The sequence below is a fragment of the Schistocerca americana genome, chromosome 11, assembly GCF_021461395.2.
Source record: "Schistocerca americana isolate TAMUIC-IGC-003095 chromosome 11, iqSchAmer2.1, whole genome shotgun sequence".
NCBI classification, from domain to species: Eukaryota; Metazoa; Arthropoda; class Insecta; order Orthoptera; family Acrididae; genus Schistocerca; species Schistocerca americana.
In genome coordinates this window covers 150,388,102-150,460,190 of record NC_060129.1, presented here as the reverse complement: position 1 = coordinate 150,460,190, position 72,089 = coordinate 150,388,102, and the positions used below count along the sequence as shown (strand labels likewise).

Sequence of the window (72,089 nt, the reverse complement as noted above, 5' to 3'; positions counted from 1 at the left end):
CACCTCTTGTACATCAGGCAGAAAACTCAGGTTTTCTTCATACATTTGCAGATCTGTGTTACTAATATGCTAGCAGTAACAGCATTCCTTGATATCACTAATGAGAGCCAGTTGCTCAACATTTCAAGAAACCAGGGTGTTATTCACAGCTTTCATTATCAGTAGCTGTAAACTTCAGTCCACAAGTAGTGTTACGGCTCAGAAATGTATGAGCTGCTGACACATTCTTCTTACTAAATTCACATTGTCTTAATGTATATGCAGCAATCTTAGGAGCTAACTTTAAGTCACTGTCTTTCTCAAAATTGTAAAGATAATTCATATGATGACAGTTCACAGTTTCTGTGAGAAGATAATGTTTTTGATTAATTTTTTTCTGGTGTTGTTATGGTAACATTTGACAACAGAGATGCTTTGATATCTTTAAGCAGGTGTGGAATGTCTGCAATAAAATAAGTATTGCTGGTGGCTGTTTGGGGTTAAAAATATATTTCTTCATTACTGAATTTTGTCTGGTCAAGACTCTAAATGATTTCCACTTATGTCTGAAATAATGCAGCATATGCCTAACCCAACATTTTCAGTGCACATATTTATATTCAATATTTTATTGTATAAAACTTGTCCATTGGAACCTCAGCATGTGAAATGATACACAATGGCCAGCTTCCAATGTGTAATTGCACCCCCTAGCATGAAACACAGGCATATGTAGCAATGCCTGCAAGACATGGAAGTGTTACATTTCCAAAGAATTAACCTTTTGTGGCATCAAATTATTTATTTGGGATTATAGCCACAGAATAGTTGATTTTGCTGTTGTTGTTGGTAAGAGCAGACACTTGGTGTAAAATACCAGAATAGAACTGAGATTCTGGAGCTTCCTACTCAGTGTTTGTTGAGGAGTCAGTGAAAAACTGTGGTTAACTAACAGTCACAGCCTTTGTGACCACATAAAAATTTCAGTTGTGACAGAGCTATGAATGGTTTGCACATTCTGTTTATGGTGTGAGTTCTGTACTTTCAAAACAACTTACTTTCCTTCTCAAAACTGATATTTACTTTGGTTCCTTCTTAGAAAAATCTTCTAGCCCCATCAGCTGCACTTTATGTTTGTTGTCACTATTTATCAGAAACTGAAAAATATCTTCAGAAGGAGATGGCTGTGGAGGATCCTGCACTTCACAGTAGAGTACATGGCACAGACAGCATCTTGCACTTCCACAGTAGATTTGGTGGAATATAAAGATGCAACAGATGAAGCACGGAATAACAAATATGGGTGTCTCAAGAATGAGACTGGTAGAAAGGGCAAAACGGCTAAGCAGGAATGGCTGAAGGACAAATGCAAGGCAGTAGAAGTATGCATTACTAAAAAGGGAAGCAGCTGTATGAATATCAAGGTTCTCAGGCAGGAAGCAAAGAATGGAAAACTGAAAAGTTGGAAGGAGGTGCTCCACAAGGGATATGAACTTGAAGACAAAATTACAGAAAAGAAAGAGAAAGTAGATTAAGACAACATGGGAGATATGATTGACATGTCACTGAAAGATCAAAGTTCGAACAAAGCCTCTGGGGTAGACCACACTCCATCAGAATTATTGAGATGCTTGGGATAGCCAGCCATAACCTGATTGTTACAAATGATGTGCAAGATATATGAAATGAGCAAACTACTGTCAGACTTCAAGACGAATGTAATAATTCCAGTCTCAAGAAAGCAGGTGCTGACAGGTCGTAAATATGTAGTCCAGTCACATTAATGTGACCACCACTTATGGTTGGTGTCAATGTGCAATGATGGCTTATAGGTGGCAGGAGGTATCACTAGCAGTGGAGGGTCCTATAAAGCATGTGGAGGATGCAGAAAACAGTGTAGTCTTTGTTGTAATGTGGAAATTGAGTGAATTATCTGGCATCCAAAACTGTACAATCATTGGCTTTCAGACAAAGCATGAAAGCATTTCCAAAATGGCTAACTGTGTCTCCACAGTTAAAGCTACCATGCCTAGTAAAATGGTGCTATTTATAATCAGCACTGAGCCAACAGTGGTGCAACACACACCATAGATGACAGGGTGATCAATAGCTGCACAAATGTGTATGGGTGAATAGATACGCAGCTGTTGAGCTGCTCATTACTCAGATGAATCATGGGGCTACCAACGGTGTCTCCTCAACGACCGTTCATCAAACGTGCTGCATGTGGATGTCCGCATCAGGTGCCTGCTTTATACACCTGTGCTGAATGCTATCCATCATTTCCAAAGGCTGGAATTTGCACATCATTACTGCAACTGGATGTCCAGTGAGTGGCAACATGTGACCTTTAGAGATGAATCACATTTTATGCTCCATCGGACAGGTTGCTGTTGGCATGTACAGTGCGAAACATACACACAAATACCATGCAACAATCACTGGAAGGCCCCAGTCCAGAGGAGGGAGCATTATGATCTGGGAAATGTTATTATGGCATTCCCTGGGTGATCTCGCCATTCCTGAAGGTACAGTGAATCAAAAATGTATGCATCTATCTATGGGGACCTTGTCCAACCGTGGATGCTGTTTGTTTTTTCTCAGCACAAAGGCATTTACTGGCAGGATAATGCAACATGTCATACAGCTTGCAGAGCACATGCATGCATAGTTTGAAGAGCAACCGGATGAGTTAACCATACTCCCCCGTCCACAAAACTCCCCAGATTTAAAGCCAATTGAGAATCTCTTGGACTCCTCTGATTAGGCTGCTCTTGTCACAGATTCCCAACTGAGAATCATAGTGCAGCTGGGCATGGCAATGTAGTTGGCATGTCTCAACATCACTGTTAGTGCCTTCCCTAACCTCACCAACACTCTTCCTTCATGTCTTGCAGCAGTCTGTGCAGCAAAAGGTTATTATTCAGTTTCTGAGGTGAGGTCACATTAATGGGACTGGACAGTGTATTACTGTAGCATGTAATGGTACTTGCATTACATAACCTTTATGGCAGCTCACCTCAACCTCTCGATACCAGCAATATTCTACTGTGTTTCTGTAAAGTAGTTAACATATTTCTGAGACAACATTCAGATTTGATTTCAATAATGTAGATGTACTTTGATACATCGATATGTTTGTATTGCAATGATATTGTTCTTACGTGTATTCTTTCTTTTGTCACTACGATCTTTTACGGATTTGTAACTGTGATTTTTGGGTACTTAAGCGGTTATTAGAGTTAGAGAGTCAGACCTTGAGGAAGTCAAGTCTTGGACGTCATGTAGGAAAGACGCATATTGTAGTCAGTTTATAAAATGTGAACTTTAACAGTGAAGAAGATGTTTTCAGGTATGTTTTGTATTGTGAAGTGATGTTTTGTGTGTTATGTGATATTGCAATAAAAGCAATAAAAAGGAAGTGTAACTTAAATTTGGAGTGCTGATTACTTTTATACATCACCATTGTGCTAACTTTCAAAGGTTTAATCTTCAAGAATGGTTTGTGAAACACATCTATAAAACTTTTGAATACAGCAGAATATAACCTAGGCCTCTTTGCATCCGAGCTTGGCATCATCGCTACCTAGATTTTCGACGATTGAGCCATGATTTTACAATGAGACCAGCGTGGGAAACACGAAAAGATGAGTGCCTAGTTTATTCATTATTACATGAAATGACTTTATTAACTGTTCTCTAATGACACCTGCCACATAATAACTTTGTTTTTGCCCAAAAATGCAGTATTTAGCAGCGTGAGCAACACCACAATCATTATTAAATTTTGACCTTTGTTGTGGTGGGGTTGTTAGAAGTGTCAGTTTAGTAAGTCATGATTGCAAACTACTGAGAGTAATTATTTACAAAACAATGGGAAAGCTGGTAGGAGCTGAGCTCAGGGATGTTTATAGCACTTGCATATTTAGAGAAAGCCTTTGCGAATGTTGGCTGAAATACACACTTCAAGATTCTGAAAGTGTAAGGGATGAAATACAGAGAGCAAAAGGTTATTTACAACTTGTACTGGAACCAGACTGTAGTCATCAAAGTTGGATATGGAAGGGAACCAGTGCCTGTGAAGAACTTAGGCAGGCTTTTGGCTTAACCACAACATCATTCAGTCTGTACAGTGAGCGTCTAGTAAAAGAAAAATTTGGAGAAAGAAATAAAGATCAGCAAAATGAAATGAAAACTTTGAGGAATGCTGATGACAATGTAATTGTGTCAGTGACAGCAAAGTACTTGAAAGAGTAGTTGAATGGTGTGCACAACGTCATGAAAGAAGGATGTATCATGGACATCAAAAAAGACAACACAAGGGTCATGGAATATAACAAAAATAAATCACGATATTCTGATGGTGTTAGAGCCACCTGTGAATGCAGCCATATCAATTAACAGCTCTGTTGGAATCATTGCACAGCTATTTTATATTTTGTATGACTACCAACTAGCTGTCCACCAATATGAGTCGCCACTGCTAAACTATGGCCTAGAGCAAAGTACACCAACATGTGGCACAGCATGGAAGTGAACATAACTTGCTCTATTTCAGTGGCTTCTTCACTTCATGAGACAGGTGGACCCACCACTCCACCACCAGCTTTCCCGAATGGGACCGGTTGTAGTTATTCTTACAACACATTTTCTTCTCGTGACTTATCCCGGACTCAGCCTACAATGTTACACCCAAATATTTAATCGACATGACTGTGTCAAGCACTACACTACTAATGGAGTATTCAAAAATTATGGGATTCTTTTTCCTATTCATCTGGATTAATTTACATTTATCTATATTTAGAGTTAGCTGCCATTCTTTACACCAATCACAAATCCTGTCCAAGTCATCTTGTATCCTCCTACAATCACTCAATGATAACACCTTCCCGTACACAACAGCATCATCACCAAACAGCCCCACATTGCTATCCACCCTATCCAAAAGATCATTTATGTAGATAGAAAACAACAACGGACCTACCACACTTCCCTGGGGCACTCCATATGATACCCTCACCTCCGATGAACACTCACCATCGAAGACAATGTACTGGGTTCTATTACTTAAAAAGTCTTCGGGCCACACACATACTTGGGAACCAATCCCATATCCTCATATCTTAGTTAGGATGATGCAGTGGGACACCGAGTCAAACACTTTCCAGAAGTCAAGGAATATGGCATCCGTCTGATACCCTTCATCCACGGTTTGCAAGATATCATGTGAAAAAAGGGCAAGTTGTGTTTCGCAGGAGTGATGCTTTCTAAAGCCGTGCTGATGCATGGACAGCAACTTCTCTGTCTCAAGGAAATTCATTATATTCGAATTGAGAATATGTTCAAGAATCCTGCAACAAACCAATGTTAAGGATGTTGGTCTGTAATTTTGAGGATCCGTCCTTCTACCATTCTTATATACAGACATCACCTGCACTTATTTCCAGTCACTCGGGACTTTACGTTTCGCAAGAGATTCGCGATAAATGCAAGCTAAGTAAGGAGCCAATGCAGAAGAGTACTCTCTGCAAAACCGAATTGGAATCCCATCAGGACCTGGCGATTTATTTATTTTCTACCCATTCAGCTGCTTCACAGCCTCAGGGATGTCTATCACTATGTCCTCCATACGGGAATCTGTACGAGACTCAAACAGCAGTATGTTCGTATGATCCTCCTGCATGAAAGATTTCTCAAATGCTAAATTTAAAATTTCAGCTTTCATTTTGCTGTCTTCCATTGCCAGGCCAGACTGATCAGTGAGTGACTGGATGGAACCTTTCGACCTGCTTACCGATTTTATGTAAGACCATTGAATGCTTTGCGCATCACGCTTTTTACAGCACCACGAATCTCTACTAACTTTTGCCTGTCCTCATTCTCCTGATGTTTCTTGTACTGCGAGTGCAACTGCCTTTGCTTCCCGAGCATTCTCTGAATTGCGCTGTTAAACCACAGTGGGTCTTTACTGTCTGCAACCCACTTTTTTGATATATACTTGTCGATTGTGTGATTTACGATGTGTTTAAAATTTGCCCATAATTCTTCCACATCCATCGTACCGGAAGTAAATGAAGTCGATTCATTTACTAAGTGGGATGCTAACAACTACTTATCTGCTCTTTCTAGTAAGAATACTCTCCTAGCCTTCTTGACCGACTTTTTAACTTTTGTAACCATAGTCATCCCCCTCCATGAACCATGGACCTTGCCATTGGTGGGGAGGCTTGTGTGCCTCAACGATACAGATAGCTGTACCATAAGTACAACCACAACGGAGGGGTATCTGTTGAGAGGCCAGACAAACACGTGGTTCCTGAAGAGGGGCAGCAGCCTTTTCAGTAGTTGCAGGGGCAACAGTCTGGATGATTGACTGATCTGGCCTTGTAACACTAACCAAAATGGCCTTGCTGTTCTGGTACTGCAATCGGCTGAAAGCAAGGGGAAACTACAGCCGTAATTTTTCCCAAGGGCATGGAGCTTTACTGTATGGTTAAATGATGATGGCGTTCTCTTGGGCAAAATATTCTGGAGGTAAAATAATCCCCCATTCGGATCTCTGGGCAGGGACTACTCAGGAGGACATTGTTATCAGGAGGAAGAAAACTGGCAATCTATGGATTGGAGCGTGGAATGTCAGATCCGTTAATCAGGCAGGTAGGTTAGAAAATTTAAAAAGGGAAATGGATAGGTTAAAGTTAGATATAATGGGAATTAGTGAAGTTGTATACATGGAAGAACCCTGGAGATACTAAAAGGTATCTGATAGATTATATAATGGTAAGACAGAGATTTAGGAACCAGGTTTTAAATTGCAAGACATATCCAGGAGCAGATGTGTACTCTGACCACAATCTATTGTTTATGAACTGTAGATTAAAACTGAAGGAACTGTAAAAAGATGGGAATTTAAGGAGATAGGACCTGGATAAACTGAAAGAACCAGAGGTTGTACAGAGTTTCAGGGAGAGCATAAGGGAACAATTGACAGGAATGGGGGAAAGAAATACAGTAGAAGAAGAATGGGTAGCTTTGAGGGATGAAATAGTGAAGGCAGCAGAGGATCAAATAGGCAAAAGGTGAGGGCTAGTAGAAATCCTTGGGTAACAGAAGAAATAATGAATTTAATTAATGAAAGGAGAAAATATAAAGATTCAGTAAATGAAGCAGGCAAAAAGGAATACAAACGTCTCAAAAATGATATAGACAAGAAGGTCAAAATGGCCAAGCAGGGATGGCTAGAGGACAAATGTAAGGATGTAGAGGCTTATCTCACTAGGGGTAAGATAGATATTGCCTACAGGAAAATTAAAGAGACCTTTGGAGAAAGGAGAACCACTTGCATGAATATCAGGAGCTTTGATGGAAACCCAGTTCAAAGCCAAGAAGGGAAAGCTTAAAGGTGGAAGGAGTATATAGAGGGTCTACACTAGGGCGATGTACTTGAGGACAATATTATGAAAATGGAAGAGGATGTAGGTGAAGATAAAATGGGAGATACGATACTGCGTGAAGAGTTTGACAGAGCACTGAAAGATCTAAGTCGAAACAAGGCCCCGGGAGTAGACAACATTTCATTAGAACTACTGACAGCCTTGGGAGAGCCAGTCCTGACAAAACTCTACCATCTGGTGAGCAACATGTATGAGATAGGTGAAATACCCTCAGACTTCAAGAAGAATATAATAATTCCAATCCCAAAGAAAGCAGGTGTAGACAGATGTGAAAATTACTGAACTATCAGTTTAATAAGTCAAAGCTGCAAAATACTAACGCAAATTCTTTACAGATGAATGGAAAAACTGATAGAAGCAGTTTGGATCTACTTCGACCTCAGTAGACACAATATTTTTGTCAACCGCAATGAAGACACCACTTCCTACGGTGTCTAATCTGTCTTTCCGATACATGTTCCAACCCTCACTAAATATTTCATAACTTCCTATCTCAGGGTTCAGCCATGTCTCAGTCCCAAGAATAATTTTCTCGCCACACGCTTCTTGGAGGGCAGTAAATTCAGGAACTTTATTCTGAACACTCTGAAAATTTACTGCTAATATCTTGATAGCTGAAGTGTCTTTACACTGAGCGCGTCCCGATTTCCCTGCCTGCACGTCGACTGCTGAGCGTTCATCAGGGCAGGTCACACTACTGCGTAGCCTAAAAAAACCCCATGTGAATGCCACAAGTACTCTGCTACCAGAGTAGCCGCTTCCTTTGTGTAGTGCACCACTGACCTATATAGTGGGGTTCTACAATTCCCCACCAAATAGCGCAAGTCTAGAAATCTGCAGCCAAGACCGTCACAGAGTCGACGAAGCCTCTGGTTGAGACCCTCCACTCAGCTCCAAACAAAAGGACCCCGATCCATTCTGGGAACGATGCTGCAAATAGAGAGCTCTGCTTGCACCCCACGTGCGAGGCCAGCAGTCTTGATCAAATCCGCCAGCCGCCTGTACAAACTGAGGATCGCCTCAGAACCCAAGTGACAGGCATCATTGGTGCCGACGTGAGCAACTACTTGCAGACGACTGCACCCCATATGCTTGATAGCCACAGGCAAGGCCACCTACACATCTCGGATAAGTCCCCCTGTCAGACAAACCGAGTGAACGTTGGATTTCCTTCCAGCCCTGTACGTTATTTCCCTAAGGGGCTCCATCACCTGCCTAACCTTGGAGCTCCCAATAACCAGCAAGCTTTTGCCCCCATGTGCCTGCTCAGGCTCTGCTGAAGGAGCGGCCACCTGCCCAATGACAGGACAAACGGGCGAGGCCTGTCGGACAGCCTCCACATTGACCCTCTGCCTCGAGCGCCACAAACGCGTTGCAGTCTGCCACTCACCCCGAGGTGAGGGTGGCCCCAATGCGCCGGGTACTCTAGAAGGTGCCTCGGTGGCTGAGTCAGTGGACACAGCAAGCGACACCTGGGTTGTCTCAAGCGACGCGCCAGACCCTCCACCGTCGCTACACCTCGAGGCAGCAGCCTGAAGGCGGCTGACCGTGGCCAACAGCATGCTCAGCTGCTCGCGAACCACAGCCAGTTCCTCCTGCGCCCGCACACAGCACACACACACACTATCCGTCCTACTGCTAATATCTAACGACTCTTCTCAAATACGAGAATACGCAAGGATTTTATGTAATTAAATATGCAAGCGCACAAACACATAGAAAGAAATTAAGAATCAAACTACAAAACAAATATGGAAGCTATATATGCGACTCGCTACTGCACTGCTGCTGCACTGATACTTCATCAGCGGCTTAACTAATGATGATGGGGTACTAAATAGAATTAAGGAGAAGAGATGAAGTGATCTGCTGATATGAGACATACTAAGGAATTATCAATCTGGTTACTGGAGGGTAGTATGAGGGCAAACATTATAGAGGGAGACCAAGACATGTAAATAGCTCTTTGACACAACAGCAATTACCTATTGATGTGACTTTTTTGTGGACTGCTTTCAGGTTACAGTTGTATTGAGAATCTAGCTTTTGTGTGAGCACCAAGCACACAAACTCTGGCATGTAGGTAATGCACATATTGTTGCCAGCGTCAGTAATAGTACCACAATATCACATGACCTTTTCCAGTACATCCACCTCCTCCCCACTTGAAATTCCTGAGATGTAATCTTGGATTTTCACATACACAGTCAACAGAATCTGATAGCAAGTGGATGCTCTGTAGAGTACAATGAAAACACTAGCAACCGAGGCCTATTTGCATTTATTTATTTATTTACATGTCAAGCTCCATAGGACCAAATTGAGGAGCAAATCTCCAAGGTCATGGAATGTGTCAGTACATGAACTTACAACATAAAAGCAATAACAGATAAAAATAAATGTTCATGAACCTGAAAGAAAATCAGTCCATACATTTAAGCAAACGCTATCAGCAATACAATGAGAATCAGCTTAATTTTTCAAGGAACTCCTCGACAGAATAGAAGGAGTGACACATGAGGAAACTCTTCAGTTTCGATTTGAAAGTGCATGTATTACTGCTAAGATTTTTGAATTCGAGTGGCAGCTTATTGAAAATGGATGCAGCAGTATACTGCACATCTTTTTGCACAAGAGTTAAGGAATTCCAATCCAAATGCAGGTTTGTTTTCTGCCAAGTATTAACCAAGTGAAAGCTGCTTATTGTTGGAAATAAACTAATATTGGTAACAAGAAATGACAATAAGGAATATAAATATTGAGAGGCCAATGTCAAAATACCCAGACTCGTGAACAGAGGTCGACAAGAGGTTTGGAAACTCACACCACTTATTGCCCAACTGCCCATTTCTGAGCCAAAAATATCCTTCTAGAATGGGAAGAGTTACCCCAAAACATAATACCATACGACATGAGTGAATGAAAATAAGCAAAGTAGACTAATTTACATGTCGAAGTATCACTCGCTTTCGATACTGTTCAAATAGTGAAAATGGCAGTATTAAGTCTTTGAACAAGATCCTGAATGTGGGCTTTCAACGACAGCTTACTATCTATCTGAACACCTAGGAATTTGAACTGTCCAGTTTCACTAATCATATGCCCATTCTGCAAGATTAAAACGTCAGGTTTTGTTGAATTGTGTGTTAGAAACTGTAAAAACTAAGTCTTACTGTGATTTAACGTTAGTTTATTTTCTACAAGCCATGAACTGAGGTCATGTACTGCACTACTCGAAACCGAGTCACTGTTGCACACAACATCCTTTACTACCGAGCTAGTGTCATCAGCAAACAGAAATATTTTAGAGTTACCCATAATACTAGAGGGCATATCATTTATATAAATAAGGAACAGGAGCGGCCCCAACACTGATCCCTGCCCCCCCCCCCCACCCCACCATTTGACAGTACCCCACTCAGATCCCACATCACAGCCGTTATCAACATTGTGAATAATGACTTTTTGCTGCCTGTTGCTAAAGTAAGAGGTGAACCAATTGTGAGCTACTCCCCTTATTCCATAATGGTCCAACTTCTGGAGCAATATTGTGAGATCAACACAGTCAAATGCCCTTGTTAAATCAAAAAATACACCAAGCGTTCAAAACTTTTTGTTTAACCCATCCAGTACCTCACAGAGAAAAGAGAATATAGCATTTTCAGTTGTCAAACGACTTCTAAATCCGAACTGTACATTTGATAGCAAATCGTGTGATATAAAATGATCAATTAACCTTACATACACAGCCTTTTCGATAACTTTTGCAAACACTGATGGCACAGAAATAGGTCTAAAATTATCTACATTATCCCTTTCTCCCTTTTTATAAAGCGGCTTTACTACTGAGTACTTTAATCACTCAGGAAACTGACCATTCCTAAAGGAAAAATTACAAATATGGCTAAATACAGGGCTAACATGTGCAGCACAGTACTTTAATATTCTACTAGACACTCCATCATAACCATGAGAGTCCTTAGTCTTCAGTGATTGAATTATTGACTCAATCTCCCTCTTGTCTGCATCACAGAGGAGTATTTCAGACGTCAATCTCGGAAAGGCATTTGCTAAGAAATTTATATGATTTTCTGTAGAACCTAAATTTGTATTTAATTCACCAGCAATGCTCAGAAAATTATTGTTAAATACTGTACATATATCTGACTCATCAGTAACAGAAATATTATTACTGCAAACTGACTTTATATCATCAACCTTGTGCTGCTGACCAGACACTTCCTTCACAACTGACCATATGGCTTTAATTTTATCCTGTGAATTAGCTATTCTATTTTCATACCACATACTTTTTGCCTTGCTAATAATATTTTTAACCACCTTGTAATACTGTTTGTAATGGGCTACTGTAGCTTGATTGTGATTACTTCTAACATTTTGATATAATTCCCGCTTTGTTCTACATGATACCTTTATCCCACTAGTCAGCCAACCGGGCTGTCCATTACTGCTAGTACCCCATTTAGAATGTTCTAATGGAAAGCAACTCTCAAAGAGCATTAGAAATGTGTTATGGAAAGCATTGTATTTATCATCTATATTATCGGCACTATAAACATCTTGCCACTCTTGTTCCTTGACAAGTTTTGAAAAACTCTCTATTGCTGTTGGATTAACTTTCTTACATAGTTTGTAATTAAATATGACATTGGTTGAGTACAAAAACCTTTTAGTGTTAAAATTTGTGAATCTTGGTCTGAAAGGCCATTCACCCTTTTACTAACAGAATGCCCATCTAGTAATGAAGAATGAATAAAAAAATTGTCTATGACTGTGCTACTGTTCCCCTGCACCCTAGTTGGGAAAAACACAGTTTGCATCAGATCATATGAATTTAGGAGATCTACCAACATCCTTTTTCTTGCACAGTCATATACAAAATTAATATTGAAGTCACCACATATAACTACTTTCTGGTACTTCCTACAAAGTGAATCAAGAACCCTCTCTAGCTTAAGCAAAAATGCTCTGAAGGCAGAGTTAGGGGACGTATAAACAACAGCAATTAGAAGTTTAGTTTCACTAAATTCAACTAATGCTGCACAGCTTTCAAATATCTGTTCAGTGCAGTGTCATGATACGTCTATGTACATAAATGGAATACTGTTTTTTATGTACAGAGCCACTCCCCTACCCTGCAAGGAACTCCTTGAGAAACAGCCAGCTCAGGATTGTACTCTTGTGACAAGAGCTGGCCCACTACCATAATCTGTTTACTATATGCTACTTTCCTGTCTACAGTCCTGGAGTTTTACAAGAAGACATACCACATCTATAATCTGTCCTGTTTGATGTGTATCATAAATGTTGTTCCTTGCCTTTCTCTTGACATCAGTAACTGTCTGAAGTCCCAGTGATTAATCACTTACAGAGAGGCATTTTACATTACTTTGTTCAGTGTACATTTGCTACGTAACATACTGCTGTTTTTGCATAGTCTTTATCACCTTTCCATTTATATGCAGCAGGAAGTTCTCCATTACATATTGTGCAATAAATAGATTCATTGTCACTGTCATTACACAATTTCACAAATTTGTATTCCTTTTGTAGATTAATACTAAAAAACACTTTTTTTGCCTATTCCTCAATGATGAGATAAAAAACAACTGAGATAAAATAATAATAAATGCACCAATGACTTACTTGACACATGAAACAGCACAGACATATAGCCCTTGTTGTTTTGCCAAATTACAAAGTGAAAAGTTGTGGCAGAACCTGTAACCATAACTCCCTATTGTTGTATGCATTTGTTCGAAGACTGGATGAGAGAAGCATGCAAGAGAATGTTTAAAAATGTAATTTTACACATATAGGCCCAAAATTTAAAAAAATCCTCACCAGTCAAAAAATTCTCAAACTCCAGACAGCACAAAAAAGGCCAGTTTGGGCTAGTCTTCAGTGTATGATAAGCCTATCCAAAAGTTAGCAAAATTTCCATTCTTTTTTGTGTTTATGTTGACAAATCAATGATTCTCCTGTTTGGTAGGTTGTTTCCTTTACTCCCATATTATTTACATTCTGCCAAAACCTTACATGCTATATTTATTCGTGATACATTTACTCAGTCTTAGCAAACACAACATGTACCAGCATAAATTGCTGCCTTGAACATTATATTTACCTTTTCCAAACTCTTGGCGTGAATGTAACATGAAGTTCTACAGCGATATTGAAGAACAGAGTTCACAGTAAAGAAAAAAAAAAAAAGAAAAAGAAAAAAAGAAAAAAAAGTGCAGATTATAACTCCATAGTCCTAAATCAAATTACATTCCAATATAAAATTTATTCATTTAATGATTTACACAAGACTTTCATTAATATTAGATTTACATCCCTTTTCTCCTCGGAACAATTTTTCTGATTTTTGCTCCCAGAAATTTAGCAAAAATATCTGTTTCATCATCAACTTCCTGCAGTGTATTAGTGATTGACTCAATTGCAGGACCATATTTATCATTCTGCTCCCTTTTCTTCATTGTGTAGTACCTAGGAGTGGAGGTTTGAAGATCTGCGGACTGAAGAATTGTGTGTGTAGTTGCTGGGTTTTCATTAACTATAAATATAAAGGGTAGCAACCAAGGACTCCCTGATTTATAATTAACTAACACAGAAAAGAAAAGAATTGAATGAATGGTAGATTAATTTTGAACACAAAGAATTTTGTAAAGAAGTTATGAATAATACTTATAAAAACTGCTAAGGCACTGTATAATGTCCGCTTTTATCAGCATGCATAAATAAATTTATCTTTAGCAAGCAACCTTTGCAATCACATCACAATCTTTTCAAAATGCTCACTGATCATGATTTGTTAACACATCTTGAAATGTATGGAAGTGAATAGTGTTTTATTCGTGTCATAACATACAATTTCTAATCATATGATTAGTGTACAGGAGACAGGTCAAAAAAAAATGGATAACTTAACTTAGGCCTAATTGGTACAAAGAATTTTAACATTAATATAAACTTTTATTTTTCTTTCCTCCTTTTTGTGAAGGATAGCTACATTTACACACAAGACTGTATGTAAATTTATCCTGCTCAAATGTTCAGTTCATCCTTCATGAACTCCCCAACAGTGTAGTAGCAGCGTTTGACAAGTATATCATATAGCTTTGATTTCAGTGTCTCTAGGTTCATACTCAGAACATTCTTTCCTTTTAGCTTGTTATGAATTTTCGTTGCCATGTACTAAGGAGACCGCACATATAGATTTAAGCGATTAGTGGGAAGCATAAAATTGTCTTTGTTTCTCATGTTATATGTGTGATTGAAACAGTTTTTCTCGAATAACTCTAAATTGCTATGTAGAAAGATGATAATATCGTAGATGTATAAGGAGGGAACTGTTAATAACTGTTGTTTTTCAAATAGTAGGCAACATGATGTCCTTGGATGGGCAGTAGACTGATGACCACAGATGTTAAGTCCCATAGTGCTCAGAGCCATTTGAACCATTTGATGGGCAGTACACATGTTCCTTATTATTCTTTTCTGCAACTTTACTATGCGCAATATATTGCTTGAATTTCCCCAACAAATAATACCATACCTTACAACTGATTGAAAGTAGCCGTGGTATGCAATTTTCCTTGTATTCATGTCTGTTGCACCAGCTAATATTTGCATAGCAAATGCAAAGCTACATAATTTGTTTAGCAGGCAGTCAACATGTTTATTCCAATTTAAATTTTTATCTAAGTTTAACCCTAAAAACTTGACAGAATCCACTTCTTCTATATCCTGATTTTTATGAGTTATTTGAATTTCTTGGGGCTTTGACTGTTTTGTTCTGAACTGGACCATTTGGGTTTTGGGGATGGTCAATCTTAATCCATTCAGTTGGAACCATGTTTCTAGTTTGTTCATTGTGTTTATTATGTAGAGAGGGATGTTTTTGGGCTTCTGGTTTTCAGTTAATGCAGATGTGTCATATGCAAATAAAATCAATGGAGCATTTATATTGTTCGGTAAATCATTTATATAGAACAAAAACAAAATAAGTCTTAGAATCGAGCCTTGAGGGACACCTTGGGCTACTGTTTTCCATTTTGAATAGTAATTTGCTGCATTTGATGAGACAATCACTCTTTGTTTCCAATTTGATGAGTATGAAGTAAGCCAATTTAGAACATTACTCTTGTCAAGCTTATAGATGAGCAGTGCGTGATTTACAGAGTCAAAGGCTTTTGTGAGATCACAAAATATTCCTGCTACTTTATTATGGTTGTCTAATGATGTGCTGATCTTGTCGATAAACTTGTTAATTGCATCAGTACTACTTTTGCCACGCTGGAAACCAAATTGGTTTTCCGTAATAATATCATATTTCTCCATTAAATTTTGAATCTGCATAGCAGCAGCATTTTCAAAGATTTTTGATAGGACTGGAAGGAGGGAGATGGGACGATAATTCCCCATGTCCTCTCTTGATCTTTTTTTGAGCAACAGTTTTACTTCTGCATACTTCAGTACCTCTGGGAAGCTTCCTTGTTCAAAGGATTGGTTTATTACTTTAGATAGTGGGTATCCTATTATTTTACATACAAATTTAAGGGCTTTTGCTGGTATTCCATCCCAACCTGCAGAATTTTTGTTTTTTAGTTTTAATATAATTTTTTCTACATATATTGTTGAAACTGTTTTGAATTTAAAGAGGCATTCAGAATTATGATTTAGTCCAAAGGGACATACATTGTTCTCATAATCTGCAATATTAACCTCTGGTTTCACTACATTAATGAAGAACTCATTGAAGCATTCTGAAATTCTAGCCGGATTTACAATGATCTCATCTTCAAGCTTAATTGTACAAATTCCATGTCTAGAGGCTTTGATATCTAATACGTGTTTTACAACTGACCACACTGCCTTTGATTTATTCTCATGTTTTAAGAATAATTTATTATTTGTCATTTGCTTTGCTGCTTTGACAACTTTCTTAAATGTACTTTTGTATCGTTTAACATATTCAATTTTTTTATTATGTCGAGGTTCCTTATGTAGCTGCCTTTTCTTAGCACTGGAGATTTTTATACCTTTAGTGATCCATTTTAATTTTGTCATTTTATTAAAATAAGTCTTTTGTGGAAACATTTCATTGAAAACACTTAGAGAATCCCCTAGAAATGCTTCAAAATTTGCTGTGCATGAAATATTTTTATCAAAGTGCCATTCTGTCTCCTTGAGCTTATCATGGAATAGAGTCAAAGTTTCTTAGTTGAAGATCCTTTTTACATAAGCTTTTTTAGATGGGACTTCTCTACCTGCTTGGGGTAGCTCAATGAATAATGCTGAATGATCAGAAATTCCTAGATCTAGACAAAATTTATATCCATCTTCAAATTCATAATTCGTTAAAATATTGTCAATGCATGTAGCTGGCTGAGCATTTTTTCTTGTAGATTCAGAAAAATTGAATTCGAAGCCATATTTTCCTTTTTATTAAGGATTCAGTTGCAATGCAAACAGTTCATATTCATCCAGTGTGGTGGGATGGTCCCAGTTGATAATGTATTTCAACGTGTCCCAGAAAAGTAGTCCCAAAAGTCAGACTGAGTGAATATGGAGGCTTTCCATGCCTGTGTCCATAAAAATGAGATAATCCACCCAATGACCCTATTCTCAAAGCATACCTCAAGAAAGTGGAAACCAGTTTGGTCGGATGTGGTCAGGCCCCATTTTGCATGAATCACTCAGTGCACATTGATGCTCTAATGCTTATTGTTTGATGACAAACTTTTCAAAAATTATAATGTTTACTAGCTACTGATTCTTGCATGACGTAAGGGCTCATTGTATGCCTGCTGCATATCACAAGCCTAAACAATAGCTTTAGAAGAATGCAATGGTTTTTCTTCATACAAAAGGGGCTTTTTGGTACCCCAAAATTGCCAGTTTTCTTATTCTCCAACACATTCAGATGGGTGTATCCCTAACCAGTAAACCAGATGCAGCCAGCACCAAATCCTTCACTTATTGTGAGAATTTGGTCTGCAGTAAGCCCTTTATTTCATAGTGGTTACAGATATGACCCGGTGGCTTTGGATTTTGAATAGGAACATATGTGGACCATTTCTCAGTAGTGTATGCATGCTTGAACACTTCAAACCAGCCTCTATAGAAATTGTTTGGGCAAATTTCCTCATATTCTGCTGTATTCTTTCATAAACTATGGTGATATCTTCAGGAGTAACTACAGCTGCCACCGGCCCAACATTTACATGCTGCCTCTCCATTTGAAGTTGATTAACTGATTGCTCTGAACTTTGGAGTATTATTTATAAGTACATTGTTTTGCTATGACAGTTCCATGTTTTGTAACTATTATTTCAAAGCTTGTGTATAAAGTTCTTACTGCTTTCACAATAAACATAATGTCTGTTCTATTATTTTCATGCCATTTAATTCTAATGTTAGCAAGTCCTTTGTTGGACACCTTGTATTACTACTGTTGCTACGCAAACTCTCCACATAATTTGCTACAGACTGCACTTCCAGTTTAGAATAGGTTGGCACTTCATTCCTATCTTCTGTCTGAAACATAAAACAAAGATGTTGATAAAGCATACAGGCTTGACTTTGGGAGGTGTATACTCAAATTATTCACTTAAAATTGCAATGGACAGAAAATAAAACCTTACAACAGTAAACTTCAGTTAGTCAAAGCTGACTATTTGGCTAATCACAACTGTCATTTCTTCGGCACTCTATAATTTAGTACATTACAACAATAGTACCACAAGCAATAAGTGGAAAACGGGTATAGACACATTTATGCTACCTGAAACATTCCAAAACGATTAAAGAGAAGTGAAATAAGGCCCCTACATAAACAACAGTTCACTGTATTAGTGCAGCATGACCAAGCAGTAGCACTTCACTACCTAGCTGCTGATGCATAATATGACACACACTAATTTCTAAAACTTGCTGGTAGATTAAAACTGTGTGGCCGACTGAGACTTGAACTCGGGACCTTTGTCTTTTACGGGCAAGTTTCACATCAGTACACACTCCATTGTAGAGTGAAAATCTCATTCTGGAAACATCCCGAGGCTGTGGCTAAGCCATGTCTTCACAGTATCCCTTCTTCCGGGAGTGCTAGTTTTGCAAGGTTCACAGGAGAGCTTCTGTGAAGTTTGGCAGGTAGGAGATGAGATACTGGCAGAACTAAAGCTGTGAGGATGAGGTATAAGTCGTCCTTGGGTAGCTCATTTGGTGGAGGACTTGCCTGCGAAAGGCAAAGGTCCCGAGTTTGACTCTCGGCCCAGAACAGAGTTTTAATCTGTCAGGAAGTTTCATATCAGCGCACAGTCTGCTGCAGAGTGAAAATCTCATATTGCACATCTATATGTAAAAAACTGTTGTGCTGAACAACAAGTTTTCCTTGGCTAGACAAAGATGGTTTCGACAAATGTAAAAAACTGTTGTGCTGAACATCAAGTTTTCCTTGGCTAGACAAAGATGGTGTCGACAAATGTGAACTGGTACAGTTTGTGCCGGTGCACTTCACAACTGGCTGTGTAAAACTGCTTGAATAGTTTTTCTTCCCATTCACATGTTTGCACTTATAGGCCGAACACTTAACTCCTGAATAATATCCATACAAACGTTTAATGATGTATGCAATGTAAAGGAAATGTGCAAACAGGAACACACACACACACACACACACACACACACACACACACACACACACACACACACACACACACACACACACACACACCAGTTTTCTCAGCTTCAATCCATAAAGCAAATTGTGGCCAAGTGCCTTGAATGTCAATGGAGTTGTTTTAGCTTTTTGTGAACATAGTGCTCAACCAAATATTCCATTTTATGCAAAATTGCAGAATTTTGCCCTACATACTGCATCATTAACAGACAAATCTAAGAACTTTGCATGCCTTCTCTTTTCTTGTTGGTATGAATGTTGAACACATTTTGCTCATTTAAAAATTCTACACAACACTCCTTTGGACTGCATAGCTGTGGGTGAAAGATTTTCACCTTTCAACACACCCCAGTTACAATCTAACTGGGAGAGCTTTTTATAATAGTTTGCAACTTGTACAAACATTCCTTTCCTTTCATCACATCTGTCAAAACATGTAATTCATCTCATGTCGTAAGTGGCCTTGATGCTCTTTCTAGCACTACCAAAAGAAGAGATGACCTGCCAGTAACTTGGTTGGCGTTCTTCCATCTCATTTGTCCACATTCAGATGTGTGTTTAGAACATCTGACATGCTCAGTATTGGTCTGCATGTTTGGAAGTACTCCTCGACATGCATTTTTCTCACTCTGATATCAGAAACTCAGTTCAGCCAATGTTGACATCCGAATTCGTGCTGTATGTGACAATAGTTTGTGTTCTCTCCCACTCAAATTTGCAGATTGTCCTCTGGTAACTCTTCACCTGAATAACAACTATTCTGCATCTGTTTGTCATACAAATGCTTATCAAGCATTCTAAATTAATACTGAGGAAATCTTTTCCCCTTTTCTTTGTTCTAAATTTTCACACCCCATATACTGTACATGTATAACAGAGAAATGCACCACTATTACAGAACGGCATATTATGTCATGGTATTGAATTTTATAAAGAATTACATAAAACAAGTAAACAAATGGAAGTAAACAGTTTCAAATTGATTGTGAAGGATTACCTGTCAAGCAAAACTTCACTTGAGTATGTAGAAACACAGAACTGTAGTGCCAGTTTTGACTGCATTAGTAGAGTGTACAAATAAACAAAATATTGTGTAGTATCATTTCTTGCTAAGAATGACTTGTAAAAGTTCAAGAAATGTTTATAGTACTTAAGAAATGGGCCAATATATTTTTATACTGTGCAGTTATAGATACACAGCACCAATAAATTAATTAATTAATTAATGGTCCTACACCACACAATATACCCTTTGTTTTTTTTAATTTTTTTTAATTGCAAGCTCTCTAACAATGTACACAGGCAGTAATTTCAGTTTATTGTAGTCTCACAGTGGGAGCAGCTTGGAATTTTTCACTTTTTAAATCACTAGCAGAGGTGAAGCAAGCAATAATAGAAAAAGAAGTAAAAAGAATTGCAAATACTGATGTTTGACCCTAAGGCCTTTTGCACCCTTAAACTGTTGCTTACTCTCCAAGCTTGCAACACTCACAAAAACAAAAACAAAAATAGTTATTCATAAGGTAAAGAGCATTACACATTCATTCATTCATTCATTCATTCATTTCTCATGTTCCCTAGACCCCACCAATGAGAATCCTCAGGGATGTGTAATGAATAAAGGTGCACATTAATATGAGACAAACAAAGCACAGAAATTCCATCTCTGTTACAAAAAATGGCTCTGCGTACTATGGGACTCAACTTCTGAGGTCATTAGTCCCCTAGAAGTTAGAACTAGTTAAACCTACCTAACCTAAGGACATCACACACATCCATGCACGAGGGCGGATTTAAACCTGCGACCGTAGTGGTCTCGCGGTGCCAGACTGCAACGCCTAGAACCACACGGCCACTTCGGCTAGCCATCTCTGTTACATTTTGAGAACTATCACTCCACTGCTCAATGCTATTCCACCTTATGCCATTTACATACTTAGTTATATTACATGACTGCTGTTTATCCACAATTAGTAGTGTAGTATTCACTTAATTACTGTTCTCTCTTTCAAAGAAAATCTTTTTACATCTATAAATACTGAGTCCTGTTTAAAGTGCTTTGTTACTTGTTACAGAGTTTCGTAAGAAACACTATTATCTACCATGCACATAAGAGAAATTTAGATCCCCCAATTATGAAAGCCCAGATAATTTGCAGAAACAGTGAGTAATGAGATGTGTTTTTAATTATTTTTTAAATTGGTAGGGATCCCAAATTTTTGGCTTTATGTTAGATGGGAGCCTGCTGAGTATCTTATCACCAGCATACATAGCTCTATTCTCCACCCTGGACAACAAAGCAATGTCTGGTTGAGAATTATTTTCATGTCTTGTATTCTTAATGTGAATATCACAGCTCAATTGAACCTGATTTTCTTTATCAACAACAAAAAATGTTAAGAAGTAAATGTATAAGAATTCCAAGCTCCTTAAAAATACCCATCTAAGATATACAGTTATCTGCTTTACACAATATTCTTACTGGTCAGTTCTGCTGAACTTTATTTACTTTCATTGCACTGCCACAGAGGAAATCCCATAAGGCAGCAGGGTTAGAAATCATGCAAAATAAACCACTGCTCTTGTTTTTAGGTCAACACAATAGGAGATGCATCTATTGGCATAGCATATTCAAACAGAGCTTCTTCATTAACTTATGTATGACCATTAATGTCTACTTGTGTTGTTAAAAAGTAATTAATGCTTGCTTGAAATTCCATAATACGAGTTTGTGTGAGGTTAGGACTTAAACCGTTAGCTGCAAAAAACTTGTATGCATATTAAGCTCTCATCTAAGATATGACTGCCAGGACTCAGTTTGGACTCTCAGTTAGTATGCTCGTGTCATCAGCAAATATTACAGTTTTTGAACTGACCCTTATAGTCAATGGAAGATCATTTATATAGATTACAAAAAAGAGTGGATCATGTAATGATCCTTGTGACAATCCACATGTTATGTTCATCCATTCTGAAGCTATTTTCATACCTGAGGCAGAGCCTATTAGTGCAACTCTCAACTTACTGTTAAGGAGTTAAGATTGCCTCTGTGTAAGGGGGATGCTGTTAATGGCATTTAACAATTTAGTTTGATAGTTGAGTTTTACAAGATGGCAATGATTGGACTAGGTGTAAACTGCTCTGATAAAAGTTAAGTAAAATTTGGTAATAGTTGTAATGTGCATTAAAAAAAAGTTAGGAAAGGTATCCAGGTTAATAGTTGTAAATAGAGGTTTCACAAAAATTGTAGCAGAACAAATATGATATTGGTAACGGTGGCCTACTCATAATCATATGCTGCTTGTGTAACAAACACATGTAAAAAAAAAAAGAACACCATTATCATATGAGACAAGGCCTCAATAATTCAAGCACTGCAAAAATGATGAAGTATCACAAATAAAAATATAAAATAGTTTAAAAGTGGACAAAAGTAATAGTTTTGAAACATTTAGCTCATGTGTAACAGAGCAATACTCTACATTGAAAAAAAAATGAAAAAGTACAATTTAGAAAAAAAATTGCGTAGCAATAGCAGATGAGGAACGATATTTTACACAGATCTGAAATGAATCCAATAAAAAGTTTGTACTTGGGAATGTAGAAGATAGCACCAATGTGTTAAGACTCATGTGTAAAAGTGAGCCTTCGAAAACAAATACACAATCTTCAAAAAACAATTCTGCAGTCACGCAAAAATGAATACAAGTAAAATATTCAAGTAAAAATATTCAGAGACAAGCACGCAATGTTTCAAACTTTGTATCAAAGTCTGCTAAGGAGATGTCAGGTCTTGTTAAGCATGGGGTAAAATTCAGAAATGTGATAAGCACTGTAGAAAAAGAATGTGTCAATTCTGTAGTAAACCTTGATCACAACAGTTATGAAAAGGCTAGTTTTGCAATGCACGGGCAATAACTGATTGGATCTAGTAAGAAGAGAATCACATCAGATATAGACAAAGCTGTTGATGAAATAGTGTGCTAGAGCAGCTGTAAAAACAAACAAGCCATTACCTTAAATGCTCACATGCAGAGAAACTAGAGAAATGGGCTGATTTTCCAAACTTCATCTGGCCCAATATTAACACGCAGAGCAAGTATTCAACTCACCTTTACCTTGCAACCAAACTGCAGGATCTTCCATTTTTCTGACCATTGCACACATGGTGCAGTAGATGGTGAGCAACAGCAATGAGGAAATGTGTAACATAAATGAAAGTAGATAGGCTTGTTGCTACATCTGAAAGATGATGCCTGTTCCGATTTTGGGACAGTCACATAGGAGTGATGCCAGTAGCACCAGCTTGCTTTAAATACACGCTACAATGGTCCTGAGCATTAATTACCTTTGAGATTGAACATGGTGAAATGGTGTTAGTGAAGAATGCCTTTGAGGTGACAAAGATGCCACCATCAACACCTCACTGTGTCTGAACAAGGTCATTTAATAGGGCTATGGGAAGCTAGATGGAAGTTCTACATTGTTGCAGAAAGACGTGCCAGGAATGTAGCCACTGTACATTATTACTGGCAGCAGTGGCCACGAGAACGTACAGCCGCAAGAAGATGGGTTCCTGATGGACACACAGCACTATCGAGAGGGAAGACCGTCACGTTTGGTGTATGGCTCTAGAGCATTGTATGGCATTTGCAATAGCAATACCAGCAGCAGTTGGCACCACAGTGACACAGTGAACTGTTACAAATCAGTTACTTTGAGGACAGCTCCGAGCCAGACGTCCTGTAGCATGGATTCCACTGATCCCAAACTGACACCATTTGCGACTGCAGTGGTGTCAAGTGAGAGCTCATTGGAGGGCAGGGTTGAGGTATGTTGTGTCTTCTGATGAAAGCTGCCACTGCCTCGGTGCCGTAACGGCTGTGTGTCGGTTAGGAGGGAGGCAGTCGAGGGCCTGCAACCGGCCTGTCTGTGTGTTGGACACACTGGACCTACACTTGGAGTTACGGTCTGGGGTGTGATTTTCTATGACAGCAGGAGCACTCTCCTTGTTATCCCATGCACCCTAACTGCAAATCTGTATGTCAGTTTGGTGATTCGACCTGTAATGCTGCCTTTCGTGAACAGAAATCCAGGTTTTTTTCCCAACAGCATAATGCTCACCCACATATCGCTGTTGTAACCGAATGTGCTCTACACAGTGTCAATGTGTTACCTGAGTCAGCTTGATAACCAGATCTGCCTCCAATTGAAGTGGACGTCACTGGATGACAACTTGAGCCTCATCCACAAACAGTATTAACCATCACTGTATCGACCAGGTGTGTCAGGCATAGAACTCTGTCCCACAACTTGGCATCCACCAACAGTAAAACACAGTACATACGTTTGCATGCTTGCATTCAAAGTTCTGGTGGTTACACCGCTTATTAATTCACCAGCATTTCATATCTGCAATGGTATCTCGCACTTACGTAACCTGTAACCTTGCAATGTTACCTACTTAAAAATATTATCTAGCCAAATCTATTCCTACAATTTTTAATTACTTTACATTAATTATTTTTGGTGTTGTGATTTTTTCCTTGCAAGTGTATATGTAAATAAATTTTGTACTTACCTATATCATGCACTGAGATGCTGGAAGTACATCCCATTTTTTTTCCACACATTCCTCACATCTACTGAAGAAATTATTTGTCACACAATGTACTTCTCTTTGAGAAAGTGAATGAACTGACTCATGGATATTATCCTTGAGTTCCTGTAACGTGTGTGGGTTTGTTGTACTACTTTGGCCTTTAGTGCTCCCTACAAATAAAAATTTCATAGGGTTAAATTGGGCCTTCAACTGCGCCAGATATTGTTGTTAAAATACTTTGTGAATTGAATGCAAAGAAAAATTTGCCATATGAGCCTCTACTGCACCTTGTCGAAAAAATACAATGCTTCATTCTCTTTAACTCTATTCATTAAAATTGGTTAAAAAAGTCTTGCACATTCCTTTCACTGTTAACTGTGTCATTAAAATCATTGGGCCCATTATTCTGTCACCTCTAGCTATGCACCACACTATTTTCTGACCATGAATGGGTTCCTCATGAAGCAGAATAGCTGTGACAGTGTTCCAACATTGACAGTTTTGAGGGCTAACATGCTCGCATAAATTGAGTCGTGCCTCATCTGAAAACAGAATGAGGTATCAACTCACTTCACTGTCAGGCACATGTTTCAAAACCCACTTGCAAATATTAACACAGCCCGATCACCATGTTTACCGTATTTACTCGAATCTAAGCCGCACTTTTTTTCTGGTTTTTGTAATCCAAAAAACCGCATGCGGCTTAAAATCGAGTGCAAAGTAAGCGGAAGTTCTGAAAAATATTCGTAGGTGCCGCCACAACTAACTTCTGCCATCGAATATATGTAGCGCTACACAGGCATGCTTTGCTGTCACAAAGATAAATACTGGTGCCAAAACCTCTGCGGCGGTAAATAAATTAAACCAAAAAAGGTGTAAGATGAGCTTTTTACTCCTCCCCGAGTTTCGACCACTGTATTTTCATACATTATCCAACGAAGTAAATACAAATTCAGTGTTGTTCATCTTCGAATGTAGCAGCATTTCAATGAACTACGAAAATCCGACTGGCAAGACTATTTGGGATGTTTGTCAATATGGCCAACTCTACGTTCTGAATTTTTCCCTACCTGTGAGAAGAGATGGTTGCTAATAGGAACTTTTATGAATTGCGAATCACATGCAGTATTCTCTTCAACATAAGAATAATACGAATATAAACAATTTGCCAAGTATTCTTTCATGTTTGCTGCTATCTCATTTAAATCCTGTCTGCCTAATAACCTACAAAACTATTGTGAGACAGCAGCAAATGCGGAAGAATATACATATCATGTCATGTTTATATTCGTATTATTCTTATGCCTAATAGTGATACAATCAGAAATGAAGCGTGGCAATTGACTGGATTTTAAAACCTAAGATGACTCTAATTTCTGTGCAGAATGTAATGTACAAAAGAGGCGTCTGCAAAGATTTTTAAACAGAGAAAAATTTTAGCTAAACTCTCATTCAGAACATCTATCATACGCAGTCTATTGTTTGGTTCTTGTTGATCATTATCAAAGAAAGCAGCAGTGTAAGTAACAACAAATAGCAGTCTCTTGCCATTGTTTCGCTAATGAGACAATTCCTCTCTTTTTTTTTTATTGTAGGCGTTGGTAACGCACACAAAAGCAAGCCATGCCACGAGCGGCAACAGGTCATAAACACTTATTATCAGAATGCGACAAACAATGCACGACACAATACAATTTTCAGCCTAGAGTCACTTAAACACCTATAACAAAGAGAACGGCACTTATCAGATCAAAGAAAAATAAGCAATCGATTCAAACCAGACGAAGCACGCTTGACGCATAGCAATGGCTACCTGCTAAAGCTTAACTGCCAAGCTTAAGACTCGAACCAAACTACTGTAGCTGTATCTTCATTTATCCTACCTAAATTGTGTCTCATATTACAATAGCCCAACTTTGTTTCGATTTGGAGGTGCTGCCTAAAACTTTTCTCTCCCCTTGAATTTCGAGTCTCAAATTTCAGGTGCAGCTTAGATTCGGGAAAATTTTTTTTCCTTGATTTCAAGTCTCATTTTTCAGGTGCGGCTTAGATTCAAGTGTGGCTTAGATTCAAGTAAATACGGTAAATTCTTCCACTACTGTTTCTTTATATGACTTTAGCCCATATAGCTTAGTAGTTCTTTGTACAGAAGTACATGAAATTTGTGTTCAATGTGAAAGATGTCCAAAAAGACTTTTTAAGGATATTGTCCAAGTGATATGCAATGCCATCAAGATGAGCTTCTGCACTTCTTGTCATGAGCACTTCCCATTTCCGAAATTTTTTCACTAACTTGTGAGTTGCATCATAACTTGGAATTCGAGCATTTAAAAACTTCTGAACAACACGAGTGAGCTCTGGATGCACATACAAATTATAAATGATCACTCATTGTGCACTGGAGTATTTCGGCATTGCCATTGCTGCATTTGCAGATTCACTGTTATACTCGTGATGTTTGTTTTACTGTTCAAATGGCACTGGCTGGAAAGGCGCTTACTGCGGCACTAACAGGGAGACACAGGATACATTCGACAGGCCTGCATGGCTCCAGTGGCTGGTAAAGTCAGCCATGTGTGTGCGGTCATTAGATAAATGGAACTCCTTGTAGTTTTAAAATAGCTTTACCTGATAGTGTATGTAGTGGTAATTTTATTGTGTATTTGAACATTGAAGGTAGGTCTGAAGTAATGGCTAGCAAGCTTTATGATATGCAAATTCATTTAGAAACTATGAAACTATCAGTAAAGGTAATATTTCTAAATGAACAGTGGCTTAAAATTAAAAATATCCACTTCCTCAATAAACTTACAGGCTATGAACTGGCTACCGATTTATATAGAGCTGCTGGGTATGGAAGCTCTTGCGTACTAGTTCAGTCCTCGATAGACTATGAAATCAGAGAGTGTTTTAACCATCGAAGTGGAGGAATTACATTGAAAGTGGTTGCACGGCAGTTACGAACTTATAATATATTAATTGTCAGTATGCATCACATCCCTGGGTACCACACAAGCTTGGTATTCTAAGAGAAATTTGAAACATTGTTATATAAAATAAAAACTGGAAAAATGTGTGACAAATAGTTACATTTGCTGACTTCAACACAGATGCAAGTACTGATGGCAAATTCATTTCACATTGAAAAGCAGATAGACACTAATGGTCTAATCTGAATTTTCACCAGTACACAAGTGGGAAATCAGAAAGGTGGAACGAGTATATAGAGGGTCTATACAGGGGCGATGTACTTGAGGACAATATTATGGGAGATATGATACTGCGTGAAGAGTTTGACAGAGCATTGAAAGAGCTGGGTCGAAACAAGGCCCCGGGAGTAGACAATGTTCCATTGGAACTACTGACAGCCTTGGGAGAGCCTGTCCTGACAAAACTCTACCATCTGGTGAGCAAGATGTATGAGACAGGCGAAATATACTCAGACTTCAAGAAGAATATAATAATTCCAATCCCAAAGAAAGCAGGTGTTGACAGAAGTGAAAATTACCGAACTATCAGCTTTAATAAGTCACGGCTGCAAAATACTAATGTGAATTCTTTACAGACAAATGGAAAAACTGGTAGAAACTGGTCTCAGGGAAGATCAGTTTGGATTCCATAGAAATATTGGAACATGTGAGGCAATACCGACCCTACGACTTATCTTAGAAGCTAGATTAAGGAAAGGCAAACCTACGTTTCTAGCATTTGTAGACTTAGAGAATGCTTTTGACAATGTTGACTGGAATACTCTTTCAAATTCTGAAGGTGGCAGGGGTAGAATATAGGAAGTGAAAGGCTATTTACAATTTGTACAGAAACCAAATGGCAGTTATCAGAATCGAGGGGCATGAAAGGGAAGCAGTGGTTGGGAAGGGAGTGAGACAGGGTTGTAGGCTCTACCCGATGTTATTCAATCTGTATATTGAGCAAGCAATAAAGGAAACAAAAAAAAAGTTCGGAGCAGGTATTAAAATCCATGGAGAAGAAATAAAAACTTTGAGGTTCGTCAATGACATTGTAATTCTGTCAGAGACAGCAAAGGACATTGAAGAGCAGTTGAATGGAATTGACAGTGTCTTGAAAGGAGGATACAAGGTGAACATCAACAAAAGCAAAATGAGGATAGTGGAATGTAGTCAAATTAAATCGGTGATGCTGAGGGAATTAGATTAGGAAATGAGACACTTAAAGTAGTAAAGGAGTTTTGCTATTTGGGGAGCAAAATAACTGATGATGGTCGAATTAGAGAGGATATAAAATGTAGACTGGCAATGGCAAGGAAAGCATTTCTGAAGAAGAGAAATTTGTTAACATCGAGTATAGATTTAAGTGTCAGGAAGTCGTTTCTGAAAGTATTTGTATGGAGTGTACCCATGTATGGAAGTGAAACATGGACGATAAATAGTTGAGACAAGAAGAGAATAGAAGCTTTCGAAATATGGTGCTACAGAAGAATGCTGAAGATTAGATTGGTAGATCACATAACTAATTAGGAGGTGTTGAATAGGATTGGGGAGAAGAGAAGTTTGTGGCACAACTTGATTAGAAGAAGGGACTGGTTGGTAGGACATGTTCTGAGGCATCAGGGGATTACGAATTTAGTATTGGAGGGCAGCGTGGAGGGTAAAAATCATAGAGGGAGACCAAGAGATGAATACACCAAGCAGATTCAGAAGGATGTAGGTTGCAGTAGGTACTGTGAGATGAAGAAGCTTGCACAGGATAGAGTAGCATGGAGAGCTGCATCAAACAAATCTCAGGACTGAAGACGACAACAACAACAACGCAAGTGTTACAGTAAACGCTTCTACATTTACTGATAATGTTGTAAGCAGTTATCATTGCAATGTGAAAGGAATGGAGTTCTACATGTAGGAGTATCAGACCATGCAGAGCAATTTGTATCACTATCAAAACTAAATTCAGACTGCACAAAAAAAATATGTAGGAACTTCAGGCAAGAAAATGTTGAGGTAATTACAAAACTAAGATCCCCATGTGGTCGATCAGGAAACATGTTCCTACAGGTAACAATTACAATAACTTCTTAACTGAATAAATGAGAATATTCAATCATAAAAGTATATTTGACCAAGTACTGGATAATTATGTACCCAGTAGAACTATTCCTAATGGGAGGGACCCATGGTATACAGGTACAGTAGAGAAACTTCTAAAGAAACAGAGATTGCTGCATAATAGGTGTACAACAAAGCAAATGATCATAGATAAACAGGTGCCAAATTAAACACATTTGGCCTCCAAGAGAGCAACGTGTGAAGCCTTAAGTAAGTGCTACAGCAGAACATTGTCGAACAATATTTATTCTGGTTATACGTAAAGAATGTTAGTGTCACCACACTTAGGGTACAGAAACTAGCAAAAGAGATGGAAAGCAAAACTGAGGGTAACAAAGCAAAAACTAAAATGCTTAACTCTGTTTTCAAATGTTCCTTTACAAAGGGAAACCCAGGAGAATTGCACCAGTTTAATACTCATACTGTTGAAAAGACGAATGAGGTATGTATTAGCATCCTCTCTGGGGGACACCACCATGGCGAAGCACTGTCTGTGCGGATGGAGAGGCTTGCGTATCTGCGTGAAGCTGAGGGCTATGCTGAAGGTAGAGGACCTACTGCTGCTGGAAAGCCCTCAGCCGATGGATCAGACTAAGAGTATCCCCCAACGTCCCTTCTGCCCTATCCACTCTTAGTCCTACCCAACTCCCTGACTCAACCCAAGGTGTGATGCGATCCGTGCCGAGGGGTGCATGGCACATGAGAAGATGTGTCGCAACAGTAGCTTCAGGGATACCGAGCAACCTCCCTGAGTAAGTAGCCTTACACCACGCGGGGGGGGGGGGGGGGGGGGGGGGGGGTTATATGTGATGTGGACCTTGTAGATCCCCAAATCTCGGGGAACCAATACGAACACGATTAAAGAAAATATAGAAAAACAAATTGAGGGGCAAAATGAGACCTCAGATATCCAAACATCAGGGTCAGTACTGATGGAAGGCATTCCCATTACTGAATCACGGTCTAGACCTGAGCCAGAAGTGGGAACTGTAACCGAGGAGCTAGATCAAAACAAAGGCTTGTCTGGGGCTCAGAGGAGGAAACTACTCAGGGAACAGTGGAAAAAGGAAGGGAAAGAATGGCTTCCTAAAGACAAGTGGAGGGAATTAAAGGGACTTGTACCTAAAACCTACAGGAAAAAAACTGTCTCAGGTTGAAGGTGATAAGCAGACCCACACTAGGTCAAAGACAGGTAGCCAGCGGATAAGGAGGAATCGGAGACTCCCTCCTCCCTGGATAAGAGAGTCCAGAAAAAACTGAGGCAAGAAATAGGGAAACAGACCTATAGCACTGCACTCTCGCTTTTTAGGGTGGCAGTTATCCAGGAAGGCTGTCCACTGGTGGCCCTCACCTCACAGCAGCAGGAATTGGTCCAGATGGCCCTCTTTGAAAAGAGTGGGGTGAGTGGGTGGAGAGGGGGGAAGGAGGGGGCAGGAGCGCTGGCACAAGACCCAACTTCAGGAGGGTCTATCTAGATCATGGTGCCCTCATCTTTGTCTGTGAGGGGGTACACACGGTGGAATGGCTTAAGGAAAAGGTGCTCATGATATCCCAATGGAAAGATGCAAAGCTGCTGGTTAAGATGGCAGTGGAGCTTCTTAAGACTGCAAAGATACCAATATGGGAACCAAAGATCCTTAAGGAAGTCTCTCCTAAGACATAGTTTGGGAAAATAGGGGCCCAGAACCCAAAAGTACTGACTGCAGATTGGTCAACCAGAAGGCTGCACTGAAAGGATGAACCCTGGTAGAGGAGGTCGGAAGGAAGTCCCTGAAGGTGATGCAGGAGCAGGACCTGAAATTGTTTTTAGTGTTCTCGCAGGTCACTGTCAGGCTTCTCAAAGACCTCAAAGATGGAAGCAAGATGGAGACTGGAGGTGCTGCAGATTAATCTGCAGCACGGTAAAAGGGGCCTCTGCATCCCTGAGTCACCGCCTGAGAAGGCAGGAAGTGGACGTGGACCTGATACAAGAACCCTATTTAGATAATGGTGGTGTATTGGGCCTCAGTGGCACTGGAGGTAAGCTGATCTATGCTAGAAATCTAAGAAACTCCAGAACAAGCATTTATGTAAGAAATGGAATTTCTTTCATGACAGTGATGGATTTGTGCTCTAGGGATTTAGTGACCATTAAAATGCTTCACTATGAGGAAGGCATCATGAGGGAAATTGTTTTGGTATCAGCATACCTCCCTTATGAAGACAGCTCTCCTCCTCTCTTGGAGGAGAGGAGACTGGTAGAGACTTTTCCATCAGCAAGGTGACCAACTGCTGGTGGGATGTGACACCAGTGCCCACAACCTAGTGTGAGGCAGCAAGGACACCAACTGTAGAGGTGAGTACCTTCTTGCGCTCCTTTCAGCTAACAACTTAAGAGGCCCTGAATAGGGGCAATGAACCCACATTCAGGAATAGCAGAAGGGAAGAAGTAATTGACAAAACCTTTACTTCCATGATGATGGACAGCCATGTCAAACAATGGCATGTAGTGCTGGAGTCATCCACATCAGACCACATATACATTAAACTCAAGGATGAAATGGGAATCAGGCTGACCATGACCTATAGGAATCCCAGGAAAACAGACAGGGATACATATAGGAGGGACCTTGATTTAGAATTATTTGAAATTAAAACCTTGATAAGCAATCCAGCAGAAATGGAGGAAGTAGCAGATGCTGTTACCTCTGCCGTAGTGACCTCATATCGGGACAACTTCACAATCACCAAGAAGTGCACAAATAGGAGTGTGCCTTGATGGAATAACAACTTAGAAATGCAAAGAAAACAGATACTTATACTATTTAATATTGTAAGAAGTAAAGGACAATGGGCTAAATATCATGATGCCCTTGTCAATACAATCTTGCAATCAGACAAGCAAAGGAGGCATCTTGGAAGGCATTCTGTGAGGAAATGTAGAGCATGTCTGCACAAGCAAGACTGCACAAGATTGTCACTAGGGTACCAACCAATCCAGAAGTTACATTGAGGAAGGAGGATGGGGAATATACGAAGACAACACATGTGACGCTGGAACTGCTCCTCAAAACTCACTTTCCTTAATATGCTCTGCCAGACAACACAGTCCACAATGTGATCCTGGAGAGACAACGGTTCTCAGGCACTCGAAGAGAGGACTGCGAATTTGCCAAGGAGTGTGTGTGAACTTTAATAAAATCAATTGGGTGGTGGGAACATTCCAACCATCCAAGTCACGTGACCCAGATGGAATTTTTCCAGCTCATATGAGTCCTATGCAGGCTATTCAGGGTTAGCCTGGCAGTAGGAATCATTCCCAGTGCTTGGAGGGCAGTGAAGGTGGTCTTCATTCCAAAGCCAGGGGGAACTGATCATACCAAGGCTAAGGATACGAGACCAATCAGTCTGTCCTCCTCCATTCTCAAAACTGTGGAAAAACTGGTTAATGTATGTGTTGGGGAGAGGAGGCTAAGTAGGACCCCGCTCCATTCAAACCAGTGCGCATATCAACCAGGTAAATAATGTGAGACAGCTCTCCACCAACTCATTGGAAGGTGGAGAAAGCACTTCAGTTCCAAGAACTAGCCCTCTGCATCTTCCTGGATATCGAGGGGCCTTCAGTAACACGACCTTCAATTCCATGGTAAGGGCAGCAGAGGTGTCTGACCTGGGGACCACTATATGCGGGTGGACCAGGGCCATGCTTAGTGGAAGGAAGGTAGAGGCTACCATGATGAACGAAAAGATGGTAATTAACAACACTATAGCCTGCCCACGAGGAGGAGTTTTGTCCCCTCTATTGTGGAATCTAGTGGTGAACGAACTCATTATGGATTTAAATTCAAGACTGCGTCTGCCAAGGATATGCAGATAACTTTGTCGTAGTAATACTTGGCAAATTTTCTGATACAGTTAGAAATATGGCACACGAAAGTTTGAGCGCTGTTAAAAATTAGTGCATTAAACAGGATCTGCAGATTAATCCTAAGACTGTTGAGGTTCCATTTACAAAGAGACATATTCAACACTCAAGTTGGAATCTAAAGCTCTTCAATGAAACTCTACCTGTGAAGGGGATAGTGAAATATCCAGGAGTAACCTTAGATGAGAAGTTAACATGGACTCCTCACATTAACAGTATCTGCTCCAAGGCAAAAAGTACTCTAGTGCGTACTGCAAGGGCATTGTGGCAAAAACTGGGGCCTAAGCCCCAGGGGTATGCACTGGATATACACCACAGCGATCAGACCTAGGATTTCCTACAGGGCTGTAGTGTGGTGGAAGAAGGTACAACAGGGGGTTGCAGCTAAGGGGCTTGCAAAGGTGCAGACAACTATACAATAACTCCCATCTGCTTTGACAAGCCTTAATATATAATAATTGAAAGCAGGGAGCAGTGGGAAAAAACAGTTAGACATCGTAAGGGTGACATCATTTGGTTCACTGATGGGTCAAAAACAGACCAACGCATTGGGGCAGGGGTGTACAGGGTTCAACCAAGACTGGAGGGCATCATCTCTCTAGGAAAACTGGCCTCTGTATTCCACACTGAAATTACTGCAATATGGGCATGTGTGGAAAAGAATATGTGTAGGTGCTACAAGGACCATAGCGTCCACATCTCTTCAGACAGCTAGGAAGCTCTGAAATCATTAGCAGCTCCTGCAGTAAGATCTAAGATTGTTGCAGATTGCCACAGGGCTCTGGTGGAGCTAGGGGGAAGCAAAAGGGTAAACCTAGTGAGGGTTCCTGGCCACTCAGGGATCTGTGTCAACGAACAAGCCGACAGACTGGATAGGATGGGGGCAACATAACCATTTACTGGACTGGAACCTGCCCTGACAATCACCAAGGCTATGATTAAATTAGAACTATGGAACTGGCTTAGGAAACATCACATAAGATATTGGACCAAGGTTCATAAATAAAAACATGGTAGTTTAATAATGCCCATGCCATGTTTTATTAGAAGCTCGGTAATCCTGGGATTGAACAGGAAAGAGATAAAACTCATGACTGGACTGATGACTGGCCATGGGACTAAAAAAAACACCTACACACACAATGAGTATAATAGAAGAGGACAATAGAAGTAGGATCTGTGATGAGGGTGATGAAACTGCATCACACCTAACCTATGGATGCATGGCACTGGAGAGTAAAAGATACAGAATCTTCATCACAATTACACCTCGAGAAATTGTGTCTTACAAAAAACTGATATAGGGACTCCTTGCACTATTTAAGGGCACTAGTTGGCTTTACTAGATAGATAGATAGATAGATAGATAGATAGGGTGCGATACCACACAATAAACTTATTTTCGATGCAGGCAGTGGTGGGTTAGACCTAAACTATTTTAGCTTCCCTGTTAAAATGAAAAGAAATCAAATCAATGTATTAGCATCAGTTGTCTTGAGAAACAGCTGAAATCATTAAAATTGAAAAAAGCTCCAGGGTTTGATGGACTCTCTGTCAGATTCAATTCTAAATTTGCAGCTAACTTAGCTCTGCTTCTAACTATAATCTATCATAGATCCTGCAAACAATAGAAGTGTGCCCAGTTCTTGGAAAAAGGCACATGTCACAGCTGTCTACAACAAGGATAGTAGAAACGATCCACAAAACTGCCATAAAATATCCTTGACATTGATTTGTTGTAGAATCTTGGAACATTTCTCAGCTCACAGATATTAGGTATCTCAAACATAATAACTTTCTTGATGCAAACCAGCATCGCTCCAAAAACATCAATCGAGTGGCACAAAAAAACCTGTGTGAAACAGGCTGCATAAATATTCAGTCAGATCTCGATAAGATTTTGAAGTGGTACAAACATTGGCATCTTGTTTCAAATGTTCAGAAATGGAAAACTGTTCAATTCACCTGATGAAAAAATGTAGTATCCTGTGATTAGAGTATCAATGAGTCACAGTTGGAATCAGTCAATTCATACAAATACCTGGGTGGTACTCTTTGTAAAGGTATGATCAACGAAATGGTCAGACAGGCTCAATTATGGGAAAAGCAGGTGGCAGCTTTCAGTTTAGTGGTAGAATACTGGGAAAGTGCAATCAGTCTACACATGAGATAGGGTAAAAACCACTTGTGCAACCCAATCTATGTAGAATATTGCCCAACTGTGTGGGACCCATACCAGACGGGACTGACAGGGGATATTGGACATATACAGAGAAGGGCAGCATGAATGGTCACAAGTTTGTTTGACCTGTGAGAGCAACACGGATATGCTGAAGAAACTGAACTGCCAGACTCTTGAACATGTAAGTATTTTAACTATCCTGAGAAAGCCTACTAACAAAGATTCAAGAACGGGCTTTAAATGATGATCTAGGAATATACTACAATGTCACTCACGTGGGATCATGAGGACAAGATTACAGTACTTACTGCACGCACAGAGGCATTCAAACAATAATTCTCCCCGCACTCCTTATATGGAACGAACAGGAAGAAATCCTAATAACTGGTACAATGGGATGCACCCTCTGCCATGTACTTGACTGTGGTTTACAGAGTATGGGTCTATATGCAGTAAACTGCTTCCATTTTGTGCCAGTATTGACTGATTTTCATAAAAGTAGATCATGGGTTGCAAAAGGAATTAAGATGAAGAAACTGCATATGGAGGCAAAAGGTTATCCAATATTGGAATTTCTTATATGTGTAATGAAATTTTAAAAAAATGGTTAAATTGATAAAATTGTGCTGCAAATGAAACTAATGATAAGTAAGAATCCAGTGCCGTATTCGAATCCCTCACTGACCTTTTCATAAATCTCAATAAAACCAGTGGCTATTCACCAGCCAGTAAATATCCTATAATAGCAGAGAAATTACTCAGGTTTTAAATTTTCCCACATTTCCATCTCTGATGTTACGAAAAATCATAATGTCACTAAACTTTTTAACTTAGTGGGTTGGGATGAGGTTCACCATAATTAAAATTGTCAATCATGGTACTCCACATCCAATGTTCTTCATAATCAACAGTCTTTTGATGAACATTTTCCAGACAGATTAAAACATACTGTTCGTAAAATAGGAGAGAGAGATGGAATGCGAAACTATAGACCTATCTCATTGTAAACAACTTATTTCCACAAAAAGGACCTACATGTGATCAAATAGAAAATTATAATTCATCCCACAGTATTATTTTACACTACTGTGTATCAGCCATCTTGTGTGACCTTACCAAAGCTTTCAATCCTGCAAACTGTGAGTCCCTTCTCCAAAAACTGACAAGCTATGAAACTTCCGGGCAGATTAAAACTGTGTGCCGGACCGAGAGGAGTGTTAGTTCTGTAAGGTTCGCAGGAGAGCTTCTGTAAAGTTTGGAAGGTAGGAGACGAGGTACTGGCAGAAGTGAAGCTGTGAGGATGGGGCGTGAGTCGTGCTTGGGTAGCTCAGATGATAGAGCACTTGCCCGCGAAAGGCAAAGGTCCCGAGTTTGAGTCTCGGTCCGGCACACAGTTTTAATCTACCCGGAAGTTTCGTATCAGTGCACACACTGCTGCAGAGTGAAAATCTCATTCTGGTGACAAGCTATGGTTTTCAAGGAAAATCTCTTACCTAGGTGTCATATTACATAGCAAAGAGACAGCAATGAGTACCTGTTAATAACAATGAGGAGAAATTCATCTGTGACTGGAAACACACACAATGTGGCCTTCCATAAGGATCCATATTACGGCTACCAGTATTTTTGTATTATATTAATATGCCATGCAAGGTTCAGTTTGATGTCATCCCCTAAGCAAATGACTCAACAGCAATAGTCTGCTGTCAAACAGGTAAAGACTGTATCCTATGCACACTTTGTTTCAGTCATTAGGTACAGTATAATTTTCTTGGGATTTGAAAAACTAGCCTACTCAAAGCTTTTAGGCTAAAAAAAGATCATCTGAGTCATAATGGAAGCTAAAAAGAAATAACAGTGCAAACTTATTTTGAAGACTAGATCTGGTATCCACTCCAAGTACATATAAACTCACAACTTTCTGAGGGAAACTGCTTCTTGCATCAGTATGAGAAAGCTACACATTACTTAACCACAGACTAAAACAATACGAAAAACTGTACGCTGTATGGGCATGAAATTTATAAATAAAATCTAGAAGTGTAGCACAAATCCAACACATACTGAAGAAGACCTGGAAAAATATCTGAAGAGTAAATCCTTTTATTGTGTAGAAGATTTTTCTCGTTCAGCTCTTTCAATACTTCATTTGTGAGCTTTAGTATGATTTCTGTTTTGAGGTTCCTTTACAAAAGACAAACTGAAAGGTGGTTAATGAGTTCTGATTAGTGAAGAGCATCAGTACTGTATCAGAGATTGCTTTCTCAAATACTTTTGAAAGAACTGGAAGGTGTGATACAGATCTGTAATTAGAGGTGGTTATCCTTATCTCGTTTTTTTAGATGGGAGTCAATAAGTACAGACAAGAAAACCAGGAAATATGCCCCAAGAGACTGAATCATTGCAAAGATAACTTGAGGGTAGTTATGTCAAGTCAGCACAAGATTCTAATATCCTGCTGGAACATAGTCAGCAGAACTGCTGCTTTTTAATGAGCTAACGACTTATATAATAACCTTTGGAATTGTATTTTTGAAACTAATGTCTGCTGGTGTAGCATGAAGCTTCGGTACAAGTGAATCTAACACGTCTGTATTGCATTATTATTTGTTACTTGGTGCAGCCACTGTGAGGAAATGGGCCCTAATGATTGAAATTGGTGGCCAATGATTTGAGTGTCCCCATTTCTGTAACAACTATTTCCTGGGGCTCAGTTTCACTGGATTACTAGTTTTCTTTGTGAAATAATGTTCTGAATAGGTTTTGCCTTATTCTTGGACTGTCTTATTTTTTATTTATCATGGCATGTGAGTCTTGCTTTTCTAGTAATGGAGTAGCGGACTAGGCAATAATGATGGCACTGTAGTTTCAAATTTTGACTACCGCTTATTCTCTGAATTACAGTATTCTATGATTATAATACTGATGAGTCACTGCTGGAATCGGCCACTTCATACAAAAACCTGAGTGAAACACTTTGTAGGGATGTGAAATGGAATGATCACATAGACTCAGTCATGGATAAAGCAGGTGGTAGAATGCTGGGGAAGTGCAATCAGTCAACAAAGTAGAAAGCTTACAAATCACTCATGTGACCGGTTGTAGAATATTGGTCAAGTCTCTGTGACTTGTACCAAATAGGCTAATAGCACATAATGAATGTGCAGAGAAGGGCAACACTAAAGGTTACAGGTTTGTTTAATCCATGGGAGAGTGTCACAGAGATAATGAAGGAAGTGAACTGAAAGACTCATGAAGATAGACGTAAACTATCTCAAGAAAGTCTATTAACAAAATGGTGATTCTAGGAATATACTACAGTCCCCTACATAGTGTTCACATAGGGATTGTGAGGATAAGATTAGAATAATTGCAGCACAAACAGAGGCATTCAAACAGTCATTCCTCCCATGCTCGATATGTAAATGGAATGGGAAGAAAACCTAAGAACTGGCAGAATTGGGCATAAACTCTGCCGTGCATCTCACTGTGGTTTGCTGAGTATAGATGTAGATATAGGAATGGACCAAGAGCTACACATAAAATGGCATTTTAAAAAATATGAATAGCACAGTATAGACTTAGGTCGAGAAATGCCCGATGAGACAAATGCAGCACGGCGATGACCGACCCAGATATCTGACCTCTGCGAGCGATACCCACCTACTGACATGACAATAGGTGTTTGCACAGGTTTGGGTGCATTTCCTTTCCCTCTCAAAACTCTTGCTCATTTAAAGGGTTGTTTTAGGGGGAAGAGACCAAACAGCGAGGGCTTCAGTCTCATAGGATTAGGGAACAAGTCAGTTGGGCACTTTCAAAGGAACCATCCCGGCATTTGCCTGAAGCGATTTAGGGAATTACAGAAAACCTAAATCAGGATGGCCGGACGCAGGATTGAACCGTCGTCCTCTCGAATGTGAGTCAAGCGTGCTCACCACTGTGCCGCCTTACTCGGTTCTCATTTCAAGGCATGCGTCCGCCGATTGTGCACAGGTTTGAAACGCAAACTGTTCTTCCAAATGGTTCAAATGGCTCTGAGCACTATGGGACTTAACATCTATGGTCATCAGTCCCCTAGAACTTAGAACTACTTAAACCTAACTAACCTAAGGACATCACACAACACCCAGTCATCACGAGACAGAGAAAAACCCTGACCCTGCCGGGAATCGAAACCGGGCGTGGGAAGCGAGAGCGCTACCGCACGACCACGAGCTGCGGACAAACTGTTCTTCCAAACTCGAATGCCTGGAACATAGTGATGAAGTTTGTGTGCTTATTTCACATTTTGTCCATCAGTCATGTTTCTTTTGTCATAGTGCCGCATCTGAGGTTATGTTTTTTTTTAGCGTGTACCGTCGGTGAATCATTCTGCAAAACATTAGGCCATTACGTATATGTTGCATGCCCATTAGTACATAGAGAAATAAATAAGATGAAGAATAAAAATTAGGTTACAGTAGACGTAAAAAGAGAGATGGAAGAGGTGAAAATCGTTAAGGCCACCGAAGAAAATAGGGTTACATATAGGGAAAAGAAGAAAACTAATAGAAAAGAGACTAAATCAACATATTATGAAAACAAGATAGCAATGTCAACAGATATCACTAAGAACATGTGGTCTCTCATAAAAGAAAAGAGGAAAGGTGTAGGTGTGGAAAACACTGATAACATAACACTTGAGGTAATTGGGAGGGAACTGAGGGATGCACAAAACGTCAGCAATATTTTAAAGAAACACTATATTGAAGTTGTGGATAAATTAATAACTCAAATTAATATTTCCAAAATAAACACAATAAAAATTCCATTTGAAACAAAATGCTTATTTCTGACCCCAACTAATGAATCAGAAATTGTAAAACTAATACATAGTCCAAAAACAAAAAAAAAAAAAAAAAAAAAACACTGAGAGACTTGATGGTATATCCACTAAACTAATTAAATGCTATTTACAATGGGTAGTAAACCCATTGGCCAGTCTGATAAACTTATGTATATAAAAAGAAATATTTACAATGTGCCTGAAAAAGAATAAAATAATCCCTATACATCAACGAAGCTGCAAAAAAGACCCAGGAAACTACAGAACGATAACTATTACATCTGTACTCTATAAAATAATGGAAACCACAATGAAAAATTATTAAATTTTACACAAACTTGCAATATTCTGAATGATTAACATGATTTAGAAAGGGCAAATCTACCAAAACAGCAATAGCTGAATTCGAAGCACTGGTAACTAAGGCACTTGATGAACAGAAGAAAGTCTGTGGTATGTTCCTGGACCTATCTAAAGCATTTGATTGTGTATGCCATGACATCCTATTAGAAAAGCTTCATCATTATGGCATAAGGAAGAAAGCAGTGGACATCATTAAATTGTTTTTGGAAAATAGAATGCAATGTGTAGAAATAAAGCAAAAAGTAAAAATAATATTAGAAGTGTTTTTTCAAATTATGAAATTGTTAAATACTTAGTTCCCCAAGGATCCGTCCTTGGTCCACTACTTTTCATTTTGTATGTCAATGATATGACCAAATCAGTATCTGCTAGTGTCGACATGTATGCAGGTGACACTTCATTTGTTGTTACCAGTTTTACAGCAATCTCATTATAAATGGAACCAAAACAACATACATAAAGAAACATGCAAAACTCTTTGCCTCTGAATATGTGTGTGTGTGTGTGTGTGTGTCTCTCTCTCTCTCTCTCTCTCTCTCTCTCTCTCTCTCTCTCTCTCTCTCTATATATATGTCTGCTTGTGTCTGTATGTGTGGATGGATATGTGCGTGTGTGCGAGTGTATACCTGTCCTTTTTTCCCCCTAAGGTAAGTCTTTCCGCTCCCGGGATTGGAATGACTCCTTACCCTCTCCCTTAAAACCCACTTCCTTTCGTCTTCCCCTCTCCTTCCCTCTTTCCTGATGAGGCAACAGTTTGTTGCGAAAGCTTGAATTTTGTGTGTATGTTTGTGTTTGTTTGTGTGTCTATCGACCTGCCAGCGCTTTTGTTCGGTAAGTCACCTCATCTTTGTTTTTTATATATAATTTTTCCCACGTGGAATGTTTCCTTCCATTATATATATATATATATATATATATATATATATATATATATATATATATACCCGTACTTTTTTCCCCCTAAGGTAAGTCTTTCCGCTCCCGGGATTGGAATGACTCCTTACCCTCTCCCTTAAAACCCACATCCTTTCGTCTTTCCCTCTCCTTCCCTCTTTCCTGATGAAGCAACCGTTGGTTGCGAAAGCTAGAATTTTGTGTGTATGTTTGTGTGTCTATCGACGTGCCTGCGCTTTTGTTTAAAATGCAAAGAAAAAGGTTTTGAAATTTGCAGGTATGGGTTACAATGAGTCAAGAGTATTTTGTGTGTACCAATCCTCAAAAAAATGTCAACTCTATTATAAAAAAAAAAAAAAAAAAAAAAAAACAAAATGAAAGGTTGTGTAATATGGGGTGATTTTAACATTGAAATGGGAAGAGTGACATAGGGAAAGCAAAACTTTGAGGAGCTGCTATTACAATACAACATGAAGGCAAGAGTTGTGGAACTAACAAGAGTGACTTTGGAAACTGAGTAAATTACTGACAATATTATCACTAATATAGATAGCAATGCATATACAACAAAGGTTCTGCAAACAGGAATTTCTGATCATTTTGGTCAGCTTTGTGAAGTATATGGAAATCTGAACTCACAAAAGGAAGATAAAAGTGTAGAAAGAGATGTTAGGCTTATCAGCCAACAAAATATCAACATCTTCAAAATGATGTTAAGAAAAGAACAGTGGATGGACACGGTTTGAGTCCAGGGAACAGATGAAAAATACAATGCTTTCAAAGACACCACAACACATTACTTCAAATTAGCATTTACAAAAACCAAGAGGAAAAGAAAAAATTTTCAAAAATAAGCAGTGGATCATGAAGAAATAATTGAACAGAGAGCTACCTTAAGAGAAATGAAACAGGGAGAAAATACAGGCAGTTGATAATACAAGAAAAAGCAAAATCAATTAATGAGACTATTTCAAAATCAACAAATAAAATGAGAGCAGCTTGGAATATCATTAACTCTGAGACAGGCAAGAAAAAATACTCACAGAAAACAAATTAAATGGAAACTATGACAGTAAATAACAAAATAATCACAGATAAAACAAGTGCCAACATCCTCAATAATTACTATGCAGATGCAGTAGAAAAACTAAAGCATGGATATAATAGCCAAAGAACTCACCAAACTGTCATGACAGATAAGCCACGGCACTCAATGTTCGAGAAACCAGTGTCTGAAAAGGAACTGACATATGTTATGAAAATGCTAAAAGCGAAAAAGTCTGTTGGACATGATGAAGTGTCAAACTACCTAATCAAGTAGGAGGCAGCAGAAGTAATTATGCCACTACGGGATATTACCAACCACTCTTTCCAAAAAGTACTATTTACAGATAAACTCAAATTAGTTAAACTTGTACCTGTATACAAAAAGGGAAAGCAAGATGACCCTAACAACTACAGGCTAGTACCAGGCTTCTCCAAAATATTAGAAATTCTCATGCTAAACAGACAAACTGCTTATTTCGATATCCATAATGTAATAACTCCAGCACAGCATGGGCAACAGAAAGGGAAATCAACGGAAACAGCAACTGAATCATCAACAGAATCAATTGCACAGGCCTTGGACAACAAGATGGTAGTGTCTGGAGTTTTTCTTCATTTATCCAAGGCATTTGACACAGTTCAACATACAGTTCTAGTAAAGAAACTAGAGAATGCTGGTATTGGTAGACATGCAGCACACTGGATAACATCATATCTAATAAACAGGAGGCAATATGTAACCATTAATAACTTATAAAGATCAGATGTCAGAAGCATTATGTATGTTGTAACTCTAGGTTCTGTAATGGGACCTGCTCTCTTCAATTTATTTGTGAATAATATACAAACATGTGAAACTGAAATCAAAATACTTTATGCAGATGATATGACTGTGCTCAATGTTACCAATAATTTGGAGGCAATTGAGCAAAATATATTCATATCATTCAGCAGTATGTCACAATGGGTCTCTGAAAATGACTTAATTACTAATCTTTAAAAAAAAACTATGTACATGGTCTTCAAAAATAAACAAAAAGAAGAACATATGTATGTTTTCTTAGATGAAAAAGGACTGGAAGAAGTAGCTTCAGTTAAGTTTTTGGGCATTACAATAGACATTGCGCTACATTGGAAACAGCAGATAAATACTATTTCCAGTAAGCTAAGATCAGTGATAGTTATAATGAAACAACTGATTCAGTATACTCACTAAGACCTCTTGTGCACTGCCTATCATGGACTTTTTGAACCATTTGTGTGATATGAATCACAGTATGGAGGAACTCAACTATCACAGGGATGAAGAGAATATTCACATTACAGAAGCAAGCCATTCGAATTATATTCAAAAAGAAGCAAAAAGAATTGTGTAAAAGTTGTTTCAAAGAACTAAACATTCCAACGTTTCCATCACTGCATGTATGCAAGACCATTGCGAGTGCCTTACACGCTCTCACAAAACTGGAGACTAATGAGACTGTTCATACACACAACACAAGGAACAGAAAACAACTGCGGTGTATTCCACATAGACGTAAGATTTTTGAAAAAGGACCCAAATACTCTGGTAACAAGTTAATACAAGCAATGCCAAGGGAATAACAAGACCTCAAAACGGAGAAAACGTTCTCCACAACTCTCAAAAGTTACAGATGCAAGGAGAATTTTATAGTGTAGCTAGCTACATTAACAAACAGTGATCAAAAGTTCATCCTGTGAGTGATAAATCTCACACATCATAAAAAAACTAGCAACAGAAATCGGTGTTACACAAATTAACTATAATTAGGAACCACTGATGTATAATACACGCTAATTATATGTCACAAAATTATTATTTTTTTGTATGTATCATGTATCATAAGTCATTTTGTACCACGTAATATTATGAATATACTGCATCATAAGTCATTGAGTACGATGTAATACTGTGAAAGTTTTTTTTTTCTTTGTTGTTATTTTGAAACCTGTTTACTGGCGTCAGGCAGGCCTGCAGCAGCATACTACGCCGCTCTTTGGCCTCAGAGAAACACAAACATACAAATGAAGACAATTAGAGAGACAAAAAGACGGTGGACATAAAAACGGAGAAAATCACGTTTTAAAATACACGGTGCCGTTCACTGGCGTAGACTCCAAGATAAAATTGTTCAGACACTTGGACACATACAGAGACGAAAATTGTCACACGTGAACGTAGGTGCACAAAATGAATAACACTGAACGACTTAAGCACAAAACGACGGCACACACAGAAGCACGAGGCGTTGATCTCCGGGCGCGAACGTTCACTAAACGTGTACAAGTCCGGGGACCTGCCAAGAGTGTGTTTTTTTTTTTTTTTTTCTTTATTGTGATTTTAACACCTTATACAAAGGCGGGCTGGCAGCAGCACAATACGCCGCCCTTCAGCCTTGAGTGTTACAACAAGTAGTACAGAAAGGTGGCATAGAGTAGACAGTAATAACGGTGGGCAAAAAAAAATGTAGACACTAAAAATCGAAAAAACATGTAGCCGTTCACGCTGGACCAGAAACATCACTAACACTGGGCGACACGATGCACAGAACATGGATGATGGCGACGGCACGTGAACGGTGGGGGCGTGACGGCGAACAACACTACACACAAACGAAGGCACACACACGAAACACTGACGGCGATGATCTCCGGCGCGCGAATGTTCACTGAGCGTGTACGAGTCCGGGGACATGCCAAGAGAGGAGGTGGAGGAGGAGGAATGGGAAGGGGAATGGGAGAGGGGGGAGCAGAGACGCCATGGGCAAAGGAGAGAGGGGGTGGGAGGAAGGGGGAGGGGAAGCCCGTGAGAGGGGAGGAGGGAGGGTGGATAGGAAAGAGGAGGGAAGGGAAGGGAGGGAGGGAGGGAGGGTGCCTAAAGGAGAGGACATAGGAGGTAGGGGGGGAGGATCAAAGTTGATAAGAGGGGTAGATGGAGGGGACGAGGACATCATCAGGGAGGGGGAGCTGGCAGAAGCCACCTTGGGAGAGGGTAAGGAGGGTGGAGAGATGGAGACCGGGTGGGACGTGGGAATACAGGCGCGGCAGCGGGCGGGGCTGGGAGAGGATCGGGGAAACGAGCGGGTGAGGAGGATCAAGTTTACGTGAGGTGTACAGGATACGTATCCTTTCAAGGAAAAGGAGGAGGTGGGGGAAGGGGATGAGATCATACCAAGAGTGTGAATCTTTTTTTTTTTTTTTTTTTTCCTTTATTGAATTTCAATTCCCCCCAAAGGGGGGCGGGCTGGCAGCAGCTTAGGACGCCGCTCTGCAGCCTACAGATTTTCTGACAGAGAGCAGGAGAATAAATAATAATAAAAAACAGGCAATAAAATTGGGGACGTAGTGAGTAACAAGGTGAAGAGAAAATGGGGAAATTAAAACAAGCAACAGAGGGATGATGAAGCGAATAAAAATACATACGGAGCAGACAGGGAAAACAATAGACAGTTAAAAAAAAATCACGGCGACAGTCTGGATTCTGTTCGCAAAGTATATAAAATTCACACCCAGCGACAGCATGGTTTCTGTTCGCAACACAACACTGAATAGGCACTAGAACACAGCACGAAAAAGTCGGCAAAGGTGACACCACAGTCGAGAGCAGGTGGGGGGAAACTGGACAGGAGATGGGAAAACAAAAAGGGGGGAAAGGAGAGTAAAAGCGAAGGGGGGGGGACCGGGAAAGGAGCGGACGGAGGATGACGACCCATAAGAGGGGTAGGGGGCAGACGCGACAGGGAGGGGGATAGGCAGAGGAGGGGAATACAAAAGGACTGGGGGGGAGAAGGGAGGTAGGGAGAGCCATAGTGGGGAGGAAACAGGACGGAAGGGGGGGGAAGAGGGAGCCCAGGGAAAGGACAGAGGAAAGGAGGGGGAGGGAGGATCAGAGTTGATAGGAAGGATAAATGGAGGGAGAGAGGGCATCATCCGGGAGGGGGAGCTGACGGAAGCCACCTTGGGAAAGGAGATGGAGGGTGTAGAGATGGAGGGTAGGGGGGACACAACGGTGAAGACGTGGCAGGGGGCAAGGATGGGAGAGGAGAGGAGCAACCAGGGGGTGAGGGGGTTCAAGACGGCGGGAGGTGTAGAGGATGCGGATATGTTCGAGGAAGAGGAGCAGATGGGGGAAAGGAATGAGATCATAGAGGATCCGCGTGGGGGACGGGAGGCGGATACGGAAGGCGAGGCGGAGTGCATGACGCTCAAGGATCTGGAGGGACTGATAGAATTTGGGGGGGGCAGATATCCAGGCAGGACTGGCATAACAGAGTATGGGACGGATTAAGGATTTGTAGGTGTGGAGGATGGTAGAGGGGTGCAACCCCCATGTCCGGCTAGAGAGGAGTTTGAGGAGGCGGAGACGGTTGTGGGCTTTGGATTGGATGGATCGGAGATGAGGGATCCTGGTGAGGTGACGGTCAATGGTGAGGCCAAGGTAGGTGAGGGTGGGGGTGAGACAGACAGGACGTGCGCAGACAGTAAGGGAGAAATCCAGGAGCCGGAAGGAGCGAGTGGTACGACCTACGATGATTGCCTGGGTCTTGGAAGGATTTAGTTTCAGGAGCCATTGGTTACACCATGCAGCAAAAAGGTCAAGGTGATTCTGGAGAAGGCGTTGTGACCGTTGGAGGGTAGGAGCGAGGGCGAGGAATGCGGTGTCATCAGCATATTGCAAGAGGTGCACTGGAGGGGGGGGGGTTGGGGCATATCTGCCATGTACAGGAGGTAGAGGAGAGGGGAGAGGACAGAGCCCTGGGGCACACCGGCAGAGGGGTAGAAGGTGCGGGAATTGGCATGATGGATGGTAACGTAGGAGGGGCGGCGGGAGAGGAAGGAGGCCACCAGACGGATGTAGTTGATAGGAAGGGCGTAGGTTTGGAGTTTAAACAGGAGACCGGGATGCCAGACACGGTCGTAGGCCTTTTCAAGGTCAAGTGAGACAAAAATGGCGGAGCGACGGGAGTTAAGCAGGAGGGAAAGGAGATGAGTGAGGCGGAGGAGTTGGTCATCAGCAGAGAAGGAAGGTCGAAAGCCACATTGGGTGTTTGGGAGGAGGTGGTTTTGGTGGAGGTGGAGATGGATGCGCCGGGAAAGGATGGATTCCAAGAGCTTGCTGAACACCGACGTGAGACAGATAGGACGATAGGAAGAGGCATCAGATGGAGGCTTATTGGGTTTGGAGAACATCAGGATACGGGAGGTTTTCCACAGGTCGGGATAGAAGCCAGTGGCAAGGATGACATTGTAGAGGGCGGCAAGGAGGGAAAGGAAGGAGGGAGGGCAGTGTTTGAGGTGTCGGTAGGTAACGCAGTCGTGGCCGGGAGCAGTGTTGCGTTTAGTGCGGAGTGTGAGGCTGATGTCCTGTGTAGTGATGGGAGTGTTAAGTGCAGATGGTGGGGTGTGGCCCAAGTACTGGAAGCTAGGAGCAAGGGGAGGAACAGAGATATCCGTACGGTCCACGACATCAGGGAAGAGGGAATAATCAAGGTGGGGATCATCTGGGATGGAAAAAACATCAGAGAGGTGGGAGGCAAAGTGGTTGGCCTTACTGAGGTTGTCAGGAAAGGGACGGTCATTAAGGAGGAGAGGGTACTGGGGGGTGGGGCGGTTCCCAGTAAGGCGGTGGAAAGCAGACCAATACTTGGAAGAGTTGATGGGGAGCGCCGTGTTGAGGTGTGTACATGTCTGGCGCCAGGCTCGGCGTTTCTTCGCAACAAGCAGGTTGCGGATGTGTCGCTGTAATTGCCGGTGGCGGGTAAGTGTATCCCGGTCACGAGTGCGGAGAAAAGAGCGGTGGAGGCAGCGGGACTCCCGAAGGAGAAAGACGGCCTGTGGAGGCAGGGCAGGGCGGTGAGGGTGGATGGCTTTGGTGAGGATATGGGTGGCGACGGCGTCAGACAAGGTCTGGTGCAGGAAGGCAGCAGTGCGAGAGATGTCATCAGGAGACTGGAGGGTAAGGTCGTGGCTGTCAACCTGGGTGTGAATGGAATCCCGGTAGGCATCCCAGTTGGCATGGGAGTAATCATGGACAAGTTTAGGAGGGACGTCAGGGCGAGGAGTGTGGCGGGGATGGCGACCGTTAGAGATAGTGAGGAGGACAGGAGCATGGTCACTGCCAATGAGGTCAAGGACATCCGCGGTGATGCGCCCAAGAAGGTTGGGAGAGGCAAGGACTACATCAGGAGTGGTGTTGGATTCGGGCCGGGTGTGCTGGGGCAGGGGAACCAGGTCTCCCTGGAGAGTGGTGAGAAACTGATGCCACCGCCGGAGGTCGGCAGGATCACGGCTGTGGATATTGAGGTCGGCAGCAATCACGTAGGTGGAGAAGGTGCGGTCAATGTGGGCCAGGAAATCGTACGGGATGGGGGTGCGAGGGCGGACATAAATGGTGGCACAGGTGATGGTAAGGGTGGGGAAGAAGAGGCTGAGGGTGAGATGCTCGGCAGGATTGTTAAGGAGAGGTTGGGGCCGGACTGGGAGGTGCTTGAGGTGGCCTATAGCAACTCCGCCACGTGCCAGAGGGTACGGGTTATCGGTGCGATGTAGGGTGTAAGGGGCAGTGGAGACGGAGATACGGGGCTGAAGGAAGGTTTCATTGAGGACGAAAGCATCCACGCGGTGCTGACGTAGGGTGTGGAGGAAGAGGAGTTTGTAGGTGGGCAGGGAGCGAATGTTGTGGTACAGGATACGGTACGGTTGTTGTACCATAGGAGTGGAGAGTTAGACGAGGGTGGTGAGGGGGGTGAAGGTGAAGTGGGTCTGGTTGTGGGAGTAAGTGGCATAGGTGGTAAGATGGAAGATGGAACGGGCAGCGAGGGCGATTTGGGAAAGAGTGTGGGAGCGCTGGAAGGGGTGGATGTTTTGGAGCACAATGGTGGTGAAACGGATGATGTCCTCAGCAGTAGGGGGAGGGCGGAGCGAGTTGTTGGGGTGGATGGGGTCATCAACAGGACGGACAGGGACGGTGAGCTCAGGGGTTACTGGTGGAGGTTTCGCTTTACACTTCGAGGAGTAGGTAGGATGGGGTTCATTACAAGTGTTGCAGGAGGGGGGAGAGGTGAGGTTGGGGCAATGCTTGAGGAAGTGGGAAGCTTTGCAGTGGGGACAAGTAGGGGGGTTCTTGCAGGCAGAGGTAACGTGGTCGTTGTAGGTGAGACAGCGTTGGCAGCGGTAGGATTGGACTGGGGAATGGGAGGGGTCCACCTTATGGCGCTGATTGTAGATGAGGGCTCCCTCGGTGAGGAGGCGGTCAATGGAGGAGGAGGATTCAGTGAATATCCGCATGAGAAAAGTCGGCCCGGCATCATTGAAGATGCGACGGGCCGAGCGGATTTCGATGTCGGGCCGGGAGTTGAGTTCCGCCAAAACCTCAGCCTCCGTGATCACGGGGCTAAGCTTCGTGATCACAGTGGTGAAGGTCGGCGGACGTCGGGGAGGTTGAGGCTGACGGGGAGAGGACGGGGTGTGGTAGGGGGTGAGGGTTGCACGTTGGCCAAATTGGATACGAGGGATGCGGGAGAGGAGGTCGGTGTGGAAGGAAGCATTGGGGGATTTTATGAGGACCGAGTCCTTGCGAGGAATCAGTTGGGAGATGGGAGCATTGGGGCAGTATTTCCGGATGGCGAGAGTGAGGGAGCGGGCATCAAGGAATTGAGGGTCAGGATTGGAGATGACAAAGGTGTGGGTGGCAGGCGTGGCGGGGGCGGGGGTCGGGGCCGTGTCCATGGGAGTGGGTGGGTCACGGGGATTGGGGGTTTTTTTGGAGGAGACTTCGGGGTAAGGGGCAGCATTCGGGCGCTTGGAAGGTTTCGTGGACACCACTGGGTGGGGAGGGGGCAGGGGGACGGGTTGCAGGGGGAGATGGCGGGGGGCAGGACCACCCTGAGCAGCGGAAGACGCAGACAGTGGGGGCGTGGGTGTCACTGAGACTGTGGAACATCGAGCAGAGATCCGTGCTGGCTTGGAGCCTGTCGGAGGCGGTGCGGGGAGCGGCGGAAAGTCTGTAGCTGTCGATGGGGCGACAGTGATAGGGGAAGAGGAGTTGGGGGTGGGTACAGCCGAAAGTGGCGCAGGGGTGGGGTGGACAGGGAGAGAAGGAAGGATGGGAAGTGGGGTGGAGGATGAGCTCCATGTGATGGTGGTTGGAGCAGCGGAGGGAGAGGTGAAAATGATAGTGGTAGTGGTGGTGGGTTTGGACATGGTGGCGGCGCGCGAGAAGGGCGGCGGCGGCGGCGACCAGACGGCGGCGGCGGTGACCAGGCGGCGGCGGCGGCGGCGGCGGCGGCGGCGGCGGCAGGCGGCGGCGGCGAGGACCGGCAGGCAGCGATCAAACGGCGGCGGCGGCGGCGGCGGCGGCGGCGGCGGCGGCGGCGAGCACCGGCAGGCGGCGACCAGGCGGCGGCGGTGGCGGCGGCGGCGGCGAGCAGTATTGACGACGAGCAGACGGCAAAGCAAGGGTGGGGATCTTCCACGTCGAGGGTGCACCCTGAGAGTAGCCCAGGCAGCTTTTTTTTTTTTTTTTTCATTTATTGAATTTCAATTCCCCCCGAAGGGGGCGGGCTGGCAGCAGCTTAGAACGCCGCTCTTCAGCCGACAGATTTTGTGACAAAGAGCAAGAGAACAAATAAGAAAAACAACAGGCGATAAAATCGGAGACTTAGAGAGTAACAAGGCGAAAAGAAATCGTGGAACTTAAAACAACAACACAGGGATGATGACGCTAATAAAAATACATACGAAGTAGACAGGGAAAACAATAGACAATTAAAAAACACGGCGACAGTCTGGATTCTGTTCGCAAAGGAAATAAAATTCACACCGAGCGACAGCATGGTGTCTGTTCGCAACACGAAAAAGACAAACAACACTGAATAGTCACTGGAACACTGCACTAAACAGTTGGCAAATGTGACACCACAGTCGAGAGCAGGTGGGGGGAAACTGGACAGAAGATGGGAAAACGAAAAAGGGGGGGAAAGGAGAGTAAAAGCGAAGGGGGGAGCCGGGAAAGGAGCTGAAGGAGGATGAGGACCCATAAGAGGGGTGGGGGGCAGACGTGACAGGGAGTGGGGTAGGCAGAGGAGGGGAATACAAAAGGACTAGGGGGGGAGAACCCAGGCAGTTTTTTTTTTTTCCCTTTATTGTGATTTCATGCCCCTGCCCCATATGGGCAGGGGAGGGCTGTCAGCAGCACAATCCGCCGCTCTTCAGCCGAGTGACATGACAACTAAAACAAGAATAAAATAATACATACATAAGGAGGTAAAAAGGGGAACATAAAACAGAGTAAGGGGAGAAAATGGAGGTAAAAATCACTGACATGTAGAAGGTCATTGGGGACAGTTAAAAAAGTCACCAGAAAGTTAAAAAACACAGTTGGCGATTCTTAAAACACAGAGAAGACACTGGATGCACACGCACAGGTTAAAAGTTGGCCACAGTATTAAAAACACTCCGAAGACAACACACTTAAAACCCACGTGGAGCACACACGACGAAGAGTAAAACTACCAGGCGGGACCTGCCGAGGGAAAGGGCAGAGAGGATGGAAAAGGAGGGGAGAGCATGGGGCAGCTGGGGAAGCGGCGGGAGGAAGAGAGGAGGGGCAACTGTGGGTTCACGAAGAGGCAGGAGACACATGGGGCGGGAGAGGAAAAGGGAAGACAGGGCAGGAGGGAGCGCAGAGACACCGAAAGAAGGCACAAGAGATGGATGGGGAGTAGGAGGGGAAATCCGCTGAGAAGGAGGGAGGGGGAGGAGAGGGAGCCCTGAGGAGGAGGCAGGAAGAGGGGGTTAGAGTTGGTAGGAAGGGTAGATGTCAGGGCGAAGCTCATCATCCGGGAGTGGTAGACGGTGGAAGTTGTGTTGGGAAAGGAGATGGAGGGTGTGGAGATGGAGAGAGGGAGGGACACAACGGTAAAGGCGCGGCAACTGGTTGGGAGTGGAGAGGAAGGGAGACACCAGGGGGTGAGGGGGATCAAGGCGGCGGACAATATATAGTGTGCGGATATGTTCAAGGAAAAGGAGAAGGTGGGGGAAGGGGATGAGGTCATAGAGGATGCACGTGGGGGACGGAAGGCGGATGCGGAAGGCGAGGCGGAGTGCATGGCGTTCGAGGATTCGGAGGGCTTTATAGAACCGGGGAGGGGCGGAAATCCAAGCGATGCTGGCATAACAAAGGATGGGGCGGATCATGGATTTGTAGGTGTGAAGGATGGTGGAAGGATGCAGACCCCACGTCCGGCAGGAGTTTCAGGAGGCGGAGGCGGTTGTGAGCTTTGTTTTGGATGGTAAGGAGATGGGGAGTCCAGGTGAGGTGGCGGTCGAGTGTGAGGCCAAGGTATTTGAGGGTAGGAGTGAGGTGGATAGGACGGCCGTAAATGGTGAGGTAGAAATCATGGAGGCGGAAGGAGCGGGTGGTGCGGCCTATGATGATCGCCTGGGTCTTGGAGGGATTAACACGGAGGAACCACTGGTTGCACCAAGCGGTGAATTGGTCAAGGTGGGTTTGGAGGGTACGTTGGGACCGTTGGAGGGTAGGATAAAAGGCTAGGAAGGCGGTGTCATCAGCGAACTGGAGAAGATGAACAGGAGGGGCAGGTTTGGGCATATCAGCAGTGTACAGGAGATAGAGGAGAGGGGAAAGGACAGAACCTTGGGGCACGCCGGCAGAGGGGTAGAAAGTACGGGAGTTGGAATTGTGGATAGTCACATAGGAGGGACGATGGGAGAGGAAGGAAGCAACGAGACGGACGAAGTTGATGGGGAGAGCATAAGTCTGGAGTTTGAAAAGGAGCCCGGGATGCCAGACACTGTCATAGGCGTTCTGGAGATCAAGGGAAACAAAGATAGCAGAGCGACGGGAGTTAAGTTGGAGGGAAAGAAGATGGGTAAGGTTAAGGAGCTGGTCGTCAGTAGAGAAGGAAGGGCGGAAGCCACATTGGGTAAGAGGAAGGAGGCGGTGGAGGTTAAGGTGGCGGTGGATACGGCGAGAGAGGATGGCCTCAAAGACCTTACTGAACACGGAGGTGAGGCAGATGGGACGATAGGAAGAGGTAGCAGAGGGGGGTTTGTTAGGCTTAGGGAACAGCAGGACACGGGAAGTCTTCCACAGGTCAGGGTAAAATCCAGTGGAGAGGAGGACATTGTACAGGGTAGCAAGGACAGACAGGAAGGATGGAGGGGATTCCTTGAGGTGACGGTAGGTGACACCATCATGACCAGGGGCGGTGTTGCGTTTGGAGCGGAGGACGAGTGTGATGTCTTGCATGGTGATGGGAGTGTTGATGTCGGACGGGGGTAGCCGATCCAAGTACTGGAAGCTAGGGGCTAGCGGGGGGACAGAGGTGTCAGTGCGGTCAAGTACAGTGGGGAAGAGGGAGTAATCAAAATGGGGATCGTCAGGAATGGAGAAGACCTCGGACAGGTGGGAAGCAAAATGGTTAGCCTTACTGAGGTTGTCGGGAAAGGGTCGATCTTCATGGAGGATGGGGTAATGCGGGGTGGGATGGCTACCAGTAAGGCGGTGGAAGGCTGACCAGTACTTGGAGGAGTTGACAGGGAGGGTGGAGTTGAGGCGTGTGCATGTCTGACGCCAGTCCCGGCGTTTCTTTGCTGTAAGGAGGTTCCGGATATGTCGCTGTAATTGCCGGTGGCGGGTGAGAGTATCCCGGTCACGAGTGCGGAGGAAGGAGCGGTAGAGCCTGCGGGGTTCACGCAGAAGAAGGACGGCCTGTGGAGGAAGCGTAGGGCGGTGAGGGTGGATGAGTTTGGTAGGGACATGAGCCTCCACAGCGTCAGTGATGGTCTTCTGAAGGAAGGAAGAGGCATGGGTGATGTCATCAGGGTGGTGGAAAGTGAGGGGGTGGCTTTCGACCTGTAAGGCAATGGAGTCCCGGTAGGCATCCCAATTGGCACGGTGGTAGTCATGGACAGATTTTGGAGGGGCAGGTGGGCGGGTGGCTGCAGTGGCAGGACGGGTAGAGGAGATGGTGAGAAGGACAGGGAGATGGTCACTACCGACGGGATCGAGGACATCAACGGCAATGCGACCAAGGAGGTTGGGGGAAGCGAGGATAACATCAGGGGTGGAGTTACTTTCAGGACGGGTGTGCTGTGGGAGAGGAACAAGGTCACCATGGAGGGTGGCAAGGAACTGATGCCACCGCCGAAGAGTGGCAGGGTCACGGCTGTGGATGTTGAGATCAGCGGCGATCACATAGGTGGAGAAGGTACGGTCAACATGGGAAATGAAGTCAAAGGGGAGAGGAGCTGCGGGGCGAATATAGATAGTGGCACAGGTGACGGTGAGGGAGGGAAAAAAGAGGCTGAGGAGAAGGTGTTCAGTAGGGTCATTGAGGAGGGGTTGTGGCCGGACAGGGAGATGCCGGAGGTGGCCGATAGCGACCCCGCCTCGAGCTAGGGGAAGGGGATTGTCAGTGCGGTGAAGGAGATAAGGGGAGACGCGGACCACATGGTGGGGTTGGAGGAAGGTTTCATTAAGGATGAAGGAGTCAACCTGGTGCTGGGAGAGGGTATGCATGAAGAGGCATTTGTTGGCAGGGAGGGAGCGAATGTTGAGGTAGAGGAGACGATACTGTTGACGAGCCATGGCGTTGGGTGCGGGAAGGGTGTGGGAAGGGGAGAGAGGGGCTTAAACGAGGGTGTCTAGGCGGGTGAAGGTAAAGTGGGCCTGGTTGTGGGAGTATGTGGCATAGGTGTTTAAGTGGAAAACAGAGCGGGCAGCGAGGGAAATCTGCTGGAGTGTGTGGGTGCGCTGGAAGGGGTGGATGTTCTGCAGGACGACGGTGAGGAACCGGATGATGTCTTCTGCTGTAGGGGGAGGGCGGAGAGAATTGTTAGGGTGGATAGGTGGGTCAATGGGGCGAACGGGGACAGTGAGTTCAGGGTTGGTGGGAGGGGGCTTGGCTTTGCATTTGGAGGAATAGGTGGGGTGAGTTTCATTGCAGGTGTTGCAGGATGGGGGGGAGGCGAGGTTGGGACACTGTTTGAGGAAGTGGGAGGCTTTACAATGGGGGTAGGTGGGTGGGTTCTTGCAGTTTTGGGTGAGGTGGTCATTGTACAGAAGACAACGCTGGCAGCGGTAGGATTGAGGAGGGGAACGGGACGGGTCAACAGGGTGGCGGCGGTTGAAAATCAGGGCTCCCTGCGTGAGGAGGTGGTCGATGGAGGAGGCGGACTCTGTAAAGATACGCATGAGGAAAGTAGGGCCAGAGGAGTTGTAAATACGGCGGGCAGAGTGGACTTCCAGGGAGGGGTGGGCATTCAGTTCCGCCAACACCTCAGCCTCCGTGATCACAGGGCTGAGTTTTGTGATGACGGCAGTGAGGGTCGGCGGACGACGAGGCGGTTGGGGTTGACGAGGAGAGGAGGATGTAAGGAATGGGGTGAGGGATGCGTGGGGCCCAAAGGTGATGCGGGGAAGGCGCCGGAGGAGATCAGTATGGAAGGACGGAGAGGGAGACTTGATGAGGACAGAGTCTCTGCGAGGGATAAGTTGGGTGATGGGTGCACTGGGGATGTACTTCCGGATTTCAAGGGTGAGGGTGTGGGCATCTAGGAATTTCGGATCAGGGTTGGCGAGGACAAAGGTATACAGGGAGGGGGCTGGAGAGGAGGGAGGTGGGGTGGTATCCATAGCGGGGTCAGTGGGAGGTGGGGCGGGCAGTGGCTTTTTGGAGGAAGGAGTAGAGGAGAGGTCGCCACTGGGCCGTTTGGAAGATTTTTTGGCAGGTGTGGCCTGGGAGGAGGGATGAGGGACTGGATGGATAGGGAGGTGGTGGGAGGCAGGGCCCTCCTGTGAGGCAGAAGCACCGGATGATAGGGTATGGCGCTCCGTGGTGGCGACTGTGGCGCGGCGGGCGGAGACTCTGGCAGGGGAAGCAGCGGTAGTCGCAGGGGGGAGAGGGGGAAAGTCGTCTCGGCGGGCGACAGGAGGGGGAGGGGGGTTGGGAGCAGGGACAGAGGCAGGAGCGGGAGAAGCAGCAGGGGCAGTAGCAGGGGTGGGAGCAGGAGTGACGTACAGGTGGGGATACATCGATGGAGAGGAGATAGATGGGGAGGAGACTGTGAGTAGGGGAGGTGCATGAGACGGGTGAATCCCAGAGGAAGCACTCCATGACGTTACAGTGGGGGCAGGTGAAGGAGAGGTGTAGATGATGGTGGTAGTTGGGGCGTCCATGATCGTAGGCGGCAGCAAACACCGAGAGACGGCGGCAGCGGCGAGCACCGAGAGACGGCGGCAGAAGAAGCGGCGGGCACCAAGAGACGGCGACAGCGGCGGCGGCGGCGGCGGCTGAAGAAGCGGCGACCAGGTGGTGGCGACAGAAGAGGAAGCGGCGAGCACCGACAGACGGCGACCAAGCGGCGGCGGCGGCGGCGGCGGCGGCGGCGGCGGCGAGCACCGGGCGGCGGCGAACAGACGGCGGCGGCGGTGGCGGCGGCGGCGGCGGCGGCGGCGGGCAGCAGTGACGGCGTGCAGACGGGCAACAGCGCGACAAGCACGATTGGGGCTCTTCCACGTCGAAGATACACCCTGAGAGCAGCCCAGGCAGTGCGAGTCCTCGATGAGGAAGTGAGGGAATCCAACCCTCGAATGTCCACCCAGGCAGTGAAACTCTTCGACGAAGAAGTGAGGGAATCCAACCCTCGAATGGAGTGTGAAAGCTCGTATGTATATTTAATATGAAAGCAAGTACAAATGCTGGTTTGTAAATCTATTTTGATGTAATTGTTGCTGTTAAATCACATGAATGAACGGACAGAACAAAGAGACAAGAGCATCACGACTTCTGTATGCAAATGATTATGCCACAGTTAGCGCTGTTAGTGTTAACGTTTAACAAAGCTTTCTCGTACTGCTGACACAATTCAGACGGCGCTGCTACGCTGCCATCTGTTGGCCACACCGAGAAACTAATGTTTTGTCACGCCGGTCAAGTTAACCAAATGCAGTTCGTAATTTGTTTCCTATTTTTAAGATCTTTGTTGCTGTAAATGCAGTAAGACTCATATCACAACTACACCTATTTTGGTCGTTTATGGAGTGGCTATAAACGAACGTGGATCTGAAATATTTATAGTGCTTATATCTCCTACTCGCTTCACGTATATGATGGCTGATTCTATATATCTTTTTTGATACGTGTGTAAATTAAACCTTCGCCCTTCCCATTAACTACGTTCGTCTGATCGGTTCCTTTCTCTCCCGCCGTCCTTCCCATGTCACCATCCATAACACCGATTCCTACACCTTTTTCCCCTCCGCCGGTGTGCCCCAAGGCTCCGTCCTCTCCCCCCTTCTGTACTTGTTGTACACGGCAGACATGCCGCCGCCGTCAGCCCCCCCGCCCACCTTCTCCAGTTTGCCGATGACACCGCCTTCCTTGCCCTTGCCCCCACCCTGCGACGCTCCCAACACCTTCTCCAATCCCATCTTGACCGGTTCACCGCTTGGTGCAACCAGTGGTTGCTCAAGGTCAATCCTTCCAAAACCCAGGCGATCATTGTAGGCAAAACCACTCCCTCCTTCCGCCTCCTTGATTTCTATCTCACCGTTTATGGCCGTCCCATCGCTCTCACCCCCACCCTTAAGTACCTTGGCGTCACCCTCGACCGTCGCCTCTCCTGGACTCCCCATCTCCAGACAATCCAAGCCAAGGCACGTTCCCGACTCCGTCTCCTCAAGCTCCTTTCCGGCCGAACGTGGGGTCTGGACCCCTCCACCATCCTCCACACCTATAAGTCCCTCATCCGCCCTATCCTCTGTTACGCCCATCCCGCCTGGATCTCCGCCCCCCCTTCCTTTTATAAATCCCTCCAAATCCTTGAACGCCATGCTCTCCGCCTTGCCTATCGCATCCGTCTCCCTTCCCCCACGCGGATCCTGTATGACCTTATCCCCTTCCCCCACCTCCTCCTCTTCCTCGAAAGGATACGAATCCTATACACCTCCCGTAAACTCGATCCTCCTCACCCGCTCGTCTCCCCGATCCTCTCCCACCCCCGCCCGCTGCCGCGCCTGTACTCCCACGTCCCGCCTGGTCTCCATCTCTCCACCCTCCATACCCTCTCCCGAGGTGGCTTCCGCCAGCTCCCCCTCCCTGATGATGCCCTCCTCCCCTCCATCTACCCCACCTACCAACTTTGATCCTCCCGCCCTCCTCCTGTGCTTGCTCCTCAGGGCACCCTCCCTCCCTTCTCTCCCTATTCCCTCCCTCCTCCTTTTCTCGTCCCTCGTCCCCCGGGCCCCCCCCTTCCCTGTCCCTGTCCTCCTGTCCCCGTCTCCTAAGCCATGGCATCCTCTTTTCCTCCCCTCTCCCCCTCCTCATCCCTGTTGCCCTCTTGGCAGGTCCCCGGACTCGCACACGCTCAGTGGACATTCGCGCGCCGGAGATCACAGCCATCAGTGTATCGTGTGTGCCGTCATGTTTAGTGTTCAGTGTTTACCGTCACACTCCATCGTTCACCAGCGCCATCGTCTCCTTCAGTGTTTGTGCATCGTCTCAACAGTTTGCAGTGTGGCTTATCGTCGAGTGTGAACGGCTCCGTGTTTGTTTCTCTGTGTCTCCTGTTTTATTGCCCACCATTTTGTAACTTTTATGTTTTTCTCCTGTTTTTGCTGATTGTACCTTCTATGGCTGATGAGCAGCGTCGTATGCTGCTGACAGCCTGCCTGCTGTACAGGCTTTAAAATAACAATAAAGTAAAAAAAAAAAAAAAAAAAAAAAAAAAGTGTAAATTCATTCATAATACAGATCATCATAATAGTAATACCAATTTTGGAAAAGTTTGGTTAATCAGTAGGTTAACCGAACTTATAGGAGGAATATGAAGTGTGGTGGGTGGTAAATGTGATTAAGCTGCTAGGGATTTGGGAGTGAAGCCCGAGCTACTTGTAACCTGCGTTTCGTATCTTGAAGTGGTTCTTCACAACCAGATGCTGAAAAATGGTTTACCGGTCATATAACTACGGCAGTAAAAAGTAAAATAACATCTACAGCTTGTGCTGTATCTGCTAAAATATTTGCTAGTTCAGTGGCAAACAGACAGGAAAACACAAATGGTTAGAACATCGGCACTGGGTCAGAAAATGGTGCACTGTTAATAGTTGCAGTAAGAACAGAGTAGTGAAGGAATACAATAGAATAGAATAATTTTATTTTTTTTAGGTCATTAAGGCAATAGACAAAGTCATACATGTAACACAAAATAATTCATGTTGCATGGAGCAATAAGTTTGTTATTAAGAAATAATATTACAATTGATGAAATCCTACAAAGTCATACTTATGACACAATATAACTCCTGTTGCAAAAGAGCAATAGATTTGTTATTACAGTATAATATTACAACTGACAAGGTCATACATATAAAACAATATAATTCATGTTGCAAAAGAACAATAGGTTTGTTATGACAGTGTAGTATTACGATCCCCCCACCGATGAACCGTGGACCTTGCCGTTGGCTTGGCTTGCGTGCCTCAACAGAGGGGTATCTGTTGAGAGGCAAGACAAACATGTGGTTCCTGAAGAGGGGCAGCAGCCTTTTCAGTAGTTGCAGGGGCAACAGTCTGCATGATTCACTGATCTAGCCTTGTAACAATAACCAAAACAGCCATGCTGTGCTGGTACTGCGAGCGGCTGAAAGCAAGGGGAAATTACAGCTGTAATTTTTCCCGAGGGCATGCAGCTTTACTGTATGGTTAAATGATGAAGGCGTCCTCTTGGGTAAAATATTCCGGTGGTAAAATAGTACCCCATTCAGATTTCCGGGTGGGGACTACTCAAGAGGACGTCATTATCAGGAGAAAGAAAACTGGCGTTCTACGAATCGGAGCGTGGAATGTCAGATCCCTTAATCGGGCAGGTAGGTTAGAAAATTTTAAAAGTGAAATGGATAGGTAAATGTTAGATATAGTGGGAATTAGTGAAGTTCAGTGGCAGGAGGAACAAGACTTTTGGTCAGGTGAATACAGGGTTATAAATACAAAATCAAATAGAGGTAATGCAGGAGTAGGTTTAATAATGAATAAAAAAATAGGAGTGCAGGTAACCTACTACAAACAGCATAGTGAACGCATTATTGTGGCCAAGATAGACACGAAGCCCAAGCCTACTACGGTAGTCCAAATTTATATGCCAACTAGCTCTGCAGATGATGAAGAAATTGATGAAATGTATGATGAGATAAAAGAAATTATTCAGATAGTGAAGGGAGACGAAAATTTAATAGTCTTGGGAGACTGGAATTCGAGTGTAGGAAAAGGGAGAGAAGGAAACATAGTAGGTGAATATGGATTGTGGCTAAGAAATGAAAGAGGAAGACGTCTGGTAGAATTTTGCACAGAGCTTAACTTAATCATAACTAACACTTGCTTCAAGAATCATTAAAGAAGGTTGTATACATGGAAGAATCCTGGAGATACTCGAAGGTATCAGATAGATTATGTAATGGTAAGACAGAGATTTAGGAACCAGGTTTTAAATTGTAAGACATTTCCAGGGGCAGATGTGGACTCTGACCACAATCTATTGGTTATGAACTGCAGATTAAAATTGAAGAAACTGCAAAAAGGTGGGAATTTAAGGAGATGGGACCTGGATAAACTGAAAGAACCAGAGGTTGTACAGAGTTTCAGGGAGAGCATAAGGGAACAATTGACAGCAGTGGGGGAAAGAAGTACAGTAGAAGAAGAATGGGTAGCTCTGAGAGATGGAGTAGTGAAGGCAGCAGAGGATCAAGTAGATAAAAAGACGAGGGCTAGTAGAAATCCTTGGGTAACAGAAGAAATATTGAATTTAATTGATGAAAGGAGAAAATTTAAAAATGCAGTACATGAAGCAGGCAAAAAGGAATACAAACGTTTCAAAAATGAGATCGACAGGAAGTGCAAAATGGCTAAGCAGGGATGGCTAGAGGACAAATGTAAGGATATAGAGGCTTATCTCACTAGGGGTAAGATAGATACTGACTACAGGAAAATTAAAGACACCTTTGGAGAAAAGAGAACCACTTGTATGAATATCAAGAGCTCAGATGGATACCCAGTTCTAACCAAAGAGGGAAAAGCAGAAAGATGGAAGGAGTACATAGAGGGTCTATACAAGGGCGATGCACATGAGGACAATATTATAGAACTGGAAGAGAATGTAGATGAAGATGAAATGGGAGATACAATACTGTGTGAAGAGTTTGACAGAGCACTGAAAGACCTGAGCCAAAACAAGGCCCCGGGAGTAGACGACATTCCATTAGAACTACTGACGGCCTTAGGAGACCCAGCCCTGACAAAAGTCTACCATCTGGTGAGGCAGATGTATAAGACAGGCGAAGTACCCTCAGACTTCAAGAAGAATATAATAATTCCAATCCCAAAGAAAGCAGGTGTTGACAGATGTGAAAGTTACCGAACTATCAGTTTAACAAGTCGCAGCTGCAAAATACTAACAGGAATTCTTTACAAACGAATGGAAAAACTGGTAGAAGCTGACCTCGGAGAAGATCAATTTGGATTCCGTAGAAATATTGGAACACGTGAGGCAATACTGACCCTACGACTTTTCTTAGAAGAAAGATTAAGGAAGGGCAAACATACATTTCTAGCATTTGTAGACTTAGAGAAAGCTTTTGACAATGTTAACTGGAATACTCTCTTCCAAATTCTAAAGGTGGCAGGGGTAAAATACAGGGAACGAAAGGCTATTTACAATTTGTACAGAAACCAGATGGCAGTTATAAGAGTCGAGGGACATGAACGGGAAGCAGTGGTTGGGAAGGGAGTGAGACAGGGTTGTAGCCGCTCCCCAGTGTTATTCAATCTGTATATTGCGCAAGCAGTAAAGGAAACAAAAGAAAAATTCGGAGTAGGTATTAAAATTCATGGAGAAGAATGAGGTTCGCCAGTGACATTGTAATTCTGTCAGAGACAGCAAAGGACTTGGAAGAGCATTTGAACGGAATGGACATAGTCTTGAAAGGAGGATATAAGATGAACATCAACAAAAGTAAAACGAAGGTAACGGAATGTAGTCAAATTAAGTCAGGTGATGCTGAGGGAATTAGATTAGGAAATGAGACACTTAAAGTAGTAAAGGAGTTTTGCTATTTGGGGAGCAAAATAACTGATGATGGTCGAAGTAGAGAAGATATAAAATGTAGACTGGCAATGGCAAGGAAAGCGTTTCTGAAGAAGAGAAATTTGTTAACATCGAGTATAGATTTAAGTGTCAGGAAGTCGTTTCTGAAAGTATTTGTATGGAAGTGAAACATGGACGATAAATAGTTTGGACAGGAAGAGAATAGAAACTTTGGAAATGTGGTGCTACAGAAGAATGCTGAAGATTAGATGGGTAGATCACATAACTAATGAGGAGGTATTGAATAGAATTGGGGAGAAGAGGAGTTTGTGGCACAACTTGACGAGAAGAAGGGACCGGTTGGTAGGACATGTTCTGAGGCATCAACGGATCACAAATATAGCACTGGAGGGCAGTGTGGAGGGTAAACATCGTAGAGGGAGACCAAGAGATGAATACACTAAGAAGATTCAGAAGGATGTAGGTTGCAGTAGGTACTGGGAGATGAAGAAACTTGCACACGATAGGGTATCATGGAGAGCGGCATCAAACCAGTCACAGGACTGAAGACCACAACAACAACAATATTACGATTGGTGAAATCCTACAGAGTCATCTTTATATTACTGTATAATTTCTGTTGCAAAAGAGTTATCGGTTTGTTATTACAGGATAATATTACAATTGATGAAATCCTGTATTTCGTAGAATGGGTGGGCAACAAACCAGTCATATAGTGCTTTTTTGAATGGTTGCTCTGGTAAATCTTGTGGTTTTTTTTTCTTTCTTTATTGTGATTCAATTCCTCATATGGGCAGGAGAGGGCTGTCAGCGGCACAGCCCGCCACCCTTCAGCTGAGTGACATGACAACTAAAACAAGAATAAAATGATACATACATAAGGCGAAATAAAAGGGGAGAGTAAGGGGAGAAAATGGAGGTAAAAATACACTGACATGTAGACGCTCATTGGGGACAGTAAAAAAGTCACCAGAAAGTTAAAAAACACAGAGAAGACACTGAATGCACATGCAGAGGTTAAAAGTCGGCCACAGTATTAAAAAGACTCCAGAACAACACACTTAAAACCCACTTGGAGCACACACAACGAAGAATAAAACTGCCAGGTGGGACCTGCCGAGGGAAAGGTCATAGAAAATGGAAAAGGAGGGTAGAGCAAGGGTTGCTGGGGAAGCGGCAGGATGAAGAGAGTAGGGGCGCCAGAGGGTACACCAATAGGCAGGAGACGCATGGGGTGGGAGATGAAGAGGGAAGACAAGGCAGGAGGTAGTGTAGAGACACTGAAAGAGGGTACAAGAGAGCGAGGGGGAATAGAAGGGGGAAGCCACTCAGGCGAAGGGAGGCGGAGGATAGGGAGACCTGAGGGGGAGGCAGGAAGATGGGGTTAGAGTTGGTAGGAAGGGTAGATATCAGGGCAAAGTTCATCAGCCGGGAGGGGTAGAAGGTGGAAGTTGCGTTCGGAAAGGAGATGGAGAGAGGGTGGGACACAACGGTAAAGGTGTGGCAACTGGTTGGGAGTGGAGAGGAAGGGAGACACCAGGGGGTGAGGGGGATCAAGGTGGTGGTCAATGTATAGTGTGTGGATGTGTTCAAGGAGAAGGTGGGGGAGGGGGTTGTAGAGGATGCACGTGGGGAACAGAAGGCGGATGCAGAAGGCGAGGCGGAGCACATGGCGTTCGAGGATTTGGAGGGCTTTATAGAATTGGGAAGGGGCGGAAATCCAAGCTATGCTGGCATAACAGAGGATGGGGCTGATCAAGGATTTGTAGGTGTGAAGCATTGAGGAAGGATGTAGATGGAGATGGGGAGGTGGTGGTCAAGTGTGGGGTCAAGGTATTTGAGGGTAGGAGTGAGGTGGATACAACAGCCATAAATGGTGAGGTAGAAATCATGGAGGCGGAAGGAGCGGGTGGTGCGGCCTATGATGATTGCCTGGGTCTTGGAGGAATTGATACGGAGGAACCACTGGTTGCACCAAGCAGTGAATTGGTCAAGGTGGGTTTGGAGGGTACATTGGGACCATTGAGGGGTAGGATAAAAGGCTAGGAAGGCGGTGTCATCAGCAAACTGGAGAAGATGAATTGGTGGGGGAGGTTTGGGCATATCAGCAGTGTACAGGAGATTGTGGAGAGGGGAAAGGACAGAACCTTTGGGCACGTCAGCAGAGGGCTAGAAAGTACGGGATTTGGAATTGTGGATAGTCACATAGGAGGGACGATGGGAGAGGAAGAAAGCAATGAGATGGACAAAGTTGATGGGGAGAGCATAGTTGGCAGTTCCTGCCAGCGGTCACCTCCACCCAGCACCAGCAGTGTGGGACTTTGGCCCCAGTGGTCGTCCCACCAATCTTCGTCCGTCTTCGTCCATCATCGTCCATCCCCTGTATTCCTCTGTACTTTTCGTCCTGTCCTGTCTTTGTTCCTTGTTGTGGTGTCACTGCCAGACACCACACTTGCTAGGTGGTAGCCTTTAAATCGGCCGCGGTCCACTAGTATACATCGGACCCACATGTCGCCACTGTCAGTGATTGCAGACCGAGCGCCGCCACACGGCAGGTCTAGAGAGACGTCCTAGCACTCGCCCCAGTTGTACAGCCAACTTTGCTAGAGATGGAACTGACAAATTACGCTCTCATTTGCCGAGACGATAGTTAGCATAGCCTTCAGCTACGTCATTTGCTACGACCTAGCAAGGCGCCATTACCAGTTTATATTGAGATTGTTATTAATGTATCAACAAGAGAGATGTTCACCAATTGTGGAATAAAGTTAACTATTCTACCAGTTACCTCCTTTTTTTACTAGACTCAACTCCTATAACTGTTCCAGACCTCACGCCAGCCTGCGTGAGCTTAAACACGTGCCTTTCGGCTTTCTCCAAACTCCGTGAATTGGCTCATGCCAATTCACAACATTGGCGCCGAGGATTTTGTGTTCGTATTGATGGACTGATTTCATTGTGTCATGGCTTCGCCACAATCTCCAGATGTACTGTCCGAGTTTTATCGCTTGCAGAATCAGCAGACGCAGGCCTTATTGGATGCCCTTGGACAGCTCGTCCAGGGTCAACGTGCAATGCAAAACGATGCGGCTGCCGCCGCTCCGCCGCTACCGCAGCCACGAGACGCTGTTGCACCACCTTTTCGTCCTTTTGATGTGGCACTGGAAAGCTGGACGGAGTGGTCACGCCAATTTGGATTCCATCTCGCCGCCTACAGAATTCAAGGTAACGAGCGGCAGCCTTATCTCCTTTCCTCAGTACGGGTGCAGACATACCATGTGATAGTGAAATTATTTCCCCGACGCGACGTAGCAACTCTGTCCTACGACGAAATTTTGTCTGCATTAGATGCATATTTCAAATCATCAGTCAATGTCGTTGCAAAAAGTTATACCTTCTTTCGTACATAGCGTACTGCCGGTTGGACTAATCGGGAGTGGGTTGCAACTTTGCAAGGCCTTACTATGGATTGTGCTTTTGAGTGTGAATGTGGACTCCCTTATTCAGATACAATGGTACGTGATGCAGTTGCACAGAACGTTTCTGATGTTCGTATAAGGGAACAGATTTTGAAACTAGTCAATCCCTCCCTTCAACAAGTGATAGACATATTGGATCGGCAAGACACACTTGACTTTGCTCAGGAATCATTTGAAACTTCGCCAGCTGTGTGTCACATTAACCGGCCCGCCGGGCGAGCTGCACGGAACTGTAAACAGCCCTCGCGCCCGTCCGCACAGCTGCCGCCAAGCTCTCCGCTACGTGTGCCACGCAAGCAAGCAAATGCAGTGCTGAAATCATGCCCGCGGTGTGCAACTAGACATTCGGGTGAGAATTGCCCATCACGCCAAGCTATTTGCTTTTTCTGTAATAAAAAAGGTCATGTTCAAAGTGTTTGCCAGAAAAAGCTCCGATCGGACACTCACAACCATTCCAGGCCCTTTGCTTCGCGCCAGAATCGGAATCGAACCAAGAATACTCAGGCTCGTGAACCTTCGCCCATGGAAATTTATGTAGTTAATTCCACTCTGCCCAGTGCCACTCTCTCTAACAGTGACTGTGTTCGTCCCACAAATAGTGTGCGTCGACATCGCCGGAAATCGCGTCAAGTTGCAAGTGCTTCTGTACCAGTGTCTGTTCACGTTGCACGAGACAGTCGCTCTTGTCGTCAGCAGGACAATAAACTTTTTGTAGACTTGCATATTCATGGCAACGTGATACCATTCCAGCTCGATACCGGAGCTGCAGTTTCTCTACTCAATCACGACATGTACCAACAGCTGGGCAAACCTCCATTCCGTGGCGCAAATGTTAAGCTAACTAGTTATTCAGGACAAGCAATCCATGTGTTAGGACAGTGCAGCCTTCTTGCAACATATAAGGGACAAACAAAACTTGTGTCTTCTTACGTCCTTCGTTCTTCTTCTGCTGTGAACTTGTTTGGTTTAGATTTATTTCAGTTGTTTAACTTGTCTACAGTAAATCGGGTCCTCTCAGTGAACCAGACTGTGCCTTCAGACGGTGTTCCTCGTCTCTATGAAGAGTTTGCAGACATTTTTGCGCCGGGCCTTGGTTGCGCCCAGAACTATAAAGCACATTTGGAACTGAAAGTCAACGCGCAACCGAAATTTTTCAGAGCGCGCAATGTTCCCCACGCATTGCGTGATGAGGTCGCAAAAACATTACCCGATTTGGAATCACAAGGTGTAATTGAACGTGTGCAGGCTTCTCTCCGGGCATCGCCCTTAGTAATTTTGCAAAAACCTTCCGGAAAATTGAGACTTTGTGTGGACTTCAGGGCAACAGTGAATCCACAACTAGTGACTGCAACTTTTCCTTTACCCTGCCCGGAAGATCTTTTTGACAAACTTTGCCCAGGTAAATATTTTTCGAAGTTGGACCTAGCAGATGCGTACTTGCAAATACCGGTGGACGAGGAATCCCAGCGCGTCTTGGTGGTTAACACGCATCTTGGTTTGTACCGATTCAAAAGACTGCCATTCGGGTGTGCATCCAGCCTGCATTGTTTCAGCAATATCTACAAACTGTTTGTGCGTCGGTCCCCACTGCAGCAAACTATCTGGAAGATATTGTGATCTCCGGAAAGACGGAAGAAGAACATTTAGCCAACCTCAGAACATTATTTCAGGTCTTGCGACAAAATGGTCTTCACTTGCGGAAAAACAAATGTGTGTTTTTTGCTCGTGATTTGCTATATCTGGGACATGTCCTTAATGCCCAAGGCATACATCCCAGTCCAGAGCACCTCCGTGCCATACAAGACTTGCCTTCGCCGCAGACTTTGAAGCAGCTACAGAGTGTGCTGGGAAAAATCAATTACTATAACAGATATGTGCGCCACGCCTCTTCCATTTCAGCTCCGCTTCATCGCTTATGCCGTAAAGGTGTTCCGTTCGTCTGGACGACGGAATGTGAACGCGCCTTTCGCCAGTTGAAATCGGCGTTGCTTTCCACTACTTGCCTTACGCCATTCGATCCCCAGAAACCCCTTTTGTTGATGGTCGATGCGTCGGATTTCGGAATCGGTGCTGTGCTTGCGCACAAAGATGGATCGCATGATCGCCCTATTGCCTTTGCGTCCAAATTGCTCTCGTCTGCGCAAAGAAATTATTCACAGATAGAGAAAGAAGCTTTGGCTCTCGTATTTGGTGTTACAAAGTTTCATGGTCGTCACTTTACCATCATCACAGACCACAAACCTTTGACATCGCTTCTTCATCCGAACAAGCCTGTACCTCCACGTACAGCGCAGAAATTCATTCGCTGGTCTCTTTTCCTATCGCAGTACCACTACGATATCTTGTATCGGTCCACTGCTAAGCACGGTAACGCCGATGCGTTGCCCCGTTTGCCCGTTGCTGAGGCTAGCGCATTCGATTCTTCTGAACTTGCTTGCATGTTCATTGATTCGGAAACCGATGACGTGGTCGAATCGTTTCCGATTGATTTTCGTCGTGTAGCTACAGCCACAGCTGCAGACCCTGTCCTTGCTACCGTTCTGCGTTTTGTTGCTACGCAATGGCCCTTGTCAAAGTCACGGATCGAGGATCCGTTGGTTCGCCGATTCTTTGCTCACAAGGAGAGACTTTTTGTACGATGTGGTGTTTTGCTGTTGCGTTCTGATAATGATCAGTCCAGGGTCGTGGTCCCACGTTCGTTACAGTCCTCTGTCTTAAAGCTTCTCCACCAAGGACATTGGGGTATAGTGAGAACGAAACAACTTGCTCATCAGCACTGTAATTGGTTCAGCATCGATGCCGCGATTACGAATATGTGCTCTTCTTGCATGGCGTGTGCCGAACAACAATCCGCACCACCGCGGAAATTCTTTGCATGGCCAAAAGCCACTTCCCCTTGGCAACGCTTACACATCGATTTTGCTGGTCCCTTCTGGAATGCTCGATGGTTGTTTCTGGTCGATTCATTCAGTAATTTTTCTTTTGTTGTCTGGATGTCTTCCACGACGTCTTCTGCCACCATCCAAGCGTTGTCCGCTATCTTTTGCATTGAAGGTCTTCTGCAGACTATTGTTTCCGACAATGGCCCACAATTCATGTCCGCAGAATTACAGTCATTCTGCATGGCCAATGGTATTCAACATCTGACGTCCGCGCCGTTTTCGCCACAGTCAAACGGTGCCACTGAACGATTGGTCAGGACTTTCAAGTCACAAATGTTGACGATGTTGTGATTTCATTCTCCATATGGACAGGAGAGGGCTGTCAGCGGAACAGTCCGCCGCTCTTCAGCCAAGTGACTCGACAACTATAACAAGAATAGAATGATACATACATAAGGCGAAAAAAATGGGAACATAAAACAGAGTAAGGGGAGAAAATGGAGGTAAAAATACACTGACATGTAGACGCTCATGGGGGACAGTTAAAAAAGTCACCAGAAAGTTAAAAAACACAGAGAAGACACAGAATGCGCATGCACAGGTTAAAAGTCAGCCACAGTATTAAAAAGACTCCAGAACAACCCACTTAAAACCCACTTGGAGCACACGCAATGAAGAACAAAACTGCCAGGTGGGACCTTCCGAGGGAAAGGTCAGAGACAATGGAAAAGGAGGGGAGAGCAAGGGGCAGCTGGGGATGCGGCAGGATGAAGAGAATAGGGGCGCCAGCGAGTACACTAAGAGGCAGCAAACACGTGGGGTGGGAGATGAAGAGGGAAGACAAGGCAGGAGGAAGTGCAGAAACACTGAAAGGGGGCACAAGAGAGGGAGGGGGAAAAGGAGGGGGAAGACGCTCAGGAGAAGGGAGGGGGAGGAGAGGGAGCCCTGAGGAGGAGGCAAGAAGTTGGGGTTAGAGTTGGTAGGAAGGGTAGATATCAGGGCAAAGCTCGTCATCCGGGAGGGGTAGAAGGTGGAAGTTGCGTTGGCAAAGGAGATGGAGGCATTGGAGATGGAGAGGGGGTGGGACACAACGGTAAAGGTGTGGCAACTGGTTCTACATCTACATCCATACTCCGCAAGAGGGTACCTTGAGTACCTCTATCGGTTCTCCCTTCTATTCCAGTCTCGTATTTTTTGTGGAAAGAAGGATTGTTGGTATACTTCTGTGTGGGCTCTAATCTCTCTGATTTTATCCTCATGGTCTCTTCGCGAGATATACGTTGGAGGGAGCAATATACTGTCTGACTCTTCGGTGAAAGTATGTTCTCTAAACTGAAACAAAAGTCCGTACCGAGCTACTGAGCATCTCTCCTGCAGAGTCTTCCAATGGAGTTTATCTATCATCTCCATAATGCTTTCACGCTGCTCTCCGTTGGATCTTCTCTATCTCTTCTATTAACCCTATCTGGTACGGATCCCACACTGCTGAGCAGTATTCAAGCAGTGGGCGAACAAGTGTACTGTAACCTACTTCCTTAGTTTACGGATTGCATTCCCTTAGGATTCTTCCAATGAGTCTTAGTCTGGCATCTGCCTTACCAACGATCAACTTTATATGATCATTCAATTTTAAGTCACTCCTAATGCGTACTCCCAGATAATTTATGGAATTAACTGCTTCCAGTTGCTGACCTGCTATTTTGTAGCTAAATGATAAGGGATCTGTCTTTCTATGTATTCGCAGCACATTACACTTGTCTACATTGAGATTCAATTGCCATTCCCTGCACCATGCGCCAATTCGCTGCAATCCTCCTGCATTTCAGTACAATTTTCCATTGTTACAACCTCTCGATATACCACAGCATCATCCGCAAAAAGCCTCAGTGAACTTCTGATGTCATCCACAAAGTCATTTATGTATGTTATGAATAGCAACGGTCCTACAACACTCCCCTGTGGCACACCTGAAATCACTCTTACTTCGGAAGACTTCTCTCCATTGAGAATGACATGCTGCGTTCTATTATCTAGGAACTCTTCAATCCAATCTCACAATTGGTCTGATAATCCATATGCTCTTACTTTGTTCATTAAACGACTGTGAGGAACTGTATCGAATGCCTTGCGGAAGTCAAGAAACACGGCATCTACCTGTGAACCCGTGTCTATGGCCATCTGAGTTTCGTGAATGAATAGCGCGAGCTGGGTTTCACACGACCGTCTTTTTCGAAACCCATGCTGATTCCTACAGAGTAGATTTCTAGTCTCCAGAAAAGTCATTATACTCGAACATAATATGTGTTCCAAAATCCTACAACTGATCGACGTTAAGAGATATAGGTCTATAGTTCTGCACATCTGTTCGTCGTTCCTTCTTAAAAAGGGGGACCTGCGCCCTTTTCCAATGCTTTGGAACGCTACGCTCTTCTAGAGACCTACGGTACACCGCTGCAAGAAGAGAGGAAAGTTGGGGGTGGAGAGGAAGGGAGACACCAGGGGATGAGGGGGATCAAGGTGGCGGACAATATATAGTGTG

General features: G+C 43.6%; 1 long non-coding RNA gene across 1 annotated transcript; it reads right to left on the bottom strand.

Moving 5' to 3' along the window:
- Positions 1-17,131: 17,131 nt before the first annotated feature.
- Positions 17,132-44,387, bottom strand: LOC124553993. The gene is made up of 3 exons (XR_006968193.1): positions 44,258-44,387; positions 24,725-24,915; positions 17,132-18,002 (listed from the first exon to the last, which is right to left on the bottom strand). It is a non-coding gene; the product is annotated as an uncharacterized LOC124553993 (long non-coding RNA).
- Between the last annotated feature and the right edge of the window lie 27,702 nt (positions 44,388-72,089).